We start from the raw sequence: 72089 nt of genomic DNA, 5'->3' as shown, positions 1-72089 counted from the left end.
CGATGTTGGCAGTATCATCGAAGGTTGGAAAAAACCCTCCGGAGACCTTCACAAATCGCATTAATTTTAACAGTACCATCAAAGGTTGAAAACTCCCTGCTTGAAGTGAGAATTGAACCTGGTTTAATAGTATTCCAAGTTGGATTTCACCTCTATACCACTCAAACAAAGGTTAGGTGGTAATTAAATACATATAATAGTTGATAGTTGATGAGTTTGGAAAAATGTATGTGAAAAGACTAAACAGTAATGAGTAATACACATACACATGCTTATAATATCGAATGTAATTAGGTTTCAGAATGAGTGAAGCATGCATAGTAATTAGTCACTAAAAAATTTCATAATTATGGTAACATGCACGGTAACTTTAGTTGCAAACTGACTATATAAGGAATAAATTAAGATCAACTTTTATGTAACGAAATTTAAAGTATACATAGTTAATGTATGTTTAATTAGAAAACTGATGAAACCTAACTAGAGCACACAGTGTTTGGAGTTGATTTTACCGTCGACCAAGGACACCGAGAAAAAATGGATACCAGTTTAGCTTCCATTCCACCATCCATTTTCAATGTCTCCCACCCGACGGTGGGTTTGCTTCCTTTTTTTTTCTTTTTAAATTATTACCTTAAATATGAACACCGAACGACACTTCACTTTAATCACTTTAATTAATTTCAGGGTTCATTTTGAACACTAAAATTGACCTTGGTACAAGGACACGGACACCTGGTGCTCTTTCAAATGTTTCCTCTCAAACTAATGTTTCTTTTATTAACTTCCAAATCTAAATTTATACACACAACGTACTAAACAAATTTAATTGCGTTAAGTTGTGATCAAAATTAATCAGTTGATAACTTTATATTACTGTAGTTTTTTAAAGATGAAAATTTTCAGTCAGATCACTAGATCTTAAAAATTTGTATGCATGTCAGTTTACACCTATCGAGTGTTCAAGAGTTCGATTTTTAATTTTTTATTTTTGGAAGTTTGATAGGAAAATCAAAATGTGATAAATCACAATCTAGCTAAAATAATTATAAAAATCAATTTTGAAAATTTGATTTCCGATCTTCAATTTTTGTTTAGATTTTTAACGTTGTATTGGATTTATTAATATATTAGTACTTGAGTTCAAGAGTTGAAAACAAATCTCTGCTGCTGAGATGCGTACATCAATATATGAAGTCAAATTACTCGTCCTTCCGTCGAACAGGTAAAAACCATATACCTTTTACCATTTTTTTCATAAATTCAATTTAACCAAATTTACAAGTTGTAACACTGAACCAGAATTAAAAAATTTAACCAATCAAATTAAGTTCAATTTTGGTTTTTACCTAATCTGTAGCTCGTTTATAATTATTATTATATTTATTATTATTATTATTATATTTATATTTATTATTACTAAATATTGCCAAATATGAAACGACCCGTCCTAATCCTCCTGGACGAAGTCATCAACATTTGGTCCCATTACGATGATCGACTCCAAGTAATATCCTTAAAATGAGCAAATGCACAGCGGAAGACTTAATTCGTACCTGAGAATAAACATGCTTAAAAGTGTCAACCAAAAAGGTTGGTGAGTTCATAGGTTTATCGTAATAATCATTTCAATATGTTAATAGACCACAAGATTTCATATACATAAACGTTTTAATAATAATATTCTAAGTGGTTGAGCACTTGGTAACCATACTTAACATTTAATCAACGTCCCATATTCCCTTTATTATGAAATCTCACTACACTGTACCAAGTGTAGTCACGAAACGAAGTACTGTGCAACCGTTGAATACTGGTCGTCCAGTCCGGTTGGGGTTGTCAGGCCCGATAGATCTATCAACAGGATTCGCGTTTACAATACCCATGTAAATAGTAGTTACCAAGCTACAGGAAAATATGCCAGTGGTACAACTCAACGTAGAATATATTTTTAAGTACTTGTATCTATTTTGTAAACATTTATAAAAGCAGCGCATGTATTCTCAACCCAAAAATATATATTGCAAAAGCAATTAAAAAGGGAGCAAATGAAACTCACCATACTGTATTTTGTAGTAAAAATACATATAACATCATTGACAAGTGGAAGGTTGGCCTCGGATTCACGAACCTATAACATTTGTATACTTATCAATATTCATAGTTATATTTGAATAATTATATATATATATATATGTAATAATTTATTAGTTAAATCCTTTTTATGATAATATATATATATATATATATATATATATATATATATATATATATATATATATATATATATATATATATATATATATATATATATATATATATATATAGGTTTTGTATATTCGTTTTGTACATAAAAATATCAAATTTTGTTATGTTATATGTATTAGGTATATTTATATATAAATATCGTTTGTTTGTTAGTACTATGATAATATATTAAGTGATAACAATATTAGTACTAATATTATTAATAATGATAATAGTATTAGTAATTTTATAAATGATAACACTAACGATATCTTTTATAATAAATCTCATAATAATGATAATAATGGTAGTTTTTAATAAAACTTATAATTTAATAGCATTAGTAATAATAAAAAAAAAATTATAATAATAATAACAATAATAATAGTAATAATAATAATAACTAATGTTCGTAATACCTAATCATAGTAATTTTTAATAATAATTATAATTTTAATACTTAATGATAGTAATATTAGTAATATTAGCAATATTTATAACAAGTAATAATAATAATAATAATAATAATAATAATAATAATAATAATAATAATAATAATAATAATAATAATAATAATAATAATAATAACAACAATACATATAATAAAGACTACCTTAGAGGAAATTAGTCTAAAAAAAATATTCTGCAGCTCCAGGGACTCGAACCCCCGACCTCTCGAAGCCCAACACCAACCTTAACCAACCTTCTGTTTCATTTTATTCGATTATATGGTATCTTAAATTTATTTAAACCATTTTAACAGTTTCCATTCACCCTTCTTCTTTACAATCTCGACTGGCACATATCCAACCATCACAACTAGATAATGGGTTTGGTTTAAATCCACAAATTGAAACAGAGAAACCGTTTGTGAATAAAATGGATTAAAAGAATAAAATTAAAGTAAAAAATATATATATATAACTAAAATGAGTCACGATGAACTCTTATGAACTCAATCAGTGATTTCAAAATTAACAGCGTTTTAAATAAAGGCTTCAACACGAATTAGTTTCCAAATGACTCGTAAAATCTTTCTGTACACTCAATTGAAACAATAACATCAAACTGAAATCAAATTTTGTGATGAACCTAAATTGTTGACTTTTTAGAAATTGGTTTGACTCGACAAATTTGTAATCGATACTAAAAATTGGAATTGAAAACTTTCCAGATCGTTTAAAAAGAATATTTGCAACATAACTGCATTTAATGATTTTTAGATTTCATTTGAATTCAAAGTATTTGAAAAATTGTTCATGAACAGAGGTTTACGGTCTTCATAAAAAAAAATTCTGTTTTAATTCAACAATTTGATTTAATTGAAATTGATATTGGTTATGGAAAGTTTTGTGAGTTGTTTATTATCTTGAATTGAGCAATTGTTATATAGATTAAATGTGTTCGACAGCAAATTCGTTTAGAGGGAAAGAACAAGGATAAAATCCAAAATACAATAAAGAGGATACTGATATATAACTGCATTTGGATGTTTCCTAATCGAGATTTGTACGAATCCTTTAATCAAATACAGTTTGATAGAGATTGAAACTGATTTCCCTTGACAAAAATTTGTTGGTATTACTTTTAATAAGAATCAAATATATTAATAATAATAATTTTATTAATAATCAATAAAAATAATACTGAAATATAATATTACATAATAATTCTGTTAATAATAATAATAATAATAATAATAATAATAATAATAATAATAATAATGATAATATCGGTAATTAAAAATAATCATAATAATGTAATAACATACATGTGTCAAATTTTATATCTATATATTATAATTTTAATCGTATTAATAACACTGATATTAATATTAATAACATAAGTAATATTAACAATACTAATTTAATGTCTATAATTTATCCCGTGATTACATTTATTTTTATTAATTATTTATGTAATATATATTATATATTTTATACATTTTATACATTTTAATAATATACATATAGTACTAATTATGTATAAATATTACATAAATATTTCAACTACTATATATAATTATGTTTTCATTATCAAGTAGATAATTATATTATATATTATTTATATTGAAACAATTAATCTTAAAGTATTCATTTAATACTTTGTTAACATAGACAAATTATGTATATTCAATCTACTATCTACATTTACATAAACAGTTTCAAATAACAAAGTTAAGTTTTCTTTCACATTCACATAATAATTCATTATTACACTTAATACATATTTATTTACAAATAATTGTTCGTGAATCGTCGAGCATAGTTAAAGGGTAATTGATTATCCGAATATAGATTTCAAACTTTCTAGACTCAACATTACAGACTTTACTTATTGTCTCAAAAATACAAAATCGTATCGAAAGTTTGGTTTAAAATTAGTCAAAATTTTCCGGGTCATGACAGTACCTACCCGTTAAAGAAATTTCGTCCCGAAATTTGATCGATGTCGTCATGGCTAACAATAAGAATGTTTTTATGACGCATATGAGTTGATGAATAGAGTTTTATCATCATTGAGTAATATGAATAAGATAATTCGATTACTCGAAAAGTACGAGTGAAGCTATCGCAAAAGAGTGAAATGAAGTAAATAGAGGTTCGTTTTAACTTTTGACGTAGTCACTGTTGAATTCCGGAATTTAAGGGATTTAAGGAAATCTTCGAAATCTAAATAAGATCTGAGTCTTCGGAATTTAAGAAAATTAGGGTCTTTTTAATTAAATGTGGTCATCTGTCTTGATTGCTACGTCTGATATCTTCATTATAAATTAAACTCTTCCATTCCATTATTTTCACCACTCCAATTCTTTCTTTCTCGATCCATACTTGCAAACGATTGTGAAAATGCTTAATCCAGTTCTGATCCTTGTCCTCATCCTTACCATCACAACATTCATTCTCCTTTTCCAACTTCCACCAGAGGAATATACTTTCTTCTACTTCGCCTTTGGGGTTATAGTATTTTTAATTCTCCCGTGTCTTTATGTTGCGATAAACATTGACATACACGGTTTGTAATTTATGTGTTGTTATCGGGCTTTATATTCTCCCTTATATTTCGAAGCTCTATGCTTTTGTTTTCTCTTCCCGACTTCAAGTCAAGCGAATAATGATCCAGAATTCGTAGATATAGAATTTCGAATGATTATAATGTTCTAAGCAGGAAGGAATGTATTAGTACGATTTGATTTATCATATTACCAGAATCCCTGAGGATGGAACTATCAAGAATATATTTTTCTTGTTATGTTCAGAGGTTAAGTAGAATGAAAGAGTTATGTAACATGACACATGATGATGGTATAATCTACTGTGAAACATCATCACGTTTCATTAGAAACTCAGCATGACTTACTGTAATATAATCACGTTAGCCGGGCGTCATTATATTATACTAACTCATGCTTCAATTCCCAACACTTCTCCATAATTCATTCATAATTTATACTTAGATTTTACAGAGTTTCCCATATAATGAAATACAGAAAACACGAAGAGGTAGATAATTTCGTACAAGAATATTTATGAAAATATCCTCTGAAATATCGAAGATATTTTTGATGATATTTTAGAGTTTCTAAGTTCGAAGCTTGATGAAGAAAAATTTTCCGCAAGATTTTAACGTGGGCACGGAGCAAAATATTCTCTAAAGATTTCATCGGATCCAGATTTTATAGAGTTTGGTCCTTGTATTTTTTCTTTGTTTCCTTCATGGTTAGCTAAATTCGTTTTTCAGTACCAAATTTTCTATCGAGCGTTCTCAACACTCCATTCTTTATCATCAAACTCTTGACCATTTAGGCCATCTATAATTTTACTGTTTCCTCTGCATTTAATGCAGCCGTATCTGAATCATCGGTTATCAATCCGAGGTGATTTCAAGAGAATTGTGTTTTTAGATGATTAAACGCTGATGGTAATATGGTGGAATATGAAAGGTTCCCCGGTAACAATAAAAGAGCACGCATATATATCAAAGGTATAATAAGGTTGTTTCGAACGAAAAGTCGAAATTGTCTTGCTGAAGCTGTTACAAAATTTGCTACTTTGAAAGGAATTATTATGTTATTTTGGGTAATAATAACACTAAGGAATTAGCACGGCTACGTGTTAAACATTTACTCAGGTTCTGAGTGTTTTCAGGTGCATAACTATATGCATAAATCTTTTCTTCCGTAGATGAAGTGCGATTGGTTCATCTTCTCGATCGAGGTGTTTTCAAGAATCATGAAAGGTTTGAACGCAAGTTGTAATTGTTGAGATACAAATGAGGTTTAAGATGAATTCAAGTGGCAAACTTGAAGAATTGTTTAGTTTCATATGTTATAATCAATATTTTAATTCATTTTAATTGTCCAATGTTATTAGTCCACATTCGATAGTCCACAGTTAACAGTCCAGTAATTCATATATAGTTTATTATATTATATTCGAATTAATTAATACGTGTCGTGACCCGTATACGTCTCAGACTCAATCACAACTCAAAGTATATATATTATTATAGAATCAACCTCAACCCTGTATAGAGAACTCGATCATTACTGCATATAGAGTGTCTATGGTGATTCCAAATAATATATATAGATGCGTCGATATGATATGTCAAAACCTTGTATACGTGTCCCGATATTTAAAATGCGTAAAATAAATACAGAAATTAAATGACGATAAATAAAATGCGTAAAGTAAATAACAGAAATTAAATGACAATAAATAAAATTGCGAGAATGTAAATTGCGATAATTAAATTGCGATACGGAATTAACAGTTAGCTAGGAACAGTTAGCTAGGATTTTGTTAGCGTGGATTCTTAATAAAATTTCTCATAGTTAATTCGTTTGTTTCTAATAAATTTTATTTTGTCCAATGTTTTTTTTTCATTATGCCACTTGTTGAATTCTGATAGGTAAGAATCCAAATATGAAATTGAATGAAATTGGTTATTCTGCGGTGAACGGATATATATATCTGTAGATGTAAATAGGATAGTGAATGACTATTGAATCAGATTCGAAAGAATGTACAGTGTAACTTATTAATGTGAAATCTAAATATTCCTCGGGTATTACCTACCCGTTAAAATATTTTCACCATTAACAATTTGTACAAAAGAATTATTAATTACATTCTTTATGAAAACATATATACATATATATTTTCTTCAGATGTAATCATGGAGTCAATAAGATATTAAACTCATTTGATTTATCGTTAATACTAGATTACATAATCTCTAAAACTTTAGAAATTATGTAATCGCCATGTCGAGCGAAGATAATCGATGTAGAATGATATGTAGAATGATGATTATACTCGAGGTACAGAATGAGATGTCGAAGCTGGTGATGCGGATGTTGTTGTTGGTGGTACTGTTAGTGCCGGTGATGCTGCTGGTGCTTGTAAGTTTTGAACCATATTCTCCAAGGTTAGCACTCGAGCTCGAAGTTCTTTAACTTCTTCTACTAACCCTGGTTGGTTATCAGTGTGAGGTAGAGATCGGATATCTTCTCTAGTTCTGTTAATAATAGTCTCAAGACGAAAAATTCTCGCAAAAAGGGTATAAACGGTGTTGCGAACAGGTTCGCCGGTGAGCGGGTCGAGTACTCCAAGGTTAGGTGGTAGATTCGGTTCATGATATGGAGTACCTTCTTCCCTTCTCCATAGAGTGAGTATGTCGCGAACCCACCCCCATCTTCTCCAGTAATCACGGTAGTTGATTGGTTGGTGTGCTCCCGTCACACTGTCTTCGGAGTCAGAGGAACTTGGACGATTCGTAGAGGCCATGTTTCGCGATCACAGAAAAATATTTTTGGTATGAAACGTTTAGTGACAGCAACTGATAGTTGGATGGTATTCTCAATGCATAATATGCATAGATATATATAGTACCAGGATTCCTTAAATTACGGAGAAATTTACGGGAGATATCAGGCAAAGTTTATCGTAATAGATACGCTAAGATATGAATTAGCAGATACGCTAAGATATGAATTTGTCGGTACACTATCTATGCAATAAAGGCAGTAGGACGTGTCTAGACTTAGAATGATAAGCAGGTAATTTTCGACATGAAATGATAAGCAAAACTTTTGACATGCAGACACGGTCGAAGTCCAGACCCGCTAATGCATCTAAAAAACTATCAGCTAGACACACTAATGCAAGACCTGGTTCGCTAAGACCAACGCTCTAATACCAACTGAAACGACCCGTCCTAATCCTCCTGGACGAAGTCATCAGCATTTGGTCCCATTACGATGATCGACTCCAAGTAATATCCTTAAAATGAGCAAATGCACAGCGGAAGACTTAATTCGTACCTGAGAATAAACATGCTTAAAAGTGTCAACCAAAAAGGTTGGTGAGTTCATAGGTTTATAGTAATAATCATTTCAATATGTTAATAGACCACAAGATTCCATATACATAAACGTTTTAATAATAATATTCTAAGTGGTTGAGCACTTGGTAACCATACTTAACATTTAATCAACGTCGCATATTCCCTTTATTATGAAATCTCACTACACCGTACCAAGTGTAGTCACGAAATGAAGTACTGTGCAACCGTTGAATACTGGTCGTCCAGTCCGGTTGGGGTTGTCAGGCCCGATAGATCTATCAACAGGATTCGCGTTTACAATACCCATGTAAATAGTAGTTACCAAGCTACAGGGAAATATGCCAGTGGTACAACTCAACGTAGAATATATTTTTAAGTACTTGTGTCTATTTTGTAAACATTTATAAAAGCAGCGCATGTATTCTCAGCTCAAAAATATATATTGCAAAAACAATTAAAAAGGGAGCAAATGAAACTTACCATACTGTATTTTGTAGTAAAAATACATATAACATCATTGACAAGTGTAAGGTTGGCCTCGGATTCACGAACCTATAACATTTGTATACTTATCAATATTCATAGTTATATTTGAATAATTATATATATATGTAATAATTTATTAGTTAAATCCTTTTTATGATAATATATATATATATATATATATATATATATATATATATATATATATATATATATATATAGGTTTTGTATATTCGTTTTGTACATAAAAATATCAAATTTTGTTATGTTATATGTATTAGGTATATTTATATATAAATATCGTTTGTTTGTTAGTACTATGATAATATATTAAGTGATAACAATATTAGTACTAATATTATTAATAATGATAATAGTATTAGTAATTTTATAAATGATAACACTAACGATATCTTTTATAATAAATCTCATAATAATGATAATAATGGTAGTTTTTAATAAAACTTATAATTTAATAGTAATAGTAATAATAAAATTTTTTTATAATAATAATAACAATAATAATAGTAATAATAATAAAAACTAATGTTCGTAATACCTAATCATAGTAATTTTTAATAATAATTATAATTTTAATACTTAATGATAGTAATATTAGTAATATTAGCAATATTTATAACAAGTAATAATAATAATAATAATAATAATAATAATAATAATAATAATAATAATAATAATAATAATAATAATAATAACAATACATATAATAAAGACTACCTTAGAGGAAATTAGTCTAAAAAAAATATTCTGCAGCTCCAGGGACTCGAACCCCCGACCTCTCGAAGCCCAACACCAACCTTAACCAACCTTCTGTTTCATTTTATTCGATTATATGGTATCTTAAATTTATTTAAACCATTTTAACAGTTTCCATTCACCCTTCTTCTTTACAATCTCGACGGGCACATATCCAACCATCACAACTAGATAATGGGTGAAATGTCCCGTTCTTATTGATTAAAAACGTTCCATATTAATTGATTTCGTTGCGAGGTTTTGACCTCTATATGAGACGTTTTTCAAAGACTGCATTCATTTTAAAACAAACCATAACCTTTATTTCATCAATAAAGGTTTAAAAAGCTTTACGTAGATTATCAAATAATGATAATCTAAAATATCCTGTTTACACACAACCATTACATAATGGTTTACAATACAAATATGTTACAACAAAATAAGTTTCTTGAATGCAGTTTTTACACAATATCATACAAGCATGGACTCCAAATCTCGTCCTTATTTAAGTATGCGACAGCGGAAGCTCTTAATAATCACCTGAGAATAAACATGCTTAAAACGTCAACAAAAATGTTGGTGAGTTATAGGTTTAACCTATATATATCAAATCATAATAATAGACCACAAGATTTCATATTTCAATACACATCCCATACATAGAGATAAAAATCATTCATATGGTGAACACCTGGTAACCGACAATAACAAGATGCATTTTTAAGGATATCCCCATCATTCCGGGACACCCTTCGGATATGATATAAATTTCGAAGTACTAAAGCATCCGGTACTTTGGATGGGGTTTGTTAGGCCCAATAGATCTATCTTTAGGATTCGCGTCAATTAGGGTGTCTGTTCCCTAATTCTTAGATTACCAGACTTAATAAAAAGGGGCATATTCGATTTCGATAATTCAACCATAGAATGTAGTTTTACGTACTTGTGTCTATTTTGTAAATCATTTATAAAACCTGCATGTATTCTCATCCCAAAAATATTAGATTTTAAAAGTGGGACTATAACTCACTTTCACAGATTTTTACTTCGTCGGGAAGTAAGACTTGGCCACTGGTTGATTCACGAACCTATAACAATATATACATATATATCAAAGTATGTTTAAAATATATTTACAACACTTTTAATATATTTTGATGTTTTAAGTTTATTAAGTCAGCTGTCCTCGTTAGTAACCTACAACTAGTTGTCCACAGTTAGATGTACAGAAATAAATCGATAAATATTATCTTGAATCAATCCACGACCCAGTGTATACGTATCTCAGTATTGATCACAACTCAAACTATATATATTTTGGAATCAACCTCAACCCTGTATAGCTAACTCCAACATTCACATATAGAGTGTCTATGGTTGTTCCGAAATATATATAGATGTGTCGAAATGATAGGTCGAAACATTGTATACGTGTCTATGGTATCTCAAGATTACATAATATACAATACAAGTTGATTAAGTTATGGTTAGAATAGATTTGTTACCAATTTTCACGTAGCTAAAATGAGAAAAATTATCCAATCTTGTTTTACCCATAACTTCTTCATTTTAAATCCGTTTTGAGTGAATCAAATTGCTATGGTTTCATATTGAACTCTATTTTATGAATCTAAACAGAAAAGTATAGGTTTATAGTCGGAAAAATAAGTTATAAGTCGTTTTTGTAAAGGTAGTCATTTCAGTCGAAAGAACGACGTCTAGATGACCATTTTAGAAAACATACTTCCACTTTGAGTTTAACCATAATTTTTGGATATAGTTTCATGTTAATAATAAAAATCATTTTCTCAGAATAACAACTTTTAAATCAAAGTTTATCATAGTTTTTAATTAACTAACCCAAAACAGCCCGCGGTGTTACTATGACGGCGTAAATCCGGTTTTACGGTGTTTTTCGTGTTTCCAGGTTTTAAATCATTAAGTTAGCATATCATATAGATATAGAACATGTGTTTAGTTAATTTTAAAAGTCAAGTTAGAAGGATTAACTTTTGTTTGCGAACAAGTTTAGAATTAACTAAACTTTGTTCTAGTGATTACAAGTTTAAACCTTCGAATAAGATAGCTTTATATGTATGAATCGAATGATGTTATGAACATCATTACTACCTTAAGTTCCTTGAATAAACCTACTGGAAAAGAGAAAAATGGATCTAGCTTCAACGGATCCTTGGATGGCTCGAAGTTCTTGAAGCAGAATCATGACACGAAAACAAGTTCAAGTAAGATCATCACTTGAAATAAGATTGTTATAGTTATAGAAATTGAACCAAAGTTTGAATATGATTATTACCTTGTATTAGAATGATAACCTACTGTAAGAAACAAAGATTTCTTGAGGTTGGATGATCACCTTACAAGATTGGAAGTGAGCTAGCAAACTTGAAAGTATTCTTGATTTTATGAAACTAGAACTTTTGGAATTTATGAAGAACACTTAGAACTTGAAGATAGAACTTGAGAGAGATCAATTAGATGAAGAAAATTGAAGAATGAAAGTGTTTGTAGGTGTTTTTGGTCGTTGGTGTATGGATTAGATATAAAGGATATGTAATTTTGTTTTCATGTAAATAAGTCATGAATGATTACTCATATTTTTGTAATTTTATGAGATATTTCATGCTAGTTGCCAAATGATGGTTCCCACATGTGTTAGATGACTCACATGGGCTGCTAAGAGCTAATCATTGGAGTGTATATACCAATAGTACATACATCTAAAAGCTGTGTATTGTACGAGTACGAATACGGGTGCATACGAGTAGAATTGTTGATGAAACTGAACGAGGATGTAATTGTAAGCATTTTTGTTAAGTAGAAGTATTTTGATAAGTGTATTGAAGTCTTTCAAAAGTGTATAAATACATATTAAAACACTACATGTATATACATTTTAACTGAGTCGTTAAGTCATCGTTAGTCGTTACATGTAAGTGTTGTTTTGAAACCTTTAGGTTAACGATCTTGTTAAATGTTGTTAACCCAATGTTTATAATATCAAATGAGATTTTAAATTATTATATTATCATGATATTATCATGTATGAATATCTCTTAATATGATATATATATACATTAAATGTCTTTACAACGATAATCGTTACATATATGTCTCGTTTAAAAATCATTAAGTTAGTAGTCTTGTTTTTACATATGTAGTTCATTGTTAATATACTTAATGATATGTTTACTTATCATAGTATCATGTTAACTATATATATATCCATATATATGTCATCATATAGTTTTTACAAGTTTTAACGTTCGTGAATCACCGGTCAACTTGGGTGGTCAATTGTCTATATGAAACATATTTTAATTAATCAAGTCTTACCAAGTTTGATTGCTTAACATGTTGGAAACATTTAATCATGTAAATATCAATCTCAATTAATATATATAAACATGGAAAAGTTCGGGTCACTACAGTACCTACCCGTTAAATAAATTTCGTCCCGAAATTTTAAGCTGTTGAAGGTGTTGACGAATCTTCTGGAAATAGATGCGGGTATTTCTTCTTCATCTGATCTTCACGCTCCCAGGTGAACTCGGGTCTTCTACGAGCATTCCATCGAACCTTAACAATTGGTATCTTGTTTTGCTTAAGTCTTTTAACCTCACGATCCATTATTTCGACGGGTTCTTCGATGAATTGGAGTTTTTCGTTGATTTGGATTTCATCTAACGGAATAGTGAGATCTTCTTTAGAAAAACATTTCTTCAAATTCGAGACGTGGAAAGTGTTATGTACAGCCGCGAGTTATTGAGGTAACTCAAGTCGGTAAGCTACTGGTCCGACACGATCAATAATCTTGAATGGTCCAATATACCTTGGATTTAATTTCCCTCGTTTACCAAATCGAACAACGCCTTTCCAAGGTGCAACTTTAAGCATGACCATCTCTCCAATTTTAAATTCTATATCTTTTCTTTTAATGTCAGCGTAGCTCTTTTGTCGACTTTGGGCGGTTTTCAACCGTTGTTGAATTTGGATGATCTTCTCGGTAGTTTCTTGTATAATCTCCGGACCCGTAATCTGTCTATCCCCCACTTCACTCCAACAAATTGGAGACCTGCACTTTCTACCATAAAGTGCTTCAAACGGCGCCATCTCAATGCTTGAATGGTAGCTGTTGTTGTAGGAAAATTCTGCTAACGGTAGATGTCGATCCCAACTGTTTCCGAAATCAATAACACATGCTCGTAGCATGTCTTCAAGCGTTTGTATCGTCCTTTCGCTCTGCCCATCAGTTTGTGGATGATACGCAGTACTCATGTCTAGACGAGTTCCTAATGCTTGCTGTAATGTCTGCCAGAATCTTGAAATAAATCTGCCATCCCTATCAGAGATAATAGAGATTGGTATTCCATGTCTGGAGACGACTTCCTTCAAATACAGCCGTGCTAACTTCTCCATCTTGTCATCTTCTCTTATTGGCAGGAAGTGTGCTGATTTGGTGAGACGATCAACTATTACCCAAATAGTATCAAAACCACTTGCAGTCCTTGGCAATTTAGTGATGAAATCCATGGTAATGTTTTCCCATTTCCATTCTGGGATTTCGGGTTGTTGAAGTAGACCTGATGGTTTCTGATGCTCAGCTTTGACCTTAGAACACGTCAAACATTCTCCTACGTATTTAGCAACATCGGCTTTCATACCCGGCCACCAAAAATGTTTCTTGAGATCCTTGTACATCTTCCCCGTTCCAGGATGTATTGAGTATCTGGTTTTATGAGCTTCTCTAAGTACCATTTCTCTCATATCTCCAAATTTTGGTACCCAAATCCTTTCAGCCCTATACCGGGTTCCGTCTTCCCGAATATTAAGATGCTTCTCCGATCCTTTGGGTATTTCATCCTTTAAATTTCCCTCTTTTAAAACTCCTTGTTGCGCCTCCTTTATTTGAGTAGTAAGGTTATTATGAATCATTATATTCATAGATTTTACTCGAATGGGTTCTCTGTCCTTCCTGCTCAAGGCATCGGCTACCACATTTGCCTTCCCCGGGTGGTAACGAATCTCAAAGTCGTAATCATTCAACAATTCAATCCACCTACGCTGCCTCATATTCAGTTGTTTCTGATTAAATATGTGTTGAAGACTTTTGTGGTCGGTATATATAATACTTTTGACCCCATATAAGTAGTGCCTCCAAGTCTTTAATGCAAAAACAACCGCGCCTAATTCCAAATCATGCGTCGTATAATTTTGCTCGTGAATCTTCAATTGTCTAGAAGCATAAGCAATCACCTTCGTTCGTTGTATTAATACACAACCGAGACCTTGCTTTGATGCATCACAATAAATCACAAAATCATCATTCCCTTCAGGCAATGACAATATAGGTGCCGTAGTTAGCTTTTTCTTCAATAACTGAAACGCTTTCTCTTGTTCATCATTCCATTCAAATTTCTTCCCTTTATGCGTTAATGCAGTCAAGGGTTTTGCTATTCTGGAAAAGTCTTGGATGAACCTTCTGTAGTAACCAGCTAGTCCTAAAAACTGGCGTATGTGTTTCGGAGTTTTCGGGGTTTCCCACTTTTCAACAGTTTCTATCTTTGCCGGATCCACCTTAATACCTTCTTTGTTCACTATGTGACCGAGGAATTGAACTTCTTCCAACCAAAATGCACACTTTGAAAACTTAGCGTACAATTTTTCCTTCCTCAATACTTCTAACACCTTTCTCAAATGTTCACCGTGTTCTTGGTCATTCTTTGAGTAAATAAGTATGTCATCAATGAAAACAATGACAAACTTGTCAATGTATGGTCCACACACTCGGTTCATAAGGTCCATGAACACAGCTGGTGCATTAGTTAAACCAAATGGCATGACCATAAACTCGTAATGACCGTAACGTGTTCTGAAAGCAGTCTTTGGAATATCATCTTCTTTCACCCGCATTTGATGATACCCGGAACGTAAGTCAATCTTTGAATAAACAGACGAGCCTTGTAGTTGATCAAATAAGTCGTCGATTCTCGGTAGTGGGTAGCGGTTCTTGATGGTAAGTTTGTTCAACTCTCGGTAGTCGATACACAACCTGAATGTACCATCTTTCTTCTTGACAAACAAAACAGGAGCTCCCCACGGTGATGTGCTTGGTCGAATGAAACCACACTCTAAAAGTTCTTGTAATTGGCTTTGCAGTTCTTTCATCTCACTGGGTGCGAGTCTGTAAGGAGCACGAGCTATTGGTGCAGCTCCTGGTACAAGATCTATTTGAAATTCAACGGATCGATGTGGGGGTAATCCCGGTAATTCTTTCGGAAATACATCGGGAAATTCTTTTGCGATGGGAACATCATTAATGCTCTTTTCTTCAGTTTGTACTTTCTCGACGTGTGCTAGAACAGCATAGCAACCTTTTCTTATTAGTTTTTGTGCCTTCAAATTACTAATAAGATGTAGCTTCGTGTTGCCCTTTTCTCCGTACACCATTAAGGGTTTTCTTTTTTCTCGTATAATGCGAATTGCATTTTTGTAACAAACGATCTCTGCTTTCACTTCTTTCAACCAGTCCATACCGATTATCACATCAAAACTCCCTAACTCTACTGGTATCAAATCAATCTTAAATGTTTCGCTAACCAGTTTAATTTCTCGATTCCGACATATATTATCTGCAGAAATTAATTTACCATTTGCTAATTCGAGTAAAAATTTACTATCCAAAGGCGTCAATGGACAACTTAATTTAGCACAAAAATCTCTACTCATATAGCTTCTATCCGCACCCGAATCAAATAAAACGTAAGCAGGTTTATTGTCAATAAGAAACGTACCCGTAACAAGCTCCGGGTCTTCCTGTGCCTCTGCCGCATTAATATTGAAAACTCTTCCGCGGCCTTGTCCATTCGTGTTCTCATGGTTCGGGCAATTTCTAATAATGTGGCCCGGTTTTCCACATTTATAACAAACTACATTGGCATAACTTGCTCCGACACTACTTGCTCCGCCATTACTCGTTCCGACACCATTTGTTCCTTTCGTTCTATTAACCCCTGGTCCGTAGACCTCACACTTCGCCGCGCTATGACCATTTCTTTTACACTTGTTGCAAAATTTGGTGCAGAACCCCGAGTGATACTTTTCACACCTTTGGCATAGCTGCTTCTGATTGTTGTTGTTGTTGCGGTTATTATTGTTATTGGGATGATTGTTGTAGTTGCTGTTGTTGTTGTTGTTGTTGTTGTTGTTGTTGGGCCGTTTGTTGTAGTTGCGATTGATGTTGCGATTGTTGGGATAATTGTTGCGATTATTGTTGTAATTGCTGTTGTTGTTATATTGGTGATTCTTATCACCGTTTTCCTCCCACTTTCTTTTGACTTGCTTCACATTGGCCTCTTCAGCAGTCTGTTCTTTAATTCTTTCTTCAATCTGGTTCACTAGTTTGTGAGCCATTCTACATGCCTGTTGTATGGAGGCGGGCTCGTGTGAACTTATATCTTCTTGGATTCTTTCCGGTAATCCTTTCACAAACGCGTCGATCTTCTCTTCCTCATCTTCGAATGCTCCCGGACACAATAGGCACAATTCTGTGAATCGTCTTTCGTACGTGGTAATATCAAATCCTTGGGTTCGTAACCCTCTAAGTTCTGTCTTGAGCTTATTGACCTCGGTTCTGGGACGGTACTTCTCGTTCATCAAGTGCTTGAATGCTGACCACGGTAGTGCGTACGCATCGTCTTGTCCCACTTGCTCTAGATAGGTATTCCACCATGTTAACGCAGAACCTGTGAAGGTATGCGTAGCGTACTTTACTTTGTCCTCTTCAGTACACTTACTTATGGCAAACACCGATTCGACCTTCTCGGTCCACCGTTTCAATCCGATCGGTCCTTCGGTTCCATCAAATTCCAAAGGTTTGCAGGCAGTGAATTCTTTGTAGGTGCATCCTACCCGATTTCCTGTACTGCTAGATCCAAGGTTATTGTTGGTATGTAGCGCAGCCTGTACTGCGGCTATGTTTGAAGCTAGAAAAGTACGGAATTCCTCTTCATTCATATTCACGGTGTGTCGAGTAGTCGGTGCCATTTCCTTCAAAATTGTCAAATGGAACAAGTTAATCATACAGAATATTAAGAGTAGTTAATAGTATTTCGTAGCATAATATGAACTCATTTATAAAAGCTTTTTCTTCATATTAGCGTTTTATAAGTTTAAATTCGGGTAGTACCTACCCGTTAAGTTCATACTTAGTAGCTAATATACAATTCAACTACTACAATTCTATATGAAAAACTGATTATAATAATATTTCGCGTTCAAACTTTTATACAATATTTTACAAACTTACAATACCGCTTATTTTACATAAAGCATGAAATATAGCACAAAATAACTTTGATACAAGATAGTTGTGAAGATAATTCTAGCTAGTACACAAGTCGTTCAGCAAAGGCAATAAAGACACGTAATTCATACGTCCAGAAACAAGTCATGCATTCTGGTTTTACTAGGACTACTTCCCATCCTTGGTCTTGTGGAACATAACCGTTATGGCTGTTGATAAGACAGCGTGTTGTAACGTCGTCAAAGGGACGAGGGTTACGTAATGTCCAACAGTCCTTTAACAATCTAAAAACCTCATTTCTTACCCCAATTACCGACTCCGTCACTTGTGGGAACGTTTTGTTTAATAGTTGTAGGCCGATGTTCTTGTTCTCACTTTGGTGAGAAGCGAACATTACTAATCCGTAAGCATAACATGCTTCTTTATGTTGCATGTTAGCCGCTTTTTCTAAATCACGAAGTCCAATATTCGGATATATTGAGTCAAAATAATTTCTTAACCCATTGCGTAAAATAGCATTTGGGTTCCCCGCAATATATGCGTCAAAGTAAACACATCGTAACTTATGGATTTCCCAATGTGATATCCCCCATCTTTCGAACGAAAGCCTTTTATAAACCAAGGCATTCTTGGAACGTTCTTCGAATGTCTTACAAACTGATCTCGCCTTAAATAGTTGTGCCGAAGAATTCTGACCGACTCTAGACAAGATTTCATCAATCATGTCTCCGGGTAGGTCTCTTAAAATATTGGGTTGTCTATCCATTTTGTGTTTTTATACTGTAAAATAGACAAGAGTTAGATTCATAAAAAAGATACTTATTAATACAAGCAATTTTTACATATATCATAAAGCATAAGCACACTATATTACATATATTACACCACACGAATACAACTATCTTATTCCGACTCGCTTGTTTCTTCTTCTTCGGTTTTGGTTCGTTTTGCCAAGTTTCTAGGGATATATGATGTTCCCCTAATACGAGCCGTTATTTTCCACATTGGTTTAGAAAAACCTGGTGGTTTAGAGGTTCCCGGGTCATTGTTAAAACTTAAGGACTTCGGGGGTTGACGATACATATAAAGTTCATCGGGGTTAGAATTAGATTTCTCTATTTTTATGCCCTTTCCCTTATTATTTTCTTTTGCCTTTTTAAATTCAGTCGGGGTAATTTCTATAACATCATCGGAATTCTCGTCAGAATCCGATTCATCGGAGAATTGGTAATCCTCCCAATATTTTGCTTCCTTAGCGGAAACACCATTGACCATAATTAACCTTGGTCGGTTGGTTGAGGATTTTCTTTTACTTAACCGTTTTATTATTTCCCCCACCGGTTCTATTTCTTCATCTGGTTCCGATTCTTCTTCCGGTTCCGATTCTTCTTCTGGTTCCGACTCTTCTTCCGGTTCCTCTTCGGGAACTTGTGAATCAGTCCACGAATCATTCCAATTTACATTTGACTCTTCATTATTATTAGGTGAGTCAATGGGACTTGTTCTAGAGGTAGACATCTATCACATAATATCAAACGCGTTAAGAGATTAATATATCACATAATATTCACATGTTAAAAATATATAGTTTCCAACAAAATTTGTTAAGCAATCATTTTTCAAGTAAACACGGTCGAAGTCCAGACTCACTAATGCATCCTAACAAACTCGATAAGACACACTAATGCAAAATTCTGGTTCTCTAAGACCAACGCTCTGATACCAACTGAAATGTCCCGTTCTTATTGATTAAAAACGTTCCATATTAATTGATTTCGTTGCGAGGTTTTGACCTCTATATGAGACATTTTTCAAAGACTGCATTCATTTTAAAACAAACCATAACCTTTATTTCATCAATAAAGGTTTAAAAAGCTTTACGTAGATTATCAAATAATGATAATCTAAAATATCCTGTTTACACACAACCATTACATAATGGTTTACAATACAAATATGTTACAACAAAATAAGTTTCTTGAATGCAGTTTTTACACAATATCATACAAGCATGGACTCCAAATCTCGTCCTTATTTAAGTATGCGACAGCGGAAGCTCTTAATAATCACCTGAGAATAAACATGCTTAAAACGTCAACAAAAATGTTGGTGAGTTATAGGTTTAACCTATATATATCAAATCATAATAATAGACCACAAGATTTCATATTTCAATACACATCCCATACATAGAGATAAAAATCATTCATATGGTGAACACCTGGTAACCGACAATAACAAGATGCATTTTTAAGGATATCCCCATCATTCCGGGACACCCTTCGGATATGATATAAATTTCGAAGTACTAAAGCATCCGGTACTTTGGATGGGGTTTGTTAGGCCCAATAGATCTATCTTTAGGATTCGCGTCAATTAGGGTGTCTGTTCCCTAATTCTTAGATTACCAGACTTAATAAAAAGGGGCATATTCGATTTCGATAATTCAACCATAGAATGTAGTTTTACGTACTTGTGTCTATTTTGTAAATCATTTATAAAACCTGCATGTATTCTCATCCCAAAAATATTAGATTTTAAAAGTGGGACTATAACTCACTTTCACAGATTTTTACTTCGTCGGGAAGTAAGACTTGGCCACTGGTTGATTCACGAACCTATAACAATATATACATATATATCAAAGTATGTTTAAAATATATTTACAACACTTTTAATATATTTTGATGTTTTAAGTTTATTAAGTCAGCTGTCCTCGTTAGTAACCTACAACTAGTTGTCCACAGTTAGATGTACAGAAATAAATCGATAAATATTATCTTGAATCAATCCACGACCCAGTGTATACGTATCTCAGTATTGATCACAACTCAAACTATATATATTTTGGAATCAACCTCAACCCTGTATAGCTAACTCCAACATTCACATATAGAGTGTCTATGGTTGTTCCGAAATATATATAGATGTGTCGAAATGATAGGTCGAAACATTGTATACGTGTCTATGGTATCTCAAGATTACATAATATACAATACAAGTTGATTAAGTTATGGTTAGAATAGATTTGTTACCAATTTTCACGTAGCTAAAATGAGAAAAATTATCCAATCTTGTTTTACCCATAACTTCTTCATTTTAAATCCGTTTTGAGTGAATCAAATTGCTATGGTTTCATATTGAACTCTATTTTATGAATCTAAACAGAAAAGTATAGGTTTATAGTCGGAAAAATAAGTTATAAGTCGTTTTTGTAAAGGTAGTCATTTCAGTCGAAAGAACGACGTCTAGATGACCATTTTAGAAAACATACTTCCACTTTGAGTTTAACCATAATTTTTGGATATAGTTTCATGTTCATAATAAAAATCATTTTCTCAGAATAACAACTTTTAAATCAAAGTTTATCATAGTTTTTAATTAACTAACCCAAAACAGCCCGCGGTGTTACTATGACGGCGTAAATCCGGTTTTACGGTGTTTTTCGTGTTTCCAGGTTTTAAATCATTAAGTTAGCATATCATATAGATATAGAACATGTGTTTAGTTAATTTTAAAAGTCAAGTTAGAAGGATTAACTTTTGTTTGCGAACAAGTTTAGAATTAACTAAACTTTGTTCTAGTGATTACAAGTTTAAACCTTCGAATAAGATAGCTTTATATGTATGAATCGAATGATGTTATGAACATCATTACTACCTTAAGTTCCTTGGATAAACCTACTGGAAAAGAGAAAAATGGATCTAGCTTCAACGGATCCTTGGATGGCTCGAAGTTCTTGAAGCAGAATCATGACACGAAAACAAGTTCAAGTAAGATCATCACTTGAAATAAGATTGTTATAGTTATAGAAATTGAACCAAAGTTTGAATATGATTATTACCTTGTATTAGAATGATAACCTACTGTAAGAAACAAAGATTTCTTGAGGTTGGATGATCACCTTACAAGATTGGAAGTGAGCTAGCAAACTTGAAAGTATTCTTGATTTTATGAAACTAGAACTTTTGGAATTTATGAAGAACACTTAGAACTTGAAGATAGAACTTGAGAGAGATCAATTAGATGAAGAAAATTGAAGAATGAAAGTGTTTGCAGGTGTTTTTGGTCGTTGGTGTATGGATTAGATATAAAGGATATGTAATTTTGTTTTCATGTAAATAAGTCATGAATGATTACTCATATTTTTGTAATTTTATGAGATATTTCATGCTAGTTGCCAAATGATGGTTCCCACATGTGTTAGGTGACTCACATGGGCTGCTAAGAGCTGATCATTGGAGTGTATATACCAATAGTACATACATCTAAAAGCTGTGTATTGTACGAGTACGAATACGGGTGCATACGAGTAGAATTGTTGATGAAACTGAACGAGGATGTAATTGTAAGCATTTTTGTTAAGTAGAAGTATTTTGATAAGTGTATTGAAGTCTTTCAAAAGTGTATAAATACATATTAAAACACTACATGTATATACATTTTAACTGAGTCGTTAAGTCATCGTTAGTCGTTACATGTAAGTGTTGTTTTGAAACCTTTAGGTTAACGATCTTGTTAAATGTTGTTAACCCAATGTTTATAATATCAAATGAGATTTTAAATTATTATATTATCATGATATTATCATGTATGAATATCTCTTAATATGATATATATATACATTAAATGTCTTTACAACGATAATCGTTACATATATGTCTCGTTTAAAAATCATTAAGTTAGTAGTCTTGTTTTTACATATGTAGTTCATTGTTAATATACTTAATGATATGTTTACTTATCATAGTATCATGTTAACTATATATATATATATCCATATATATGTCATCATATAGTTTTTACAAGTTTTAACGTTCGTGAATCACCGGTCAACTTGGGTGGTCAATTGTCTATATGAAACATATTTTAATTAATCAAGTCTTACCAAGTTTGATTGCTTAACATGTTGGAAACATTTAATCATGTAAATATCAATCTCAATTAATATATATAAACATGGAAAAGTTCGGGTCACTACAATGGGTTTGGTTTAAATCCACAAATTGAAACAGAGAAACCGTTTGTGAATAAAACGGATTAACAGAATAAAATTAAAGTAAAAAAAAATATATAACTAAAATGAGTCACGATGAACTCTTATGAACTCAATCAGTGATTTCAAAATTAACAGCGTTTTAAATAAAGGCTTCAACACGAATTAGTTTCCAAATGACTCGTAAAATCTTTCTGTACACTCAATTGAAACAATAACATCAAACTGAAATCAAATTTTGTGATGAACCTAAATTGTTGACTTTTTAGAAATTGGTTTGACTTGACAAATTTGTAATCGATACTAAAAATTGGAATTGAAAACTTTCCAGATCGTTTAAAAAGAATATTTGCAACATAACTGCATTTAATGATTTTTAGATTTCATTTGAATTCAAAGTATTTGAAAAATTATTCATGAACAGAGGTTTACGGTCTTCATAAAAAAAATTTCTGTTTTAATTCAACAATTTGATTTAATTGAAATTGATATTGGTTATGGAAAGTTTTGTGAGTTGTTTATTATCTTGAATTGAGCAATTGTTATATAGATTAAATGTGTTCGACATCAAATTCGTTTAGAGGGAAAGAACAAGGATAAAATCCAAAATACAATAAAGAGGATACTGATATATAACTGCATTTGGATGTTTCCTAATCGAGATTTGTACGAATCCTTTAATCAAATACAGTTTGATAGAGATTGAAACTGATTTCCCTTGACAAAAATTTGTTGGTATTACTTTTAATAAGAATCAAATATATTAATAATAATAATTTTATTAATAATCAATAAAAATAATACTGAAATATAATATTACATAATAATTCTGTTAATAATAATTATAATAATAATAATAATGATAATATCGGTAATTAAAAATAATCATAATAATGTAATAACATACATGTGTCAAATTTTATATCTATATATTATAATTTTAATCGTATTAATAACACTGATATTAATATTAATAACAGAAGTAATATTAACAATACTAATATAATGTCTATAATTTATCCCGTGATTACATTTATTTTTATTAATTATTTATGTAATATATATTATATATTTTATACATTTTATACATTTTAATAATATACATATAGTACTAATTATGTATAAATATTACATAAATATTTCAACTACTATATATAATTATGTTTTCATTATCAAGTAGATAATTATATTATATATTATTTATATTGAAACAATTAATCTTAAAGTATTCATTTAATACTTTGTTAACATAGACAAATTATGTATATTCAATCTACTATCTACATTTACATAAACAGTTTCAAATAACAAAGTTAAGTTTTCTTTCACATTCACATAATAATTCATTATTACACTTAATACATATTTATTTACAAATAATTGTTCGTGAATCGTCGAGCATAGTTAAAGGGTAATTGATTATCCGAATATAGATTTCAAACTTTCTAGACTCAACATTACAGACTTTACTTATTGTCTCAAAAATACAAAATCGTATCGAAAGTTTGGTTTAAAATTAGTCGAAATTTTCCGGGTCATGACAAAATACTTGCTCTTATAAAGCATATTCTGAGTATAATGCAATATATACGTTGATATGTTGTGGTGTACAAAGTTCACGTATACAAGTGTTTTACCATCCAAAAGTATTTCTACCAAACCCACCATGAATTTAATTGAAAATTATTACAAGCAATTAGCTCTCTCTCTCCCCCCAGGGGTCTTAATCTAGCGGAAAATGATTAAGGTATCTTAACTAGTTTAGTGACTCATGAATTCACGGGTTTGATTAAAAAAAACTGTGATAAATTGCTACCTTAATCTATAGAAAATAGTTCTATTAAAAACTAATGTGATTAATATTATAGCACAACAATATATCTATTAAAAATAGTTCTCAGTTGTTTCAGTTGATATTTTGACATTCAGTTCCTTAGTGTAGTTTATACATTCATTAGTTGTTTCAATTGATACTCTGACATTCAGTTCCTTAGTGTACTTCATGTATTCATTAGTGTAGCTCATACATAGATATAGTTGCATTATATTGATATACACATAAATAAAACGTTTCAGATGTCCGGTAAAAGTGTTGGTGTTAACTTCTCCTACTTAATTCGAAAGAATAATAACAATGGATGCTTACAAATTTCATACACAATTGATGTTAAACCAAACACAATTTACAAAAGTTAGATTTCATTTAAGCATTTCATCAAACAGATAATATGCAAGAAACAAATAATCATAACAAATAAGTAAAAAAACATTCGAAGCAGATGCAAACCTTATACATGTTAGACGATAATAAGGCCCGTGTTCGTTGGGCTTAGGGTCCACTAGGGTTTACTCATGTTTAGAGATTATGTACCTATAAATATCTCATTATGATAATATACTCAGAATGGGGTTTCATTATATTGTTTAACATGGTATTAGAGCGGTACGATCCTGGTTGAAATATCTTAAACGGCCTCCCTCTATGGTGATCGATCACAACCTCAACTGATCACCACCTCATCTGTTTAGGAAAAATGTATGTATAATCAGCCGTCTCTTTGGTCTTTTAAAACATCGCTGTTCACTATTATTTTTTTTCCAACCGCATCACGTATCTCTTTTAGGTTTCTTTATTATTTTAATCTTCTTTGCTACCGTCTCGCTTTAGATATTGAGATGCATGCTTTTCATTCTATCCCCTTTTCTTCTTTGAAAGTGATTTTAATTAGGGGTGTTCATAATATCCGAATCCGAATCCGTAATCCGAATAATCCGAAAACTCGATCCGAAAATACCCGAAAATTCGTCCGAAAATCGGATATCCGGATTTTCAGATTCGGATATCGGATCAACTTTTCAAAATTTTCGGATAATCGGATAATCCGATATCCGAAATTTAATGGACTGGTAATTAATTTTTTTAGTGGGCCATTGGGTTTCTATTAGTGGCCCATCAAAATATTCATCACTAGTTCACTACATCATCAGGTCATAACTCATTAGTTCAGTATATATCACGACTTAAAATCTCAAATAACCCTAGATCTAAAATTGCAACACCGTTTCACTCTCCCACGACTCAAATATCACGAACCTTAGATCTAATCTTCATCGTCTTTCATCTCATCTTCATTCTACCTCCCTGCGTTACTGCATCTATCCTCACTATTCAAGATTTCAAGGTAAGTTTCATCTCAGCAATTAGGAGTTTTAATAATCTGTAACACGACGTATTACCAATTTTATCAATCGTCACTCATCATTCTAACTCCCTGCGGATCTTGGTCGATTAGGGCTTATAATTAATTATAAATTTGCTGATTGTTTAATAATTATACTTGTAATGAATTGTGTGTTTTTACTAGAAAGCATTTATGCATAATGTGTGTGTTTTTACTGTCGATTTAGGCTGCAACTTTTCATATTAGAAAGCATTTATGCGTAATTTGTGTTTTTACCTTTTACTGTTTCTGATGAGTGATGACTAATGAAGCAAGAAGCTTACTTTGAATCTTTGATATTCAATGATAGTGAATGTCATTGAAAGCTAAATATGCTGTTTTGTTGTGATGATTTATTAAGAAATTCTATATGCATTTTACTTTTGATTTTGATATTCAATGATTGATTTTGTAACTACTCTCATATAGTCTGATATATGTTTCGGATGCAGATAGATAAAACAGAGAACTATTTTGAGGAATATAATGACGAAATTGATGTAGAATTCGTATCTGAAAATGTGGTGGCTGCTGCTAGTGAAGCTGCTAGTGAAGCATTTAGTCATAATATTTCTCATTTATATTTATCTTATATAACATATCTGTTTTTTCATAATGGTTTATTTTGTCTTTTTTGCTTCTTAATAGTTAAGGAGTTAACCATCGATCAACCTACCATAATCATTGATGAAACAATGGATAGCCAAGATAATGTGGTGAATGAGGTGCAAGGATGGATCTAGTATTGATCAGGTAAGTAAAATGACTTGCATTTGTTTTCTATTACTACTAAAGAAGTATTGAAAATGAATAATGTGTATTGTGATAATGTGATTAATAAATACTCTTTTTTGCTAAAACATGAAACTGACAGCGACTTGTATTCATATAATACTTATTGTGAATTTGTGAATTGTGATTCATAAATACTATTTTTTGCTGAAACTAATGTGTATTGTGATTTGCTGAAACAGTGAAACAGACTTGATGAAACAATGGATACACTTTTATTTCTAGGTAATACTTTTATCCTTGGCTTATAGCATAAAAAGATGGCTACTGTTAATGTATTTTTTTTTTAATGTTTGCTACTTAAAGTTTCCGTATGGCTACTGATATGGTGGCTCTTGTATTTTAATTTGGCCAAGTAGGTATTTTGATTTTGTAAGCCCATCTTGGCCCTAATGATGTAATCTGCCATTCTACAGGTAGTGCTTTTGTATGGTTCTTTTGATGATCGGAGTTGAAAAGATTGAAGAATTGAAGAATTGAAGATCTCTGATTTTAGCGCTCTATGTTAGTGTTTCGTAATTTGGATGTTAGAACTTCAGTTTAAAAGTACTTTTGGATGATTTGTAATATGTTATGTTCGTTTTGGGATTCAGGCTTTGTGTAATCTACATGTTATGTTTGTGTTGTGAACTTGTGATATATATATTATATTGTATTTGTTTTAACTATAAATTTTTTTTTTTTCGGATATTCGGATAATCCGAAATCTCGGATATCCGAAATTTCGGATTCGGATTTCGGATGGCAAAATCCACTATCCGAAATTCGGATATCCGAAAATTCGGATATCCGGTTTTGAACACCCCTAATTTTAATACTCTTTTACTTTTTATCTTTTTTTTTTTTTTTTTTTTTTTGACTTTTCACAAATACATCAAAATAAACAGAGAGCTCCTGCCTTTGTTATGCTAAATATGCACGAAACATAAAAACCCTCTCCACTTGTTCTATTTGTTTAATGATCTTTAGAGTCAATTCTTCGTTTTTCTTTTGTCTAATATTATTTGCCTACCTATCCTCTTCTATCGTACTTATTCACATATTTTAACCTTTGGATAATCGGCGTGGGGCTGAGCCGCCTAGCATGACTAGGTTCCAAACCCCGAAAAAGAAGAGAATATGTTGTCAAAATACTTATTTGAAGCATTGAAGAATATTGTTATCGTCAACCGAAGTTGCATACCAAAGTGGTACTTGATCCTTAGGCACAGCTAGCCACGGCGTAAAAGAAAAAAAAACACGTTACGGAAAAGGAGAAGCCGTTAAGAAATATGCGACTCTACAAGCCAAGATCAGTAGATTTAATGCGACAAATAAGGGAAAAAAAAGTTTATTTATTTATTTCAGATTTAGTGATTTCTTCCGGCCCGAACTTTAGCGATTTCGCCGTTCGGACTGCGGGGGAGTGTTAGACCATAAGTTTATGTTAGTTGGATTAAGCCCAATTGTGGGGTTTAGAGTCCATTAGGGTTTGGTTAAGTGTTAGGGTTTCATTATGTATCTCTATAAATACCGAACCAATAATGCAATATAGATTACGGGTTTTAGTGTTTAACAATACGGTTATACTACACGAAGTAAAAAGAAATCCAAGAGATATTGAAACGGAAAATCTCAAATTCAAAATATCTGATTGAATTTCTATAATTGAATTATAAAAATTCAAAAATACTAATGAAACACCACATATATGTTTACGTTTAACAACTGTTGAATAATTTACAAAATATATAAAACCATAAATTCAGAATATATAAATAAAACCATAAACTTACAAAATATTAATATTGAAAATTTGAAACAGTACTCAAATTCAGTGCCGCATCCTTTAACGACCATGTAACCTTAACATTACAAATTACAGAATAATTTATATAAAGTGAAAATTTTCTAACATTAAGATAGAAACATAGACATTGATAAAGTAAAAAAAAGAAAAAAGAAAAAATAAAAGAAGATATTGCCTGTAACCATAAAGTGAAAGCAGACATGCTAATGGTTTTATAAAAAAAATTGCATAAGCGTATCACAACAATTAACAAATTTTGTTAATAACTAATGAAACCCAATTATATATTTTTTTTTTTCTCTTTCACATACCCATTCCATAACAAACAATTTCGCAGTTTAAAAAAAAAATTCATAACAAACACACATAATAAAACACAACGCAGTAAATAGAGATCAATAGTTGGAATATAAGCAATTTACCATGATGAAAAGGAAACTATCATATTAGAATAAGGTCATAAAACAACCCCTAAACTAAAAAGAAGAAGAAGAAGATAACTCTAGAACAACTCAAATCAGAGCATCAAGCAAATGCTTATGTTTGTGTAATTAGCAATTAAATCTTTCAAATAAGCATTATATAAAATAAAATAATGGTATTATAGAACTTATCTTTTACCTAGTCTTATGAAGCTCAAAGTGGTAAAGGAGAATGATTAGTGATGGAGAACCAAAAGAATGATTAGTGATGGAGAACCAAAAGAGTAATAGTAATGGGAAAGAATATGAAGTAGAGATTTTTACATATATGCATATATAGCAAAATCAAATGAAAAGTTTCAATATTAATCACATAATATTAAACTCAGATGAAGGTTGGAGAAGAAAGATAAGAAATAGTGATTTAGATTTGATGAAAAAAACCAAATTTGAAAAAAAGATTTGCCAAGTTCAGCTCAATTTTAATGGTGCTTGCTATACACCCATAGAAGAAAAGTGTGTAAGAGAAGTTTCAGTCTTTCAAAAACAACTTAGAGTTCCAAGATATATTTTCAGCACTTAATCTACAGAATGCGTATGGAAATTTTCAAAAAATAATTTAATTTTATTAAAAAAATTATTTAAATATTACATCATCAAATTCTAATCTTAAAACTTTAGAAACACATGTTACAACTCTATCAAGCACATAATGACCTCATCATCAACTCCCTTTTATTATATAGTATAGTATAGAAGTATAGATCTATTTGCGGAATATTTTATACTTTGTAAATTGAGTGCTTCTTCTTTGTTAATTTCATAATAATCTTTATAGATATTATCCTTAGTTGAATATCTTTTATTCTTGTTTGTTTCCATCTCTAGGATTTGTTCAAATTGTTTAATTTTTTCAATTATTTCTATAAAAGCTCTCTCTCCTTTGTTTCAATTATTTCTATAAAAGCTCTCAGGGGTCCGAAAATATCCGAGATGGTATTGAACGTCTCTGTAGGAGTAGCGTGGAAAAACCAATTATGGGGGTAACTGTTAGGGATAATCGTTTTTGGAGTCCCACATAGAAAGTTAAACTGAGATGCCCTTATAGGCATGCCATGTTGGTGGACCTAAAAACTTGAAACTAAAAAATCTTTCTGAAGAAATGACATGCATGGTACTCTACACAAACGACCACAACTAGCGAAGGTGTTTAATTACCTTATGTTGTTCAAGTGATCATGCTAGCATTATTATTTTATAATAGTTTTGGCGAAGCTCTGAAAAATGGTTAATTGGTTTGGTATCACTTATCAGTGGGAGAAATATGCCACAACCTGGAAAATTGGGTTGTGGGCTTCATTAAATCCTGAAAAACAATAAGACTGGAGGAAAAAACATCATGAGCAGAGGTAATAAACCCTGTAAAAAGTGGTCTAAGAATGATTATTTTGATCCATAAAAAGGTTGAAGTTACTTTATTGTTTGAATCTGTCCTATTTTTAAACATATAGTGTTGCAGCATCCAAAGGTGTATTCATTGGCGAAACTACTTGGGGGCAGAGGGTGCGCCCGCCTCCGGTGGATTTTTTTTTCAGTGTAAAAATTTTGAATTTTTCGACTTTGACCCAGTGAAATTTATTTTTTTGCCCCAAAACGTACATATTTCCCCCCAAAACCTTCAATTTTTGCACAAAATTCAACTTTTGCCCAAAAACCTTCAAATTTTGTCCCAAAACTTTCTAACTTTTGCCCAAAAACCTCCATATTTTCTCCAAAAAAATTGCTACGGTTTTAATTTTTTTTTGCCCCCCGGTATCCTAGTTACGCCACTAGGCGTATTCACAATAAATTTGTCGTGCGTTCAAGTCACACTTAGGACAAATGCATATTAATATGTGCAATGCAGCAGGGTGTAGTTGAACTTTCTGTTGCAAAAGATTGTAGTCCATATAACCTGTATATGGTAGGTATTGCTAACCGTTGGTAGATCAAGATTCTGCAACATGGTTGATTCGACTGTTATGTTCCAAGAACTGGCAATAGTATATTAAGAGAGTTAATGACCTGATAAATTGGTAGCCTGGGATTCGACTTGCATAAATAAATAAAGTTGATCATAAAATTAAGTCTAGAATTCTAAGCTAATTTCAAGAATAAAATAAGGCCCGTTTGGCTCACGGAATTTCAAAGGAATTTGATGGAATTGGAATTGAATTCCTTAGACAGCTCCGTTTGGTTGACATAATTTGGAAGGAATTATATTCCTTGGAATCTTGAGATTCCTTCATCTATGGAATGTTCATTCCTTCAAGATGTTGATGGATTTGAATTCCTTTCAACATTGAATTTTTAGGGTCGCGACTCTCGAGCGCCTTTTTGGCGCTCATTTTCGAGGCACGTTTTCAGGGAGCTATTCGACGCGCGGTTTCGAGGCGCGTTTTCAGGGAACGTTTTCGACGCGCATTTTTGGGTCGCGTTTTCGGTCCACGTTTTCGGTCCCCATTTTCGGGTCACGTTTTCGGTCCACATTTTCGGGTAGCGTTTTTATGCCGCGTTTTGTGGTGCGTTATCGTGGCGCGTTTCGAGTCGCGTTTTCGAGACGTTTTTTCGCGGATTGGGTCACTTTTTTGGTGCCGCGTTTTCGAAGCGTGTTTACGGGGCACGTTTTCGGCTCAAGTTTTCGTGAAGCGTTTTCGCAGGGCGCCCGGAAACGCGCTTTCGCGGGCGTCCGGATACGCGCGTTTTCGCGGAAGTCAGGAAACGTGCCTTTTCGCGGGCGCCACGAAACGCGCGTTTTCGCGGGGCGCCCGGAAACGCGCGTTTTCGCGGGGCTCCCGAAAACGCGTTTTCGCGGGGCGCCCGGAAACGCGCGTTTTCGCGGGGCGCCCGGAAACGCGCGTTTTCGCGGGCATTCGGAAACGCGCGTTTTCGCGGGGCGCCCGGAAACGCGCGTTATCGCGGGGCGCCCGGAAACGCGCGTTTTCGCGGGCGTCCGGAAACCCGCATTTTCGCGGGCGTCCGGAAACCCACGTTTTCGAGGGGCGTCCGGAAACGCGCAGTTTCGCCGGCGTCCGGAACGCGCATTTTCGCGGGCCGTCCGGTAACGCGCGTTTTCGCGGGCGTCCGCAAACGCGCGTTTTCGCGGGGCGTCCGCAAACGCGCGTTTTCCCGGGGCCCCCGCAAACGCGCGTTTTCTCGCGGGCGCCCGGAAACGCGCGTTTTCGCGGGCGCCCGGAAACGCGCGTTTTCGCGGGCGCCCGGAAACGCGCGTTTCGCGGGCCGCCCGGAAACGCGCGTTTCGCGCCGCTCCCGGAAACGCGTGTTTTCGCAGCGCGCCCGGAAACGCGCTTTTCTGGATCCCCGGCTGAAACACGCGTTTTCGCAGGGCGTCCAGAAATGCGGATTTTCGGATCCCCTGCAAAAACGCACGTTTTCGGCACGCGTTCTCAATTCACGAATCTATTTTTTTTTTTAAAGTGAGTATGAAAATGAACACAAAATTTAGAAACGTAATTCTTTTTATAACTTTTTAGTTATTTTATAAAATGAAATTCAATTCCATTTCATGCAAAATATAACACATTTTTCACATTCCATGAAATTTATCGATTCCAATTCCTTCGGATTCTAATTCCTTCGGATTCTAATTCTTTTGACACATTCCATTCCATCCAAAAAAATTCCACGAGCCAAACGTGACCTAAGTGAAAAACACCATATTATGGTAAATGGTAAATATAAATCCGTATGATCGATCTAATTGCATACATAAGTTCCCACCTAATGATTGTTTAGTTTATTACTCATTCCAATCACTCCCCATGGATCTTTAAACACAATCACCATTGCCATCACAGCTCCGCCACCAGCAACCGCTCAATCTCCGACACCGATTCCCAATTCGACGAGTTCCATTAATCTCTCCGAGCCGACTCACCCCGACGACATTTTATCCACCACTTCAACCGCTATTGTCCCCTTCGCCGTCGACAAATTCCTCGCTACCTTCAGATCCCCACTTTTAAACACCCAACAACCACCTCATAACATTAATGTCGCACCTCTCGCAAAATCACAATATCCTGCCGTAACGTTTACCGGCCGGCGAAGGCGGCTACTGCTCTGGTGATGACGGAATTAGACGGTTGAGAGTTCCCGGTGAATTCGATTATCAGATGATCAAGAAGTGAAGTGACAGTTGAAAAATTAGGGTTAGGGTTTGTAACATGTTATCGACTTTAATTGCATTTTGTGTAATGGTTCCTGAAGAGTGGTGATTCTTTTGATCGAAACAAGTACAGGTATTTTCTCAATTTTTTTTTATAATTTTGGTTTAATTTTGACTTGTTTAGTACTCATAGATTGGGAGCCAATTTTAGTCAAACACAAGATGAATTTGGGTTTTTGGGATCATTGAGAAAAGTCAAAGTAGATGTTTAACTGAACCTAGTATGGTAGTGGTAGTGCATTAGCTTTTCTTTTTTGTCAAAAATAACTAAAACTCAAATAGAACCGAGGTCGTTTTAAAAAAGAAAACGCTTTCAACGGGAATTACAAAAAAACAGGAGAAACGGGAAAACTCGCACATAAAAAGTAACTATCTAAACGAAAACTATTTCTAAACGAGCCTCTCTAGATACTCGAAAAAAACCTTAAAAACAAAATAAGCATACAAAACCGAATACACACGAAAATAAAGGATCGAAACCAAACGAATAAACACAAGACGAAGGGCACCAATCAAACTCTAGAACCCGCTATTTTCAATTTGCCATTAACCGTCTCTTTCAAGATATTCTTTCCGGATCGATTCTCAATCTTATAAGTTAACACACTGGTGGATCCATCACCCGACAAGCTCTCATCGGCCAAACATGTCATCAAAACATCGAAAGCCGCGAAAGCCTCTCTCTCCCGCTTGTCGATGAATCGCCATCTCTTCCAACTTGAGGACCTGTAAACAAGTTTTGAATTGCGTCTATGTAATCTAAGTCGTCGATGTTTTCTTAAAGTTTATAAGAACCCGAAGTAGAGGCCTCATTCGCCCTCTTTATTGACCTCAGTTTATTATTTTCCAACATTTCTTCCTTCTTCCTTCTTTTTCTCCTTCTTCAATCAATCCAATCTTACCGCAAATGTATTGTGATCATCATTCTCCGAAGCACCACTACAAACATCATTAGGCACAACGACTAGGTCATTAGGATTAGCGGATAGTCCATCCTTCTCATCCTCCTTATTCTTTGTCAACTTTTCCATTCCCTTAACAAAGGGAGAATTAGCACCAGTATCGTTCAAAAATTCCAACACTTTTCAAAACTTCACCTGGGCCCAAAACAGCCCTGTCACCTGAACAAGGCCCGTCAGCAGGCCTAACTGCATCAAATGCATCCACAACAATCTTCTTTTTAGGTTGATCTTTTTTTTTGACATTTTTCCCATGATTGCAGCAAAACTAACCTTGCAACCTTCAGAATTTTCAAACACTGAATTCAACGAACCTTCACTTTGACCCAAAAATAATCCCGTATCCGAAACAACATCTTCATCAACCAAACCAAACTTTATTCCATGCCCAGACCCAACAGATTCCGGCCTATTTCTAGCGACAAAACAGGGCCCACCATCATTATCTAAACCCTGCCCATTGTTGCTGATATTGTTCATCTCGCATACAACTCCCTACTCGATTGGGTTTTATACCATAGTTATTAGTGTGCTCTGTGAGTATCTGTGAACCTTAGGTTGGTTTCGTTTATGTAAGTTGTGAAACTTTTGATTTTTGTAAAAAATTTAATTTGCAATAGAAAGCCAATCCTTGGTCAAAAGTCTAAAGAGTAAATAATGGGTTTTGGGTTATAAGATGTAAAAATCTGTGAAAATATCCAAGTGATTGTTGATAGACGAAGGTAGCTAAACTTTGTTGCTTATTGAAAGGACACTGCTTTCAACATAATTGTTATTCACAACCTAATTTCACTCTTAGTGTGATGTGATGTGTATTAGTTCTCATCTATTTTATCCTTTACTCAACTCTTTTGATGGTATAGGTACTTGGTAGCAGTCAATGTTGTCACTTTCACATATGCAACATTGCAAGTCTTTGACCTCACATACCACTAACTATCGTCACATACTCTTTGCGTAAACATTCTGACTTTCTAATAGATCATGCAAGTCCTATAACCAAATAACCAATAGCTTCTAAGTTATAACACCAATTATAAAAAAAAACTTATCTAATTTAACCATTTATGACAAATTAGCTTATCTGTTGCTCTCTTCGTCATCATCCTCAGCAGGTCGAGAATTAGGTATTAAATTGGGGAAAAGATGAGTTTACAAAGAGGAATTCTGCATCTGTGGTGATGTCTTTCTTGGCTTTTCTTCGTTTTGCATTTAGCTCTCTTATATCTGGTTATCTTATGTGTGACTAGAACCCTATTTAATAAGTGCATTCAATACTCGTATTGTTTGTTATGCTGATAATGGAGCTCATAGAAGTGAATCATAAAGAGTTTGACAGACAATAGGCAGTGTGATATAGGGGAGAACTAAAGATTCTATTTGTGAATTTGGAGGAAGTCAGCTGTGCATTGTGTAGAGACTAAATTACGATCAGAGTAATTTGAAACGAAAAACGGTTAATTTTTCTTGAAGGACCGACAGTGGTAACGCGTAAAATTCGGGTTCATGTTGGTGTTTTTTGGAACCTTAAAAGTAAAAAGTAAAAAGTAAAGAAGTGATTCATTGTTCAGAGTATATACACACCAATAAGAAAAAGATTGAAAAAATAAAAATAAGTGGAACTTCAATTGAACTTCGGGAAGAACTTCGGTTTCAGCGTTCCCATAGTGAAATGTGATGGAACAGTGGTGTAACTTCACCACTCCTATTCCTTTTAGAGCAATAGGAGTGTGGTGACTCGTCAACTCGAAATTCTGTTGAAACTTTGAAGTGGATAGTGTGCGTCATGTTCAGTGTTAGACCAAGTGTTAGACCATATGTAGGCCAATAAGAAAGAAGAATGAAAAAACTAAAAATAATACGATTAGCTTATAATCCAACTTCCGAATTCCGACGTTGGCTTGAGAACGTCGAGGGAATGCCGACCGGAACACTGACACAGAGTGATAAAATGCCTAAATCCCGACGTTCCAGGATGGAAACGTTGAAAAAATTAGCAAGAGTGCTCTTAGACTTGAACTTCTAACTCATCATATTAGTTAATTTTATCACCATTATTTTCCAAATAGTTATCACCAATCCTACTAGTTTACTAAGTTTGATACTCCTTATCAATCAATCATCATTATCCTTATATGTATAGGTATTCAATACGAAAGGTTTATCATTTTTAATATTTGATAAAGGCAAAGAATTGTACACGCACAACTTGTATATATGATCTAAGCCAAAATTTGCCGGTTAAGAGAATTCCGCTTTAAGCAACTTGGATTTAGTTTTATGTTTGAGGGACCTTAGAGTAGTGTTCCACCGATTATCTGATCGGAGGAGATGAACAACCGCCATCTCTAAACGTTATGACATCCTTAAAAGTTAGAAAATCATACGACTCATACGTTCACACTATAATCTCATTTACCGTCTCTCTATAAGCTAACCTCCTTAGAGTGTGACAAAGAGTGTGGTTTGAGTTGTAATTACTCCAGGTTCAACAACATTCAAATAACGGACCTTGACCCCTATTTATTGAGATCTCATTGATGCATGTGCATAGGCGCATAGCTTCTGAGTGATGCGCGATTGTATAGTGTGCAGATATGATGCGTAACTTCGAGTCATCAATATGATGCCCTCTATAGACTTATTATATGATCAACATACAACATATTTTATATAAGGCATTCATGTCGTATTACGAGTAATATTTAAACCTAGATGTGACTATTATATACAACGCACTACGCATCAGTATTCATTTTTGAACCTACCACCATGGCACCATCCATCGAATGATCGAAAGCTTATTTAATTGTCCCATTCTTTTTGTCTTTATCATCTTTTGTGTTTTGTCAGTTTATTATTTTATTTTAGTTATTTGTTTCGTCAGAAAAATTGTTTGTTTGGATCTTTTTATATATTTTTTTCATCATCATTTTTAGGACTTTCTTTTCCTTATTAAGATACGCGTCACATATAAATGTCAAAAAATGTCAACATAAGTTTGCAGGAGTAGCATTTAACGTGACTACATAAGGGAAAATCAGATGATCTGGATCATGTGATAGACAGTGTACCAATGAATGTTTCATTCAAATTCACCAAACAAAATTTGAGGCTGGAATTTAATGACCAACCTTTTTTCATTGAAGTTATCATAAATATTTGGCTTATTGAGATATAACTTTAACTGTCTCTATGAATTGAACAGCCAACCTTTTTTACCAAAAGAGTTTATATTTTATACACAACTGATAAGAATGTATCAACTTTTTTACCCAATTTGTCTAAGATCGTTTAGTTGTTCTTATTGCATTTCGAAAATTGACCTAATTGTCTCATTTTCACTTTAAGACTTTTTATGTAATTTGTGTCATGTGGTAGGGAGAGGTCATGAGTTCGATCTTTAGGGATGACATGATTTTCTTTAAACCAATTGAACACCAATAATGGTGGTATATATTGACCCTATAGGGAGATTTTACCGGATTTGTTCACGGACCTCTACCCGGACCACTGCCCAAATGGATGTGTTCCTGGGTACCGTCGGTCGGGTTCGGGTTTCCGCCCGAACGTGTGTGTTACGTGCAAATGATGAGGGTCGTTGAAATAAATGATCTACTGATGCCAAAAAATTATCGTTAAAAAAAAGTTACGAGGTATTACTTGTATTTTATTTATTGAATCTAAAATCTAAAACTAACGTTATAAAAAAGTTGTTGGCCTTTGCATTTTGCAGTTTGCACAATTGCAAAGTCATCTCATTGTCGACTATGACCTTGTGTCTACTTTCCAACATTTTTCTACCTTATAGAAAACGAAACGTATCACCTTACTCTTGAAAGGGCAAATAAGTCATTTAACATGCTAGAAACTTCTTTATCTGGTATAATCCCATAAACAATAAACAAACAGAAAACAAATCGGTGGTTCGGCAAAAGGACTTTTCCTTTTTTCTAAAAAAAAAAAAAAGAAAAAAAATTAATTTTAAATTTTTAAATCCGAAAGAAATAACGACTCCTTCCCTCTGACATTCCACCAATCCAAACCTCAAATATCAACAAATTCTCACTACGTTCCCTAACTACCCTACGAATCTTGCTATAATCACCATTATACCCTTAATTCACAATATAGTCTTCTCAACTTCTCAAAAACATACAACACACCAACACACTTCAAAAAACCTCTTCATGGGCGGTCACTAACTTACTAAGGTATGGTTTATTTTCAAGTTTTGTGTTCTTATATTGACTTTTAATAGTCAACTATGCATAAAGTTTCAATCTTTTATTGTTTTTTAAGTTTATTTCATCTGGGTTTTTGGGTATCTTAAATCTTGTTAGTTGTTAATGGAGTAATGAATCATCTTTAACAAGATCTGGCCTGTGACTTATATTGTCTATGTAACAGTATCTGTTATTAGGGATTATGGTTTAGTGTTCTAATTTGTTTTTTTGAAGAAAGTATATACAACTTTGAAAAAGTTCAAATCTTTTTGGGTCAAATTCTCCCCCTTCAAGTTTTGTTCCTGTAATTCTTATATAAAAGTATTGGGTACTTTATGCGAATTGATCTTTATGTTGATTGCTGTTCCTATTTCAAATCTAAACTAGTTTTGCCCCTTTTGGTTGACTATTCCTTTTTGCACAATTTGAATTTGAATTTTTGACATCTTTATTTGGATCTGATTTTTCATTTTTTCTGTATTAAATCTCTTATTTTATGCAATAAAGTTTGTTACATTTGGTACTTTGTTGACAGATAATATATTTATTACCCATTTGTGAATTTGTTATTCCATTGGATGATGCCTGGAATGGTAATGGATGAAACCCATGAAGATAAGGTGCTAAATGAAACACCCGAAAATGGTAGTTTGGTTAAACATAATGAAAATGTGGTTGAGCCGTCTATCGAAGAGCTTTACGATAATGTGTGCGATATGCAAAGTTCAGACGAGTCGATATCTAGGCTTAGTTACGGATCTGATGGTGAAGAATCAAGAATCGATTCTGAATTAAGGCAATTAGTTGGAGGCGAAATGAGAGAAGTCGAGATCCTAAAAGAAAGCGAAGACATTTATAAGGAATACGAAGATGAAAGTTTGAAATCCCGTTCGTCGAAAAACTCAAAGAAAGCATCCAAATCACCATTGGAGTCAGAGGCTAGTTCTAAATGGAGTCCTCACAGCAAAATTAATCAAACGAACAAATTACTCGCCAAAAAAGCTGATAAACAGTCAAAAAAACCAGTTGCAGATGTGGAATCTTCTAACAAAATTGATAAAAATACGGATTCTGGCCCGTATTTGCTTAAACAAGCCAGGGATTTGATGTCATCTGGTTCTAACGCTCGTAAAGCGCTTGATTTAGCACTTCGTGCAACGTCATGTTTTGAAACATCTGCAAATGGTAAACCAAGTTTAGATGTTGTTATGTGTTTACACGTTACCGCAGCAATACACTGTAGTTTAGGCCAGTACAATGAAGCTATCCCAATTCTTGAAAAGTCAATTGGGATCCCGATAGTCAACGAAAGTCAAGATCACGGTCTTGCTAAATTTTCCGGTTTAATGCAGTTGGGTGATACTTATTCCATGTTGGGTCAAGTTGAAAATTCTTTAAAATATTATAAATTCGGTTTGGAATTGCAAATTGAGGTTTTAGGTGATTCTGATCCAACGGTCGGTGAAACGTGTAGATATATTTCCGAAGCGTATGTTCAAGCGCTTAATTTTAACGAGGCTGAAAAGCTTTGTAAAATGGCGATCGAAATCCATTTAAACAACGGTTTACAAGCCGAAGAAGCAGCCGATCGAAGACTAATGGGTCTAATTTGTGAGACGAAAGGTGATCACGAAGGTGCACTCGAACATCTAGTTTTGGCTAGTATGTCAATGGTGGCTAACGGGCAAGAAAACGAGGTTTCGTTAATTGATTTAAGTATCGGGGACACGTATTTATCGTTATCACGTTACGATGAAGCTATTTTTGCTTATAAAAAAGCTCTTAAATCGATCAAGTCATCCAAAGGTGAAAACCATCCGTCTGTTGCTTCAGTTTACGCTCGTTTGGCTGATTTGTGTAACAAAACCGGAAAGTTAAAAGAATCAAAATCTTATAGCGAAAACGCCCTTCGTATATATGAAAACCCCGTTTCTGGGATCCCGTTAGAGGAAATCGCGTGCGGTTTCACTAACATAGCTGCTATATATGAGTCCATGAACGAGCTCGATAATGCGCTTGAGTTGCTACACAAAGCGTTGAAAATTTACAACGATGTACCTGGTCAACAAAGCACGATTGCGGGTATCGAAGCGCAAATGGGAGTTATGTATTATGTGTTGGGGAAATATGCGGAATCTTATGATTCTTTTAAAAATGCGATTTTTAAGCTACGTGCAAGTGGTCAGACGAAATCGGGGTTTTATGGGATCGCGCTTAACCAAATGGGACTTGCGTGTGTTCAACGTTATGCTTTAACGGAAGCTATAAAATGGTTTGAAGAAGCTAAAAGTGTTTTGGAACGAGAGTGTGGTACTTTGCATATCGATACACTTGCGGTTTACAGTAATCTTGCCGGTACTTACGATGCTGTAGGCAGGTATGAGCGAGAACTTTAGATTAAATTTCTTTTTTTTGCTAACGACAGCCTTAAGGGCTATCGTTAACGTGTGTATATTAATTGTACAATTTAAAAATTGTCGTTTTCAAATCAGTAAGTAACATCTCAGTACAACACTTTAAAGCAGGTATGATTGGCAGGTATGATTTTAGATATATAAAAAAGATTCAAATGCTATTATGATATGAGAACTTTTTGTATATGTATATGTAAAAAGGATTGAAATGCAAAAGTGAACAATGTTTACAGAAAAACAGGGTATGCAGACATGCAAACCATAAAGAAGTGTAATGTTTTGTAGTATATAAACTTTTATTATTTTCTTTGTATGGATTTTTTGAGAATGTTTTGTTATTGTAGCAAATTAGGACAAAAAGTTTATTTCAAAATGTGATATTTATGCAGGTTAGATGATGCAATTGAGATGTTGGAACATATTGTTGAGATGAGGGAGGAAAAGATCGGTACTGCAGGTTTCGATGTGGAAGATGAGAAAAATAGATTGTCGGAATTGTTAAAAGAGGCAGGGAAGGTTCGAAGTCGAAAAACAAGATCATTAGAGAACCTTTTTAGTTCAAGTTATCAATCAACTAACAAAAATGATGTTATTGACGTATGATGTTGATGATGATGGATTTTTCTGGTTGAAACTAATGTAATATATAAGTTTAAGTTTTTAATTATATAATTAATATAGGCTGCTTGAAAATAATGTATGTGAATTTGTATCTTTTCTTGGAGTTCTTGTTGATTTTATATTTATATTTCTATGTACATGAAATCATAAATGGTTATATATAAGGTATACAAACTATGACATTGTCTCTTTAATGTCTTAGATTTTTAGATTTTTTTTTTTTTTTTTGGTTGTTGTTGTCGTCGTTGTTGTTATGTTGTTATGAATAGATAATAGATAATGTCAATTCCATCTATGTTGCAAAGTGCCGAACTTTGATCCTTTGTACCTGTCTTTTTATAAGCAAGGCAAAGTTAGTAAATAAAATTAATACTTAAGATAATATAATATATAATTTTTTTGACAGCTGTTAGGATCACTCAGGGGATTTAACCATCCACGCGTTCATCTTCTAAACAGTTATACTCGCCTCAACTGCGTGTCCAGAAGAAAACCCGCACCAATCTCATACGGGGTATAGACGTTAAAATCCCCCCTCCCCTATAACCTCAACGCGATGTGAGAAATGTGTCATGGGTGAAAGTTAATGGCATAGATGAAATCGTGAGTTAATATGTAGCCAACGGGGTGAAACTCCTGACCTCTACACCAACCGCTGGACCACATCACAATTTCTTTTAAGATAATATAATATATATAATAATTAAATTAATAATATAATAACAATAATTAGTAACTTGTTTTTTAGACAATATATAAATATAAATATTAAATATTAAATATTTAGCGTTATGAGACGGCTTTTTTGATAATAAAAAATTCACTACGTGTCAATGTATGCATCCGATATGATGAGAATTTTAACTTGTCTCCTGTCACTAATATGCCTTTTTATCGTATTCTTAATTAAATAATAGTTTATGTTTGTTACATTATTGTAAACATATTGATTGATTCATAATGAGGTATTGATTTTGGGTTTAATTATGTTAATGAACATTCCACATGACTTGATTGTTTTTTAAAGAGTCAAATTCATTTAATCGCTCTAATAAGAAACTAGACGAGCAACCACCAAAATATACAATGGCTTATAAAGTTCCAAATGACTTGATAAAAATGTTTTTAAGTAACTTAGAAAAAAAAAAAAAAGTTACATTGTTCCTCAAGTGTTTTAAGATGTAACTATAAAAATTACAATGTTTGGGTCAAGTCTTTATTATGAGAATACAAAAAGGGTCGTATTATTAGACATGTCCCATAAATCTTTAAATTAAGTCATTCTAAAAGTCATTATAGCATCGCTTATTTGATATTAGTTGGCTAAAATAGCCATGGTCTAAATATGCCTGCTACTAGCTATAGTTTATTATTATTATTATTATTATTATTATTATTATTATTATTATTATTACTTTTTAGAAAAAATAACGAATTCTATAAAACCGACCTATACAATGAAACCCAGTGACTTGAAACAAGTAAACGTCACAAATCGACGTTAACTCTAACCGAACCAAAAAATTTCACATGACAACTACGAAATAAAAAAATTACAAAACATACAATACTAAAGACAAAGTCTCAAACGAAAAAAACAACACCTACACCAACCTAGCTATAGTTTAAAATTATACACATACTATGACTGCTTATCTTTATTAAAAATTTATTATTTATTATCTATACTGTCCTATGTATTTTAAATTTATATATTGTTTGCATGATCCTCACACAATTGAGCATTTTGTGTGTATCAAATATTTCATAAAATTCAAACAAAAAATGTCTCTGAATTTTTTATCTCCAACACAAACCAACCTAACCAATTTCTTACACACCCCCAAATCCCAAACCCAACTTTTCAATCTCCAAGGTATGTATTCTAATATTCTATTCTATTCTATTCTATTTTACTAATTCATTAAATTACAGTAGCTATTTTAAGTATCAAATTGATATAAAAATCAAATTTTGTAACTTTTGGTATATATTAGGTGGGTTTTCCTTCAAGAAGAAAGATTGTAATTTAACTATCGAAAAACGGATTCGTTGTTCGGCACATACTCCGCCGCCGCCGGCGTGGCCGGGGACGGCGTTAGTGGACCCCGGGACTAAGAACTGGGATGGACCTAAACCTATTTCAATTGTTGGGTCTACTGGTTCAATTGGGACTCAGGTGAAATTTATCAAACACTTGGCCGGTGTTAAATGTTTGCACTTAAACTGATGTATTTTTGGATTACTCCGTAATTTGTATACGAATATTTCAATTTTAATATTTAATTAAATTAATAGTTTGAAGTTTGTGATTTCAGACACTTGATATTGTTGCTGAAAACCCTGATAAATTTAGAGTTGTTGCTCTTGCTGCTGGCTCAAATGTCACTCTTCTTGCTGAACAGGTGATTATTATGTGACCCCTGTTTTTAGGTACAAAAATTGGAATAACATTATTTTTTACTCTTGTCAATATGTTTCTTGTAGCTACAAAAAATATAAAAGGACTGAACTTATACTTTATGTCTGATTAGTCAGCTGCATATTTTTTTTTTTTGAAAGGCAGTCAGCTGCATATTTAAATGGTGCAACTAACAACATCAATTATTTATTTATATCCCTATAAAAAAATATGTAATTGTTAAAAATGAATTTGGACGTTGAGCTATGTTTCATTGTGTAGGTAAAGGCATTCAAGCCTCAGCTAGTTTCTATAAGAAATGAATCTTTACTTGGTGAACTCAAAGAAGCATTGGCTGACGCCGATTACATGCCTGAAATTATTCCCGGGGAGCAAGGTGTCATCGAGGTCATTATCGTCAATTTCAAATCTTTTTCATTTTTCACGTTTTGAAGTCAAAATCTCTCACACTATATTACTTTGTTTAGGTTGCCCGTCACCCAGATTGCGTGACCGTAGTCACAGGCATAGTTGGTTGTGCTGGTCTAAAGGTAGATCCTTTATCCCTTTTATATTCTTGCTTATGGATTTTTAATTTTTTTAAAATGTTTTCATAATTCTTAATGCGGTTATTATTGTTTTATAGCCGACAGTAGCTGCAATTGAAGCGGGAAAAAACATAGCATTAGCTAATAAGGAAACGTTAATTGCGGGTGGTCCGTTTGTTCTTCCGCTTGCACATAAACATAACGTTAAGATTCTTCCTGCTGATTCAGAACATTCTGCTATCTTTCAGGTAACTTTTAAAAAATAATAATGCATCCATTACTAAAATATTAATTTACGGTAACAAAAATTTGTAAACCTGTTCCTAATTTCAGTGTATTCAAGGCTTTCCTGAAGGTGCTCTAAGACGTATAATCCTAACTGCTTCAGGAGGTGCTTTTAGGTATAATGATTTTATTACAACGACTCGTTTAACGTCCCGTTTATGGTAATTAAATGTTTAATATATCTTGGTATATGTTATGTTACGACAGAGATTGGCCGGTTGAAAAACTGAAAGACGTAAAAGTAGCCGATGCGTTGAAGCATCCGAATTGGAGCATGGGAAAAAAGATTACAGTTGACTCAGCTACACTTTTCAACAAAGGTCTTGAAGTTATCGAAGCTCATTATCTTTACGGATCAGAATATGATGATATCGAAATCGTGATTCATCCTCAATCTATCATTCACTCTATGGTTGAGACACAGGTTTGGTTCCCATTTTACCCTTTTTACTTACAAGCCATTGCAGTTATGTATAGTAGCGTAGTAGAAGATTAGAGCACTTGGTGGGCCCTCAGCTGTTTAAGTTTTTTTTTTTTTTTTTTTCAGGACTCTTCAGTCTTGGCACAATTAGGTTGGCCCGACATGCGTTTGCCCATTCTTTACACGTTGTCTTGGCCCGATAGAATCCCCTGCTCCGAGCTTACATGGCCTCGTCTCGATCTCTGCAAGTTAGTAAACATGTGTTTCTTGGGGTTAAAGACGGCAAATTTATTAAGGATTTTGCTAACGACGGCCTTTAGGGTTGTTGTTAACGTGCACAATTATATTGCGCATAGCGGTTGAGGTTGACTTTTCGATGGCGGTTATGCAAATGTACAAAGAATATATGTACCTTAACGACAACCCTGTCGTTAGCAAAATCAATTTTTTAATTATAAAAAATTATGTGAATACGTTGCATAACTTATATGGTGCAGGCTAGGATCACTAACATTTAAAGCTCCGGACAACGTGAAATACCCATCGATGGATTTGGCTTATGCTGCTGGACGAGCTGGCGGAACGATGACTGGTGTTTTGAGTGCAGCTAACGAAAAAGCTGTTGAGATGTTCATCGATGAAAAGTATGCTTTTTTTAACATGTGACATATTGTTTCGGTAATACTGTTAGGATATTCGGTTACTAAAGCGGACAATGTTGTTACACAGGATCAAGTATTTGGACATATTCAAGGTCGTTGAGTTAACGTGTGAGAAGCATCAATCTGAACTGGTGGTTGCACCATCACTTGAGGAAATTGTACATTATGACTTGTGGGCTCGGGACTATGCGGCTAGTGTGAAGCCGTCGTCGGATTTGACCACAGCTGCTGTTCTTTGAGTAAAATGTGTGTATTTTTTTTAGTTGCAGTTATGTGAATGTAATCAAACTTTGATGACTAAAGAGATGATAACACAAAACAAAACAAAACAAAGTCTCTCTTCCATAATTTACAATGAAAGCCAATGGCCCATAATTAAAATCTTGTATTTTATGAACTGATTTTATTTGTTTTTTGGTCGACAATGCATAATTTTATAAATAAAAGAAAGAAGCCATGTATGAAAAAGAAAAGAATTAATGATGCAAGAACAAAAAAGTTGGGTTGTGTCTTGCTACATATAAGTATACATTGATTTTTTTAAGTTATTAATGAATGAATGAATGTAATGGGCTATTGTCAAGTGTACATATTGGGCCAAAGAAAAGAGTGATCCATGAAGTAGTGGATTTAGTGGTTTATACATACACTTGAATACCAATCTGGTTAAAAATCTGTTTTTAGGATCCCCAATATAAACTCCTCGTATTGCACAAATTTTCCTAATTTACATGCGTTTAACATGTTGCTTTGTTGTATTTGAAATTAATAAATTGTTGTGACAAATAAATATTTGTCACTATAATTCTTAACCATCTGTACCCTACTGTGCTAAACTGCAACCAAGTTCACTGATTTTCTGGTTTAATTTACAAAAACGTGAAATAGAATATAACTGTTTAACAAGTATTTGCGACTTAAACTAGCCAAGTCGTGATTTGTTATGAATATCCGGACTGTGTAACAGATTTAAAGCACAAGTAGGATAAAACTATAATTCTAAATCATCAACATCGTCACTTTTTGGTTTCATGTATCTAGTAATGTGGCTCGAGACTTTAACCTCCATACGTGTATCATAATAAATATTTGACACCATATTTTATAACGAGAACCATCAATAGATAATGTGAAACTAAATTGAAGCTAGACGTTACTGATGGCATAGACTAATTGACTAGCTGTGGTAATAGCAGTCGCGGAGCTCGCAGGGGTGATCATGGTGAAACAATGGGACGTCAAAAAAATATATGAAAACTGCAGAAAAAAAAACAACAATAAGATCCAAGTGCTCACGGCGGGTAGAATGCTTGTAGTTATCCGTAGGCCAACAATCTGATTTTAGTAGCAGATTAAATTAATGTAGCAGTGATTCTTGATAGGTTGTATCTTGGCAGGGATGATTAAAGGTGACATTGGACTGATCATTGGATTGATGACACTGACGAATCTAAAATGAAAATTCAATGAAGTTCCGAATTTTTTTAAAAACTAATTATATTAGAATGATAATTTAGTGGTTTATTACCTAAAAAAAATCAAAAGTCCCATAAATATACGAGATTATAGCTGATTAGTGGTGTCATATAGTACAATTCAAAGAATGATAAAAAAAAATGTATTGTAGTGGAGTCATTGGACCCCGCCTTACCCCTATAGCCATAGAGTCGCCTCGTTTGATGAGCTATTAGAGTAGTGGAAAGAGAAGTTGATACAAGTAGAATAGTGGTGATTAATGGTGACAGAGATTGGGATGAAAAACTTGATTAGCTGCCACTATCACAGGAAAAAAAAAATCATGTGTTATCCCTAGAAAAGGAGGCTCTGATAACATATTATAATAAGCGGTAAAAATTGGATCTTGACTTTTCATGTATCTTCATTTTCCACTTAAACCCTTGTCAATGATTATAACAAGTGCCTATGATATGTTAGACAACTGATAGGAAGTGTTTCATTTTGCTTTAAAAAAAAAAAAAAAAAAAAGGAAGTGTTTCATTTTTGATTTCATCATGTGGGATCTATGATTGAATCTGTGATTTTTAATTTCATCATTAATGAAAACTGTTTTTGATAAGAAATGAACATTTCATTTTTAAATGTTGTTATTGAGAGTTTTTAAAAGCTATAAAAGATTTGTGGATTTTTTGATAATCATTAAAGAGATGTATTATGAATATATCGAGTTGGAGTTTCTTTGAAGTTTGAATGGCAGTAGGTAGTGAAAGTGGTAGTAGCATGTAGTAGCATGTAGTAGTACATGAGTTAAGTAGTAGTACATATCGGCTTTGATCAATGGATCTCCAACTCGGGAATTCTCAATGGGTAGAGGTGTTCGCCAAGGCGATCCACTATCACCTTTTCTTTTCATTTTGGCCACGGAAGGTTTAAATATTCTCACTAAGACCGCCATTGATAAGGGTCTATTTAAAGGTGTGGAAGTTGGCAAAGATAAGGTACTCATTTCGCATCTTCAATATGCGGATGATACGATTTTTTTCGGAGAATGGAGTAGAGAAAATGCTCTTAACCTCACCAATATACTTAAATGCTTTGAATTATCCTCGGGCCTCAAGGTAAACTTTCAAAAAAGTTATGTTTATGGTGTTGGGGCAAGTGTCGACGAAGTTGAAGCAACTGCAAGAATAATGGGTTGTCAAGCCGGGAAATTCCCATTTATGTACCTAGGCCTTCCTATTGGCACTAAAATGAACAACTTAAAGGCATGGCAACCGGTTATTGATAAACTCAAAAAGCGGCTCTCGGATTGGAAAATGCGTTCGATGTCAATTGGTGGACGTCTAGTTTTAATCAAATCGGTTCTCACTAGTCTTCCATTGTATTTTTTCTCACTCTTCCGTGCCCCGTCATGTGTTCTAAAATTACTTGAGAGTGTGTGTCGAATTTTCTTTTGGGGGGGGGGGGGGGTGTGTGATCTTTCGGGTCATAAGATTTCTTGGGTTAAATGGAATAACGTTATTGCTTCTTATGTGACAACCCGGAAATTTCCAACCAAATTTAAACTTTAATCTTTATATGTTTCCGACACGATAAGCAATATTTGTTAAGTTAAATTGCAAGAATTTTAAACTATGTTCATACATTCATTCAACCTCGACCATGTTCCAACGTTTCACGAACCATTAAACGAATATGATTATATATGTATATGTGTATATATATTATAACTTGAAACGTAAACAAAATATTAGATTAAATACTTTATATGATTGTATCTGTTTCAAAATATTTATCAATGGAATTAGAAGATAAGATTAAATGATTGAATTATCAGATATATTGAATTATGATTACAAGTCTCTGTTGAAAGGCCCACGTTGATTTGAGAAATCTTTCGTTTTAACAATATTCGGAAAATGGTAAAGTGATTTATAAATAAGAACAAATTGTCAATCATTGAGAACTAGACAAAGGATAGTGGAAGATTGAATCTCATAAAGACTCGATTGATCTATTTAGTTTCAAACGTACAAAAACGTTTTCAGTTTAAAAAGAACTTTATTATTAAAACGTATATAACTTTTATAAATATCTAGAACCACTTTTGACAACTCATTACTTAACTAGTATGATAAAGATAACGATATTTATATTTTATTTTATTAAATATATATAACGATTTAAATTAATATTATATATATTTATACGCGTATTATACGTACATAGTTTTATACTTTTACTATACTTAAACTTTACCTTTACTTTATTTTTACTTTACTTTAACTTTAATAATTCACTTTAATAATTCATACTTTAATAATTCACTTTAATAATTCATACTTTAATAATTCACTTTAATAATTCATACTTTAATAATTCACTTTAATAATTCATACTTTAATAAATCACTTTAATAATTTAAAAATCTATTATAAATAGAATTCAATAGGTTTCATTATTTCATAGAAACTTGAAAATATTTTTCTCTAAACTCTCTCAATCGATTTACATATATATATTTACTCCGTATTATTTCAAGATATTATTAGTATACATAAAATATTACGACGGAGTGCTGTCCGAGTGATTTCGAAATTGTTTTTCGAGTAGGATAGGATTAAGGAAATTATGGGTTATAGCTATGGAGGTGATTGAGTATGGTTCATGGGTATGCTCGTGAGGTCAATATAGTGTTTATCATTTCCGTTGCGTCTACGTACCTTTCCTGCAATATTGAATCTCAATATTGATACGTGAGTACTCATAATTTAACTTTTACATACTAATAGTGTATCCCTGACTAGTGCTCGAGTATTTAGGATTATGCATGCTTGTACTTTTGATATTGCCCTTAGACAGGTTAGGTTGAATATTGAATTAGTTACACTTGCGGTTGAGATAAGGTATAAGATATGCATGTCCTTGGAAAGCTAGCGAAAAATTAAGGACTTTTCCTTTAGATATCGAATGGTTTCGATGAACGGATTAGAAGTTATAATCAATTGAATTTTCTATATTTTTATTAAAAATGATTATTATTATCGTCGTTTTTATCGTCGTTCTAGTTTTATCTTATTATTATCATTATTATTATCTTTATCAATAAAAGGGATTTATCATTAAAAATTGTTATTTTTTTTATTATTACTATCGTTATTATCGTTAAAGTTATAATTAGTATTATTATTATTATCCAATTATTATTATTATTATTATTATTATTATTATTAGTATTATTATTATTATTATCATTATTAATATATATATCATTATTTAAAAATGGATATTGTCATTGTTATTATTATTATTACTATATTATTATTAAGATAATTATTAGTATTATCGTTAAAAATATTATAGTAACTATCATTATTAATATTAGTGTAATTAAAACAAATATTTGTAACACCTAATTATTTTGATTACTATTATTATCATTATTATGAACACGATATAAAAGACGATTAAAAGCTATTAAACGAAACGATTAGGAAATAATGAGTAAGAGTATCATGATGAAATTAAAATATTATAAGATATTGATTTAGATAAAATTATCGTTCTTATTATTTTTATCATTACTATTATTATTAAAAATATCGTTAGTATTAAAACTATCATTTTAACAAAAATTATCATTTTAATAGAAATGTCATTGTTACTATAAAATATCATTATTATTTTTATTTTAAATAGAATTATTATTTTAAAGATAATATTAAAAATTATCGTAAATATTAAAGTTATCATAATTAGAATTATCGTTTTATCATAATGTCATCTTAGTAATTATAAATATTGATATTTTTATAATAATAATTATTATTACAAAATAATACAACTTTTACTTACTATCATTATAGATATTATTTTATCAAATAAATATGTGATACAAACATATTTTACTACGTGTAATAACTTACTTTAATAATACCTATCATATTATCTTTATGATATTAAATGAACCCTATAAATTTTATTACTTAATATATATAAAAGTATATTATATTATATAAATTTAATATAAAATTTTATTTATTAATAAATAAATTATATTATTTACTCTAATAAATCTTTTAAAAATATTTAAAAATATAAAACGACGATATTTAAACTATATATTAATCATGTATAGATTTTTGGAAATTATTTTGAGTCAAATTTACTTTTGTTGACTTTTGCATATTAGTCTCGAGCATTAGGATTGTGGTACACTATGACTTGGCCTAATTTGTTAGACAAATATTGACCAACACATAATTATATATAATTAATTTAGGTTCGTGAATCCGAGGCCAACCTTGCACTTGTTCAATGACGTTATATGTATTTTTACTACGAAATACAGTATGATGAGTTTCATTTGCCTTTTTACCCTTTATATTTTTGGGACTGAGAATACATGCGCTTTTATAAATGTTTGACGAAATAGACACAAGTAATTGAAACTACATTCTATGGTTGAATTATCGAAATCGAATATGCCCCTTTTTATTAAAGTCTGGTAATCTAAGAATTAGGGAACAGACACCCTAATTGACGCGAATCCTAAAGATAGATCTATTGGGCCTAACAAACCCCATCCAAAGTACCGGATGCTTTAGTACTTCGAAATTTATATCATGTCCGAAGGAAGATCCCGGAATGGTAGGGGATATTCTTATATGTATCTAGTTAATGTCGGTTACCAGGTGTTCACCATATGAATGATTATTTTTGTCTCTATGCATGGGACGTATATTTATGAGAACTGGAAATGAAATTCTTGTGGTCTATTAAAATGATGGAAATAAATGATTATGATAAACTAATGAACTCACCAACCTTTTGGTTGACACTTTAAAGCATGTTTATTCTCAGGTGTTAAAGAAATCTTCCGCTGTGCATTTGCTCATTTTAAAGATATTACTTGGAGTCTTTCATAGCATATTTCGAAGAACGTTGCATTCGAGTCATTGAGTTCATCTAATATTATTATTAAATCAATTTATAGTTGGATAGTGGATATTATGAAATGGTATGCATGCCTGTCAATTTTCGATGTAAAGAAATTTTGTCTTTTAAAAACGAATGCAATGTTTGTAAAATGTATCATATAGAGGTCAAATACCTCGCAATGTAATCAACTATTGTGAATCGTTTATAATGTATATGAACGGGTCATTTCAGTTGGTATCAGAGCGGTGGTCTTAGCGAACCAGGTCTGCATTAATGTGTCTAACTGATAAGTCGATAGGGTGCATTAGTGAGTCTGGACTTCGACCGTGTCTGCATGTCAAAAGTTTTGCTTATCATTTTGTGTCAAAAATTAACTACTTATCATCCTCAGGAAATTACCTGCTTATCATTTTTAGTCTAAGACACGTCTTGCTGCATTGATTGCATGAATAGTGTATAGACAAAAATTCATATCTTAGCATATCTGCTAAATCATATCTTATCGTATCTGTTACTTTAAACTTTGCCTGACATATCCCGCAAAGTCCTCCGTAATCTACGAAATCTTTTGATCTATATATATATATATATATATATATATATATATATATATATATATATATTCTATGTAATTAGAATACCATCCGTTAGCCAAAATGATTTCATATCAAAAAAAAAATCCTTTATCCAATCGTACGAAATGGAATTCGTCATCAGTTCAAGTCACTCAGATTCCGAAATGGAATCCCATTCAAGCTCCGAAAGCAGTGTGACCGGAATAGATCAACCAATCAGTCATCACCTATTCTGGATGAATTGGGGATGGGCTCGTAGCCTCCTCAATCATTGGAGACAAGAAGAAGGTGATCCCTTCCATCCACCACATTGCCCTCTTGACGAAGAACCTGAAGCACTTACTAGCGAACCTGTCCGAAACACTATTTTCTCGCTCATTTCCAGAGTATCTCGTCACGATTATATATTACATCAAATTTTAGATTTTATTTATCCGCTCGTCCGAACCGACAATCACCCCGGTGTAATAGAAGAAGTCAACGAGCTTCGTGCTCGGGTAGTGGCTTTAGAGAATATGGTGCAGAGATTACAAACACCAGCAGCAGCATCAGCAGCATAACCAGTACCACCATCATCAACGCCAACAGTACCATTACCACCTCCAACCACAACCGCGTCGTAAACCTCAACTTCACAATCTGTCCCACGATCATCAACGTCATACTCACCATAGATACCAAGGAGTACCAACAACAATAACTGACGAAGTATTAATTCATAACTTCATTGGAGAAACATTCCGCGGCGATTATGTAATCTCTAAAGTCTTAGAGATTATCTAATCTTGCCCTAACCATAAATCAGTTAAGCGAACCAAAATGATAGAAGGAAGAGTATAAACCCTGACAAAAATGGTGTGTGATTAACAAGCTAAACTTGCTTTACCAACAGCATCAACAGTACCGTCAGCGTTACCAGCATCGTCAGTACAGTCAACATCCGAATCAACAACACCGATAACATCACAAACTCCGTCAGTTCAAGAATCACTGTGGACATCATTACGAATAAAAAACGTGTATATTGTATCAACGAGTTATGAAGAATTAACTCATTCCCTCTGAAGAAATTATATGTATATTATATATATATATTTTGAAATAAATCTTTCCGTGCTAAGCTATTGTGTGTGAATCTTAACTACTCGGTTAATTCATATTACAAATATGCAATAATGTACGTCCTTCGGCCGCAACTTAACCAGCGTTAACTACAATCTCTGTCGCAATTCAACAAATTCCAATTCATAATAAATCAAGTATATATTTGATTTTACACTTTCATCATCGATGTACCCGAAACTTTTCAGATAACATCATTCGTACTTTGCGAAGTTCACAAGAATTCCATGAACCAAACATCATACATCAACAAATAACGAAGTATTGATTCATAATTTCAATGTCATTAAAGAAATACTGCGTAAAAGTTATGTACTTTTTAAAGCCTTTAGGAATTATTCAATTCTAGTTTCAACCGTAAATCAAATGAGTTTAATTTAACATTAACTCATTAAATCTATGTTACATCTGAAGAAAATATACATATATATATTTTCATAAAGACTGTAATAAAATTCTTTTGTACAAAATATTAATTGTGAAATTTTTTTTTTAACGGGTAGGTAATACCCGAGAGATATATAAATTAACAATTAATATGTTACATTCTTCGAATCTGATTCAGCAAATCATCCATTATACTCCCTACTTTCACAACAATATACATTCTTTTATAGAAATCAAAACAACCATACTCATTCAAAATTTAATTACATATTCTGATTTTAAAATCTCAAAATTCAACTTGAGATATGACCAAAATCATCACTCTTAGATCCTTACATCTTTCACAAGCTATATTTTAACTTCAAAACTGTGTTAGAACATCAAATGTATGTTAACGATTACAATCTGTGTTCAAACCCTTCGAAAATTTCTGAAGACACTTCGAATGATGAGCAATCGAGATGATGATCCAACCACATGTTACCCACAGTTATGTACCCGAAAAACTCTTGAAACCAAAGTAAAAGTTTAAACAACGTATCCGCGTCAGATTCTTTGGCATTTATTAGCAAAAATAACTTTGCGACTCCTATTCAAAGTAGCCAGTTTTGTCACAGCTCCAGCAAGTCAACTTCAACTTTTCAGTCAGACTAACCTTATTATAACCTTGAGATATACACCTTCGTTACCAGGGAACCTTTTACATTCCACCACATTATTAGCAGATGTACCAACAACTTCATTACTCTTTGACTTTAGCCTCTCCAAAAAGTCATTATAATTATTCATTGAAACCCCATCATTTACTCATTCGCATCTTGTAATGAGAATTGCCATACGAATCATTGGGAATTAGCAATCAGTATTTTGAAATCTCGCAGGATGTCTACGCCAACAGTTATATGTGTATATATAACGTCTATCTTCTGGACTTAATTTGAATGTGAAGTTTCTGAAAAATACTCCAAACTACGAATTGGTTCTCCGAAAATGGAAAAAAAATGCTGATGAAGCAGCAAAAACTATAAACAACTTTAAACGGTAAAAGCTGGATGATAATGATGAAGTGTGTTGGCAAAGCGTAGAAAAAGAGAAGTTTTGGAACTGAAAAATGGATTGAGCAAAGTAGGAAGGAGGCTGTGGACAAATTACAAAGACTGAACCTGACTTCAAAGGATCCAAATGATTCAGTACCTGCTGAAGTCATTAACGAATACCTTGCTCCTGACTCTAAACCCCTGCGGACAATATTCTTCATCATCCTCTGATATTAGAAATTCTAAAATATCATCATATCTTTCATTATAAATATCCTCCATATTTCTGAAGATATTTTCTTAATTTTTCTTATTTGAAATCATTTACCTCTTCGCGCTATTTGTATTACATCATAAAAGAAACTATTTTAGTTTCAAAATTCTGAAACATTCAAGTTTAAAATAGGAATATTTTGAAGTAATGTTGGGAACTGAAGCATGAATTAGTATAATATAATGACACTTGATCAATGTGATTATATTACAGTAAGTCATGCTGAGTTTCTAAATGGAACGTGATGATTCACAGATCATAACATCATCATGTGCCATGTTATACGACTCTTGTATTCTATTTAACCTCTAAAATATCAAGAAAATATTTCTTGATGATTCGGCCTTTTCCAAGGTATTCTAGTAATTTGACAAGTCAAGATCGTGCCATCACAATTTCCTTCCTAGAACATTAACAATGTTCATTCCGAAATTCATATCTGTGAATTCTAGACCATTACAAGCGGTGCTTAATCGCAAGAAGAAGAAACAAAAGGACAAAACTCCGAAATAGAAATTGGAGTATAAATTGCAGCAAATAAAAGAGAGCATTAACTGTGAATGATAATGATTGTAGAAGACAGAAGCAGATACTTTGAAATATAAGGGAACATATAAATTCCAACGACAAACCAGAAATTATAAACCATATATATCGATGCATATAGCAATATAAAGACACGGGAGAACTAGAAACACTATAAACCCAAGAGTATAGTAGAAGTAAATAGATTCTTCCGGCGGTAGATGAAAAAGAAGAATGACCGACATGAAAGTTAGAAGTATATCGAGAATCAGAACTGGATGGAGCATATTGATGAATAATTTAAAATATGAGTTGAGGGGGAAAGAATAGAAGGTGATGAAACATGAATAGGAACTTAGAAATCAACAGATTTAACTCACACAATGGCGGAATAAGTGAATCAAACCCTCTAGTGAATATGTTAAGTTTTTTTTGATTAATTTAGTCAAACCACAACTAAATCAAGTGTGATTAGATCAACACCTAGAGCTATTATTCACCACCTGGGTGATTTGGACTGAGAGAGAATCGGAGGAGCTCACTAGATCTGAGTGTGTGTAACAAATGAGAGGCTTAACCTAAAATGAAGAACATAAGACTTTATATACCCCTGCTGTTGACTCACCTATACGATTCATTCATCACACGTACGAGTTGGCTTCATCAGTCATACGGGTGATCACTCACTCGTGTCTTCTCATTTAGGTTGTAATTGTGACTTAGCTCAGCATCAACCGTGCGTATGAGCCTGTCAGCTGTACTAGTGAGGCTTCACTCGTACGTCTGACTAAGTCTAACATAGTTAAACATCTAAATCTCGTTCCTGCAGTTCCTGTAACCACATACAAACACGGATAGGATAATAACGAGCAATCATGGTGGCCTGTAAACTGTTGTACCTGCAATGGACGCGGGTAGATGTCTAGGAACTTGCATAAAATGCATCAACAGAAGGTGTGAGTTGTAAGGAAACGAAGGAGGTGAATTTATAAGAAAATCTCCGACAGAACAATTAAAATGGACGATCGCATTTAAAGCGGATCCTAATTCCCTTGATTACCGGAGAGTCAAATCTTATTAAGAAGATTTTCTTAAAATCCCTTGAAATCTGGGAATCAATCATATCTACGTCAAATGATAAGATGAATCTACACTTACTCATTTCACTCTTCTATATTAGTTTCATTCGTACTCTTCATATAAATGGATTGTTTATCCAAATTATTCGCTGATGATAAAACTCTAATTTTCAGCCCGTATGCATCATGAAAACATACTTATTATCATTCACGACCTTTCCACTCAAATTTCGGGACGAAATTTCTTTAACGGGTAGGTACTGTGACAACCCAGAAATTTCCAACCAAATTTAAACTTTAATCTTTATATGTTTCCGACACGATAAGCAATATTTGTTAAGTTAAATTGCAAGAATTTTAAACTATGTTCATACATTCATTCAACCTCGACCATGTTTCAACGATTCACGAACCATTAAACGAATATGATTATATATGTATATGTGTATATATATTATAACTTGAAACGTAAACAAAATATTAGATTAAATACTTTATATGATTGTATCTGTTTCAAAATATTTATCAATGGAATTAGAAGATAAGATCAAATGATTGAATTATCAGATATATTGAATTATGATTACAAGTCTCTGTTGAAAGGCCCACGTTGATTTGAGAAATCTTTCCGTTTTAACAATATTCGGAAAATGGTAAAATGATTTATAAATAAGAACAAATTGTCAATCATTGAGAACTAGACAAAAGATAGTGGAAGATTGAATCTCATAAAGACTCGATTGATCTATTTAGTTTCAAACGTACAAAAACGTTTTCAGTTTAAAAAGAACTTTATTATTAAAACGTATATAACTTTTATAAATATCTAGAACCACTTTTGACAACTCATTACTTAACTAGTATGATAAAGATAACGATATTTATATTTTATTTTATTAAATATATATAACGATTTAAATTAATATTATATATATTTATACGTGTATTATACGTACATAGTTTTATATTTTTACTATACTTAAACTTTACCTTTACTTTATTTTTACTTTACTTTAACTTTAATAATTCACTTTAATAATTCATACTTTAATAATTCACTTTAATAATTCATACTTTAATAATTCACTTTAATAATTCATACTTTAATAAATCACTTTAATAATTCAAAAATCTATTATAAATAGAATTCAATAGGTTTCATTATTTCATAGAAACTTGAAAATATTTTTCTCTAAACTCTCTCAATCGATTTACATATATATATTTACTCCGTATTATTTCAAGATATTATTAGTATACATAAAATATTACGACGGAGTGCTGTCCGAGTGATTTCGAAATTGTTTTTCGAGTAGGATAGGATTAAGGAAATTATGGGTTATAGCTATGGAGGTGATTGAGTATGGTTCATGGGTATGCTCGTGAGGTCAATATAGTGTTTATCATTTCCGTTGCGTCTACGTACCTTTCCTGCAATATTGAATCTCAATATTGATACGTGAGTACTCATAATTTAACTTTTACATACTAATAGTGTATCCCTGACTAGTGCTCGAGTATTTAGGATTATGCATGCTTGTACTTTTGATATTGCCCTTAGACAGGTTAGGTTGAATATTGAATTAGTTACACTTGCGGTTGAGATAAGGTATAAGATATGCATGTCCTTGGAAAGCTAGCGAAAAATTAAGGACTTTTCCTTTAGATATCGAATGGTTTCGATGAACGGATTAGAAGTTATAATCAATTGAATTTTCTATATTTTTATTAAAAATGATTATTATTATCGTCGTTTTTATCGTCGTTCTAGTTTTATCTTATTATTATCATTATTATTATCTTTATCAATAAAAGGGATTTATCATTAAAAATTGTTATTTTTTTTATTATTACTATCGTTATTATCGTTAAAGTTATAATTAGTATTATTATTATTATCCAATTATTATTATTATTATTATTATTATTATTATTATTATTAGTATTATTATTATTATCATTATTAATATATATATCATTATTTAAAAATGGATATTGTCATTGTTATTATTATTATTACTATATTATTATTAAGATAATTATTAGTATTATCGTTAAAAATGTTATAGTAACTATCATTATTAATATTAGTGTAATTAAAATAAATATTTGTAACACCTAATTATTTTGATTACTATTATTATCATTATTATGAACACGATATAAAAGACGATTAAAAGCTATTAAATGAAACGATTAGGAAATAATGAGTAAGAGTATCATGATGAAATTAAAATATTATAAGATATTGATTTAGATAAAATTATCGTTCTTATTATTTTTATCATTACTATTATTATTAAAAATATCGTTAGTATTAAAACTATCATTTTAACAAAAATTATCATTTTAATAGAACTGTCATTGTTACTATAAAATATCATTATTATTATTATTTTAAATAGAATTATTATTTTAAAGATAATATTAAAAATTATCGTAAATATTAAAGTTATCATAATTAGAATTATCGTTTTATCATAATGTCATCTTAGTAATTATAAATATTGATATTTTTATAATAATAATTATTATTACAAAATAATACAACTTTTACTTACTATCATTATAGATATTATTTTATCAAATAAATATGTGATACAAACATATTTTACTACGTGTAATAACTTACTTTAATAATACCTATCATATTATCTTTATGATATTAAATGAACCCTATAAATTTTATTACTTAATATATATAAAAGTATATTATATTATATAAATTTAATATAAAATTTTATTTATTAATAAATAAATTATATTATTTACTCTAATAAATCTTTTAAAAATATTTAAAAATATAAAACGACGATATTTAAACTATATATTAATCATGTATAGATTTTTGGAAATTATTTTGAGTCAAATTTACTTTTGTTGACTTTTGCATATTAGTCTCGAGCATTAGGATTGTAGTACACTATGACTTGGCCTAATTTGTTAGACAAATATTGACCAACACATAATTATATATAATTAATTTAGGTTCGTGAATTCGAGGCCAACCTTGCACTTGTTCAATGACGTTATATGTATTTTTACTACGAAATACAGTATGGTGAGTTTCATTTGCCTTTTTACCCTTTATATTTTTGGGACTGAGAATACATGCGCTTTTATAAATGTTTGACGAAATAGACACAAGTAATTGAAACTACATTCTATGGTTGAATTATCGAAATCGAATATGCCCCTTTTTATTAAAGTCTGGTAATCTAAGAATTAGGGAACATACACCCTAATTGACACGAATCCTAAAGATAGATCTATTGGGCCTAACAAACCCCATCCAAAGTACCGGATGCTTTAGTACTTCGAAATTTATATCATGTCCGAAGGAAGATCCCGGAATGGTAGGGGATATTCTTATATGTATCTAGTTAATGTCGGTTACCAGGTGTTCACCATATGAATGATTATTTTTGTCTCTATGCATGGGACGTATATTTATGAGAACTGGAAATGAAATTCTTGTGGTCTATTAAAATGATGGAAATAAATGATTATGATAAACTAATGAACTCACCAACCTTTTGGTTGACACTTTAAAGCATGTTTATTCTCAGGTGTTAAAGAAATCTTCCGCTGTGCATTTGCTCATTTTAAAGATATTACTTGGAGTCTTTAATAGCATATTTCGAAGAACGTTGCATTCGAGTCATTGAGTTCATCTAATATTATTATTAAATCAATTTATAGTTGGATAGTGGATATTATGAAATAGTATGCATGCCTGTCAATTTTCGATGTAAAGAAATTTTGTCTTTTAAAAACGAATGCAATGTTTGTAAAATGTATCATATAGAGGTCAAATACCTCGCAATGTAATCAACTATTGTGAATCGTTTATAATGTATATGAACGGGTCATTTCATCTTATGGGGCGGGGGGTTTAAATATTGGAAGTTTGAAAAGTAAAAATCTTGCTTTATTGGGTAAATGGTGGTGGAGGTTTAAAACCGAAACCAATGCTCTTTGGGTAAAAGTAATTCGTAGTATATATGGGTCGTGTGGTAACCTAGTGTCGGAGTTTGGGACTTCCAATACTACGACTCTAGGTGTTTGGAATAACATTGTTCGTGCAGGAAAACAAATCGAAGAATTACAAATTTCTTTCAAGACTTCCTTCGAGAAAAAAATTGGTAATGGAGGTGACACTTCTTTTTGGAACGACATTTGGATCGGAAATAACTGTTTGAGTGTAAGTTATCCAAGACTTTTCAGACTCGAATCTAGAACCAATGCCACTGTCAAAGATAGAGTTGCTGCTACAAATTCAGTCCATGCTACTACTGTTGCTGCTCGTGAAGAAGGTGATCCTGTTGCTGCTGATGTTATGGAGAGGCCTGCTACTGTTGCGGAACAGCATGCTGCTGCTACTGATCCTCCGGTTACGGTTGCAACTTGTGAAGAAGGCGAACATGCTGGTGCTGTGGATAGGTCTGGTTCTGCTGCGGTACAGTCTGATGCGGCTCAATCTTTCTGTTGGGAATGGACTAGACCTCCTACTGGCCGAACATATGATGAGCTGGTACAAATTTCTAGCTTGATAGGATCGCTGTCTTTTGATCCTAATGCTGCTGACTCGTGGAAATGGAATCTTTCCTCCAATGGAAGGTTCACGGTAAAAAAGTTATCCACAATCATTGATGATACACTGCTTAATATTGATATCCACAGGGATGAAACAATTCGGAACTCCTTAATCCCTAAAAAGATTGAGCTGTTTGCTTGGCGTGCTTTACAGAAGAGGCTACCCGTGAGAATGGAACTAGACAAACGTGAGATTGATTTACATAGTGTTCGTTGCCCACTTTGTGATGATGACCTCGAAACGGTAGACCACGTTCTAATCTTTTGCAAACATGCACAAGAGGTTTGGACGAGGGTTTACAATTGGTGGAATCGAGGTAGCTTCTCACATTTTAGTATAAATGAACTTCTTCGAGGCGATATCAATATTTGGCAAGCAGTTACTTGGTCTACTTCATACTTTATCTGGAGGAATCGAAACAACAAGGTTTTCCATGATAAAAGTTGGAATGCTCCGGTCGCGTTAAATGAGATTCAAGTTTGCTCATTTGATTGGATTTCTCGAAGAATAAAAGGCTCCACAATAGATTGGAATGTTTGGATTACCAACCCGGTCTCTTACCTCTCCTAGTTGGTTAAAGGCGTGGGATACAAGCTCTGCATCTATGCCTTTCGTGCTTAAATCTCTATTATTTTTTGTGTTGTTTTTGTGGTCGTGAACTTATATTTCGTGTGTTTTGTCCTCTGTGTGTGTTGGGCGTATGGCTTGTTCATATGTGAGCCATTCATTGTATTTCTCGTTGATTTTTGAATATATTATCTTGCTTTTAAAAAAAAAAATTGTGAAATAAATGGAAAAAATAAAAAGACGATTTATCTTCGTGTGTATCTAAAGATATTTAATAGAATTTTTTAACGAATCGTCAGAATGGAGATACTATCTATGCAAAAATTACAAACAAGACTATCAATGCAAAAAGAAAATTGACTATATCAGCAAATTGGGTAAATCACAAAGATTATCTGTGTGATTATGTCCTTTTAATTTATTTGTATCTAGAGTATATTTATCATGAGACTTCGAGAAGTGAATTGCATATTAGGATTGGATATGGATGTGCACGTGGTCCGTACGAGTTGTAATGAGAAGTGATATTTTTACTTGTTTCTTTTATTCATCCACAATTTTTTTCCCGGTTTTTTTTCTCAAAAATATTCTTCAATAAATTTTAATGAGAAATTTGTGTAATGCATCTTTTAAGGGTAATTTAGAAATTTTAGATGAATCTATCAAATTTAATATTGAAAATGTCAATTTCCAATTGAAATTGACTTAACAAAATACTACTATTACTATTATGCGTTTCGTGACTTTCGTATATATACTTGATGGGTTTCGCCACTTCGATTCCACTTTCAAGTATTTTCCACCAACTTCCCTTTCTTCGTGTCTAGTTGTTTTTTAGTGTTTAATGTTTAATTATACCACACCACCACCACAGACTTAAATGTATACAAGAAATAAATATAAATATATAGATAAGTTTAAAATCTTGAAATATAAGGAGTACTTATTATATTATGTGGATATACCTTCCTGGCATCCCTGCTACATGTCTATCTTTGTGGGCCAAACAAATGTTCATCCGGTTAGATAGACATGAACTCATTTTCAGGCCCAACTGTATTTTAGAAGAGTTTCATAAATTAATGACAAAACATTGCCTAAGGCACAGTCGTACACCATTTAGCGTAAGATTAGAGTGCACTTTTGAATAATGTTAAGACAAAATTGCGCCGGGGGTTTCCGTTGTTTGTTCAAAAAGCTAGTTAAGTCCAAAACTATTTTTCAAGTATGGAGAGTCCTCGTGGTATACCAATGTTGTGTGGGGAGTACAATACGTTAAAAATACCCTTTAATTAACAACATGTGCATAACATGTGAGGGCTAAATGGTCATTCTTTTCATATTCCATATAATTGTTATATTCAATTCAGTACCGAATCTTGAAGATTATTTATGGAGGGGCGAATAATATATAAGCGTAAAATGTTCTATTATATTGTTTGGTTATCTATGAAGGTTCATACTAAACATATATGATTACTCCAATATTACCAAAATGAACAATCAAGAATAAAAATTTGTGATCACTATAAAGCAAATAATTTAATATATATTTAACTATATATTACTTATAAAAGACATTCAGTTACAAAATGAACATATTTAATATTTGATCCTTGTTTCTAAACATAACAAGGTATTTAATTTAGTGTACATTATACTTGTTTCATTACCGTATAATTAGTACAGTATTAGAAAACAGGAGAAAACACAAAACTAAAAAAGTGAGGGTTATTGAAGTTTAACATGCACCAGCTTATAGTGTTAGAGTACTCGCAAACCATGAGACAAACTTAACATTCAATTAATATTATCAAAACAACTATTAATAATTAGATTTTCTGGGATGCCAACTCTCACCCCTGCCCCGGTGGGAGATCCGCCTATTTTATTTATTTATATTTTTTTTTTTTTTGGTTAACCAAGGAAACCCTCCTATGAACGAAATTCGATTGTATGAATGCTCTATATATGATTCATTCTGAAAACAACTCACCAAAATTAGCTGTGCGAGTCTTCTATTTAATGTATGCTAGAACACTTCGTCTGATCTCCTCGAAAAATGAAACAAAACCCTTAACAACAGAGAATCCGCTTCCATTAACATCATGTTCACAGGGACTCCCGTGCACATGTCGCTAATTAACAGAGGTTTTTGAACGGATTGAACTCCACACGCAACATTGGTATACTACGAGGACTCCCCATGTTGATAAAATAGTTTTGGACGTGTGTAGCTTTTTCGAACAAACCACAGGGACTCCCAGTGCAACTTTGTCATACAGTAAAACTATGTTTACTAGTACAATTATGTTGTGGATGAAAAAACTAATGTACTCGATGTAGTGGTAGTTGAAAATAAGACGTTATACCTTGACATATACGAACATATAATAGTTTGATAATCCAATATCGTCTTTGAAATTACAGACTTGTCTCATGGTATCTTCACACCTTGTGTGCGGGGCTTGGATTTAGGTCACGAGTTCGAGTCTCGATCTGTCCATTCTATTTAATCAATCTGCTTGAAATATATAGCTCCAGATTGACCCCATGGATGTTTTCTCCCAGATTCATCCAGGATTCAAACTTGGTCCGTCTACCCTTGAGGATGGTTTAACGATTGGGTTCCTGCAATGCGATTCGAGTTTCTTCCCGAAAGGGTGTGCATGTATGACATATGATCGCGAAGATGGTTAAGCCCCTCTGGGTGATGCCGACAACATCTCTTTCAAAAAAATATTAATATCGTCTAGAATAGTAATCTTCTAGAAATATTAGTGAATCGAAAAAGTAGTTGCCTCACAAAAGTTGACCAGCGCGGAGACGATCTCTATTTTTATGTAATTTTGTATTCGAAATTTCGTCTATGTTTTCTTCCCCTTGTTCAACCAGGGCCGTCTCATTTGTTTATAAAGCCCTGTGCAAGAGTTAAAAATGGGCTCGTGAGAAAGTAAAAAAAAAAAAAAGGCCCATATAAACGTAAGTTTTTTCAATGCATATAACGAAACAAAATTACTAAACAATTGCGATTATAAAAAAAGTTCTTTTTAAACAACTTGGAAATTTTATAAAAAGCTAGCAAGGAGCTAGAAAATTACAAAGACGCTATAGATTTTACAATCAAACATTCCAATTAAGATCAGCTTTCATATAAGGGGAAGAAAGCCAATTATTTACCTAAACAAAAAGTGATTATAAACAAATGTAGCAAAACCTTTATCTAAAGCTTTCTTAAATTTATTCCACACGCCTTTAATATATTAAACTAGTCCCATAAATTATTTAATTATTTCGGCTCAATTATTATTTAGCTCAAAATATAATAAGTATTTGATCTGATTTCAATGAAACAAGTATATATAAGGGAATTTTTCAAAAATTTTGAGTCCTTTTCAAAATTTTGGATCATGTGTAATTGCATATCTTACACCTTCCAAGACACCCACGGTTCCAACTTTCAATAATATCGAGCATAGCATTCACATTGCAACAAACATTACTTCCTATGATATCTTCCAAATCGAAATCTTAATATGTCCTTTTAAATGCAAACATTTACGACTTGATTTGTGTTATTATCAATAAGTGTAATAGCGGAGCCGGAGGAATAATAACAGGCTGACGTCATGTTGGCATCCGCATGACGTCAACAATTTTGTCTTTTAGTGAAAAAAATTTTAAGCAAGATTTTTTAACGGCCCAATTTTTAGGCCCAACGGAGTGGACCACCGGGCCTCCATCTAGTTGTGTATATACCGTTGAAGTGAAAATTATGTGTGGATTTGAATTTCTAATGTGTGTGTATATATATATATATATATATATATATATATATATATATATATATATATATATATATATATATATTGTAGTGACCCGAACTTTTCCATGTTTATATATATTAATTGTGTCATAACCCGTCCTTAACCCTAAGAACGAGTTAGATAACGTATGATTTCATTGCGAGGTATTGACCTCTATATGAGACATTTTTAAAAGAAAACTGCATATATTTTACATTACAAACCACAAATCTTATTTTTGATACAAGCTTTAGACGATAGAAAGATGATTATTGTTTAGCGATAATCTTCGACTTACAAACTTTACAAATAATGATAACAACACGATTTCTAGTATATTTTACAACACAAATCCTCGGGTATGCAGTTTTATTTTTGACACAAATATGCGTACGCAAGATCCTGCTCAAATTCAACATAATGCAGCGGAAACTTCTAATTATCACCTGAGAATAAACATGTTTAAAACGTCAACATAAAGTTGGTGAGATATAGGTTTAGTGCCGGCAGCAATATATATATATAGACCACAAGATTTCATATATAAACAGTTTAATAAAAATATTCTAAGTGGTTGAGCACTTGGTAACCATACTTAACATTTAATCACGTCGCATATTCCCTTTATTATGAAATCTTACTACACCGTACCAAGTGTAGTCACGAAACGAAGTACTGTGCAACCGTTGAATACTGGTCGTCCAGTCCGGTTGGGGTTGTCAGGCCCGATAGATCTATCAACAGGATTCGCGTTTACAATACCGCTGTAAATATTAGTTACCAAGCTACAGGGAAGTATGCCAGTGGTACAACTCAACGTAGAATATATTTTTCAGTTACTTGTGTCCATAACGTAAAACATAAAATACATGTATTCTCATCCCGAAATATTTAGAGTTTAAAAGTGGGACTATATACTCACTTTCGTCTTGAAGATATGTAATTTCGACTTGGTCTCCGATTGATATCACGAACCTATCCATATATAGTTTATCAATATATTTCTATTTTAAACAATCGTCACATATATATACTTTTTATACTTTTAATAGTTTTAATAATTTCTTAGTCCGTAGTTAGCAGTCTGATGTTAGTAATTCAATTTTAATGGTTCATTTTTAGGTGTTTAATAAACCCCCAATGAAATAAATAAAAACCCCCATCGTATATGTATTGGTCGAGATTAATCTTGACCCATGGTACCGGTGTTGTCAAATGACGTGTTGCGTACATAAAGTACCGGTGTTGTCAAATGACGTGTTGCGTACAATCATGGGATCTTATGATTAATCTTCTCGTATTGTTTACGGGTGATCCTGAACCATATAAAATTAAATTATGAGTACATATATATAAAATATCATGTTATTTTAAAAAGATGTGATTTATTTAATTTTCTCCAATTATTTTCGTAGCCAAACTAGTCTTAGATATCCGATCTCGTTTTGGTCATAGTTTCTTCGTTACAACTCCGTTTTCGTTGATTCAACTTGCCACTTCCTTGGATCGAGTCCCTCTTTAAGACTATGAACTGTAAATACCTTAGTTTGTATTCGAAATCACAGATCATAGGTCAAACTTTAGTGAAACTTATGAAGTTAATCATTTTCCATCATGTAAACAACCTTAAATGATTATTTTTCTAAAAATACTTATACTTTGAGTTAAATCATGAAATTTTTATGTGTTATCATATTCATAGTAAAAATCATTTTTCCAGAAAATAAACCTCCAATTCAAAGTTTAAGATGGTTTTTAATTATCCAACCCAAAACAGCCCCCGGTTGCACTCCGACTTCATAAAAACAGTTTTTAAGGTGTTCTTTGAAAAACCAAGTTATACCTTGTTAAATTAGCATATTTTTAAGTTATATTACAGGTCTTGAAGTATTTTAAAAGTTAAGTTAGAAGGATCTATTTAGTTTGCGAACAAGTTTGAAATCATTCAAACTATGTTCTAGTTTATAAACTCTTATATATATAGCTATAAATATATGAATTGAAAAAGAGTTGAAGTAGAGTTTTTACCTCAAGTTTAAAATGTAAAGTTGCTGGAAAGAAGTAGTAAAATAAAAGTTGAGAGAGTTCTTGCAAGTGTGTGTGAAAATTGGAAGTAAAATTTGGAAAATGAATGTGTAAAAATGAGTTAGAAATGGTGCTTATTTATAGGCTTGAAAATTTGGTTTTTAGTGAAAATATCTAAGATAAGTTAAAATTTATTATGTCATGAATGACATATTATTCCAATAATTGAAGATTTCTATTGGTATATACCAATAGTAAATACTTCTAGAAGCTGTGTATAGTACCCTAGATATACGTATAGGATTATTGAGGAAACGGAACGAGAATTCAAATATAACTATCTTTTGTAAATATACTTATATTGTTTTATGTATAAAAGCCCTTTAAAAATGATTAAATACATTACTTATACGATATATGTATAAACATTATAAATCATCAGTATTTATGTCAAATAACGATACGTATGGTTATTGTTTTGAAAACTTAAGTTAGTAGTTTCAAAATATACTTATGACTTTTTGTTATTAATACAAAATGAGATATTAAAACATCCTTAGATCATGTTAAATATGTATGTATAATTATCATATATTGTATAGTTCGTGATATCATCGGTCAAACTAGACGGTCAAACGTTGTGTAAAACTCTTTTCAAAAACATAAATCTTAACAATTTGGATTGCTTATCATGTTGGTAAGGTTTAATTTATATAAATATTAATCTTATAAGTATAGAACGATCGAAAAAGTGCGGGTCATTACAGTACCTACCCGTTAAATAAATTTCGTCCCGAAATTTTAAAATTGTACCTATTTTGCGTCATCGGAAAACAAGTGTGGATATTTTTGTTTCATTTGATCCTCTCATTCCCAAGTAAACTCGGGACCCCTTCGAGCATTCCAACGAACCTTAACGATCGGTATGTTGCTCTGCTTGAGCCGTTTAACTTCACGATCCATGATTTCGATTGGTTCTTCGATGAATTGTAGTTTCTCGTCGACATGGATTTCTTCAAGAGGAATGGTGAGGTCTTCCTTTGCAAGACACTTCTTAAGGTTTGAGACGTGAAAGGTATTATGTACTCCGGCGAGTTGTTGCGGTAACTCGAGTCGATAAGCTACCGGTCCAATGCGTTCGATGATCTTGAACGGGCCTACATACCTTGGGTTTAGTTTACCCCTTTTTCCAAAATGTATTACACCTTTCCAAGGTGACACCTTTAACATAACCATGTCACCGATCTGAAACTCTAATGGTTTCCTTCGAACATCGGCGTAGCTCTTTTGGCGACTACGGGCTGTTTTCAATCTCTCCTTGATTTGTACTATCTTCTCAGTCGTTTCGTGTATGATCTCGGGACCAGTTAATTGTCGATCTCCTACTTCATTCCAACAAATAGGAGATCTACACTTCCTTCCGTACAATGCTTCGAATGGCGCAGCTTTAATGCTCGCATGATAACTATTATTATACGAGAATTCTGCTAATGGTAGATATTTATCCCATCCGTTTCCAAAATCGATCACACATGCCCTGAGCATGTCTTCAAGAGTCTGAATCGTTCTTTCACTCTGCCCGTCGGTTTGCGGATGATACGCGGTACTCATATCCAAACGAGTTCCTAGGGCCTCCTGTAGTGATTGCCAGAACTTTGATGTAAATCTACTATCACGATCGGATATAATGGAAATAGGTATTCCATGCCTTGAAACAACTTCCTTTATATACAATCGTAATAGTTTCTCCATTCTATCCGTTTCCTTTATAGGCAAGAAGTGTGCAGACTTGGTGAGACGATCAACAATCACCCAAATGGTGTCGTATCCCCAGGCAGTCTTTGGTAACTTCGTGATGAAATCCATGGTAATACCATCCCATTTCCATTCTGGGATTTCTGGTAGTTGAAGTAACCCTGACGGCTTCTGGTGTTCAGCTTTGACTTTGGAACAAGTTAAACATTCCCCAACATATGTTGCAACGTCTGTCTTTAAATTAGGCCACCAATAATGTGTCTTAAGATCTTGGTACATCTTTCCAACTCCAGGATGTATCGAGTATCTTGTCTTATGTGCCTCATTTAATATCAACTTCCTTAATCCACCCAACTTCGGTACCCAAATACGATTTGCAAAATATCGAATTCCATCTTCCCACATAACGAGTTGCTTCTCATACTTCTTCATTATTTCATTTCCTATATTTTCTTTAGTAAGTGCTTCTCGTTGAACTTCTTTGATTTGTGAGTTGAGATTCATGCGAATTTTTATGTTCATCGCTCGTACTCGAATTGGTTCTCGTTCCTTTCTGCTTAAAGCATCGGCCACCACGTTCGCCTTCCCGGGATGATAACGAATTTCACAATCATAGTCGTTTATTAACTCGACCCACCTACGTTGTCTCATGTTCAGCTGTTTCTGATCAAAAATATGTTGAAGGCTTTTATGATCAGTAAACACAGTGCATTTAACCCCATACAAGTAGTGTCTCCATATCTTCAATGCAAACACGACTGCTCCCAGTTCTAGATCATGCGTCGTATAATTCCGCTCGTGAATCTTCAATTGTCGGGATGCGTATGCAATAACTTTCTTTCGTTGCATAAGAACGCAACCAAAACCTTGTCGCGAAGCGTCACAATATATTTCAAAATCATCGTTCCCTTCTGGTAACGATAAAATAGGCGCCGTAGTTAACTTCTTCTTTAGTAATTGAAATGCACTCTCCTGCTCAGAAGTCCATTCATATTTCTTCCCTTTTTGCGTTAACGCTGTCAACGGCTTAGCTATTCGGGAAAAATCTTGAATAAACCTTCTATAATAACCGGCTAAACCCAAAAATTGACGTATCTGCGTTGGTGTCTTAGGAGTCTCCCATTTTTCAATGGCTTCAGTTTTTGCTGGATCAACCTGAATTCCTTTGCTACTAACAACGTGGCCAAGAAATTGAACTTCTTTCAACCAAAAAGCACACTTAGAAAATTTAGCATATAGTTGTTCTTTTCTCAACAACTCTAATATCAACCTTAAATGCTCTTCATGCTCTTGCTCACTCTTGGAATAGATAAGAATATCATCAATGAAAACGATAACAAACTTATCTAAATACGGACTACAAACTCGATTCATGAGGTCCATGAATACAGCTGGCGCATTCGTCAATCCAAACGGCATAACCAAAAATTCGTAATGACCATAACGTGTCCGAAAAGCAGTTTTCGGTATATCTTCTTCTTTGACACGTAATTGATGATAGCCCGACCTTAAGTCAATTTTTGAGTACACACATGATCCTTGGAGTTGATCAAATAAGTCGTCAATTCTCGGTAGTGGATACCGATTCTTGATAGTTAACTTATTTAATTCACGATAATCTATACACATCCTAAAAGATCCATCTTTCTTTTTAACAAATAGAATCGGAGCTCCCCACGGTGAAGTACTTGGTCGTATGAATCCATGATCCAGTAATTCTTTTAACTGACTCTGAAGTTCTTTTAACTCGGACGGTGCAAGTCTATATGGAGCACGAGCCACTGGTGCAGCTC

At 32.7% G+C, this 72089-nt stretch overlaps 2 protein-coding genes and 1 pseudogene across 2 annotated transcripts; all 3 read left to right on the top strand.

Moving 5' to 3' along the window:
* The first annotated feature begins 26817 nt into the window (after nucleotides 1–26817).
* LOC139859038 (uncharacterized) lies at nucleotides 26818–37084 on the top strand (annotated as a pseudogene).
* Nucleotides 37085–38403: 1319 nt separating this feature from the next.
* LOC139857052 (protein KINESIN LIGHT CHAIN-RELATED 3-like) lies at nucleotides 38404–41992 on the top strand. Its single transcript, XM_071845760.1, has 3 exons — nucleotides 38404–38784; nucleotides 39332–41173; nucleotides 41600–41992. The coding sequence occupies exons 2-3, from the start codon at nucleotides 39375–39377 to the stop codon at nucleotides 41811–41813; spliced, it is 2013 nt and encodes a 670-aa protein (XP_071701861.1). The 5' UTR covers nucleotides 38404–38784; nucleotides 39332–39374; the 3' UTR covers nucleotides 41814–41992.
* Nucleotides 41993–43560: 1568 nt separating this feature from the next.
* LOC139857094 (1-deoxy-D-xylulose 5-phosphate reductoisomerase, chloroplastic-like) lies at nucleotides 43561–46481 on the top strand. Its single transcript, XM_071845820.1, has 11 exons — nucleotides 43561–43707; nucleotides 43829–44010; nucleotides 44150–44236; nucleotides 44515–44640; nucleotides 44721–44783; nucleotides 44879–45028; nucleotides 45114–45181; nucleotides 45273–45489; nucleotides 45613–45734; nucleotides 45984–46130; nucleotides 46216–46481. The coding sequence occupies exons 1-11, from the start codon at nucleotides 43617–43619 to the stop codon at nucleotides 46385–46387; spliced, it is 1425 nt and encodes a 474-aa protein (XP_071701921.1). The 5' UTR covers nucleotides 43561–43616; the 3' UTR covers nucleotides 46388–46481.
* Nucleotides 46482–72089: the final 25608 nt, after the last annotated feature.

The sequence above is a fragment of the Rutidosis leptorrhynchoides genome, chromosome 7 (genome assembly GCF_046630445.1).
Source record: "Rutidosis leptorrhynchoides isolate AG116_Rl617_1_P2 chromosome 7, CSIRO_AGI_Rlap_v1, whole genome shotgun sequence".
Lineage (NCBI taxonomy): Eukaryota > Viridiplantae > Streptophyta > Magnoliopsida > Asterales > Asteraceae > Rutidosis > Rutidosis leptorrhynchoides.
Note: the sequence above shows the minus strand (reverse complement) of the source record. Positions and strands in the feature narration are given on the sequence as shown.

What these genes read in the sequence shown, in the direction of transcription:
- LOC139857052 (XM_071845760.1), top strand. Translation starts at nt 39,375, where the DNA reads ATGATGCCTGGAATGGTAATGGATGAAACCCATGAAGATAAGGTGCTA. An exon ending in ACTTACGATGCTGTAGGCAG is followed by an intron (nt 41,174 to 41,599) that starts GTATGAGCGAGA and finishes ATATTTATGCAG; the next exon opens with GTTAGATGATGCAATTGAGA.
- LOC139857094 (XM_071845820.1), top strand. Translation starts at nt 43,617, where the DNA reads ATGTCTCTGAATTTTTTATCTCCAACACAAACCAACCTAACCAATTTC. An exon ending in CTGGTTCAATTGGGACTCAG is followed by an intron (nt 44,011 to 44,149) that starts GTGAAATTTATC and finishes TTGTGATTTCAG; the next exon opens with ACACTTGATATTGTTGCTGA. An exon ending in GAGATGTTCATCGATGAAAA is followed by an intron (nt 46,131 to 46,215) that starts GTATGCTTTTTT and finishes GTTGTTACACAG; the next exon opens with GATCAAGTATTTGGACATAT.